Source organism: Hyperolius riggenbachi, chromosome 1, assembly GCF_040937935.1.
Source record: "Hyperolius riggenbachi isolate aHypRig1 chromosome 1, aHypRig1.pri, whole genome shotgun sequence".
NCBI classification, from domain to species: domain Eukaryota; kingdom Metazoa; phylum Chordata; class Amphibia; order Anura; family Hyperoliidae; genus Hyperolius; species Hyperolius riggenbachi.
Window position 1 is genome coordinate 553,735,898 of NC_090646.1, and position 72,089 is coordinate 553,807,986.

The window sequence follows — 72,089 nt, forward strand, 5'->3', positions numbered from 1 at the left end:
CCCAAGGCAAGAGACATATTGATGGAACAGTTGAAAGGGGCACGAGACGTGTCCTGTTGAAAAGGGCGATAATAATATTAAAGACCCTTCTACTGAAAATCCTGGTGCAGCAGTTTGATTATAGATAGAACTAGCTAAAGACCCGGCGTTGCCCGGGTATGTATTTGGCTGGTGTTGGCTCCGCCCACTTTTCCTAACCCTATCACACAATTACTCAATGACCAAGTTTGTGAGCTTTGGCATCAATAATTTGTATATTCCCATATAAATTAAACAAATCAGATTGGCTGGTTGACTGACTGGTGCAAGTTTGAAGCCTTTGCCATAAAGAGTGTAAGAATGGCAGCAGTTTCAATATTCCCCTTGAAAATCAGGTGAATTTTGATTGGCGATGTTTTAGGCTCAGCCCACTTTTCCTGGATTTGTAACCTCAGTCACTAAGTGACCGACTGTGACCAACTGTGCCAAGTGTGGGGACTCTGGCTTGATTACTGTGACAATGGCAGCCTTTTTCATTTTTTTACATTGACATGAATGGGAGGAATCTGATTTGCTGTTTGTAGCTCAGCCCAGGTGTGCAGGGGGGACGCGAGATCCCCAGAACATATTATCCCAGTTACTAAGGGATCTGTGTACCAAGTTTCGTTCAAATCGGTCAAGCCGTTTTCGAGTGATCGCAGCACGCACACACACGATTTTATATATATAGATAGACAAAATACCATTATCCAAATACCCCCCCCCCCCCCCCCCCCAGGTGAAAAATGTCAGTATAGTGCAATAATAATGCAATGTGTAAAAGTTCAACTCGGATCCACTTTAAGCACCAACTTTTGTCATTTCCAATATTTTTGACAGTCTCAACATTTTTGGCCAGGACTGTACATTATTGTTTAAGTGAATCTTAATCAAATAAAATTCTATAAAATAAACACATGATGTACAGTGGTTTGCAAAAGTATTCGGCCCCCTTGAAGTTTTCCACATTTTGTCATTACTGCCACAAACATGAATCAATTTTATTGGAATTCCACGTGAAAGACCAATACAAAGTGGTGTACACATGAGAAGTGGAAAGAAAATCATACATGATTCCAAACTTTTTAAAAAAAAATTACTGCAAAGTGGGGTTTGCGTAATTATTCAGCCCCCTGAGTCAATACTTTGTAGAACCACCTTTTGCTGCAATTACAGCTGCCAGTCTTTTAGGGTATGTCTCTACCAGCTTTGCATATCTAGAGATTGAAATCCTTGCCCATTCTTCTTTGCAAAACAGCTCCAGCTCAGTCGGATTAGATGGACAGCATTTGTGAACAGCAGTTTTCAGATCTTGCCACAGATTCTCGATTGGATTTAGATCTGGACTTTGACTTGTTTTAAACCATTCCATTGTTGCCCTGGCTTTATGTTTAGGGTCGTTGTCCTGCTGGAAGGTGAACCTCCGCCCCAGTCTCAAGTCTTTTGCAGACTCTAAGAGGTTTTCTTCCAAGTTTGCCCTGCATTTGGCTCCATCCATCTTCCCATCAACTCTGACCAGCTTCCTTGTCCCTGCTGAAGAGAAGCACCCCTGGAGCATGATGCTGCCACCACCATATTTGACAGTGGGGATGGTGTGTTCAGTGTGATGTGCAGTGTTAGTTTTCCGCCACACATAGCATTTTTTTTTGGGCCAAAAAGTTCCATTTTGGTCTCATCTAAACAGAGCACCTTCTTCCACGTTTGCTGTGTCCCCCACATGGCTTGTGGCAAACGGGACTTCTTATGCTTTTCTGTTAACAATGGCTTTCTTGTTGCCACTCTTCCATAAAGGGCAAAGTTGCCTTTTATGGAAGAGTGGCAACAAGAAAGCAGTGCACAACTAATAGTTGTCCTAGGGACAGATTCCCCCACCTGAGCTGTAGATCTCTGCAGTTCGTCCAGAGTCACCATTGGCCTCTTGACTGCATTTCTGATCAGCGCTCTCCTTGTTTGGCCTGTGAGTTTAGGTGGACGGCCTTGTCTTGGTAGGTTTACAGTTGTGCCATACTCCTTCCATTTCTGAATGATGGCTTGAACAATGCTCCGTGGGATGTTCAATGCTTTGGAAATCTTTTTGTAGCCTAAGCCCGCTTTAAATTTCTCAATAACTTTATCCCTGACCTGTCTTGTGTGCTCTTTGGACTTCATGATGTTGTTGCTCCCAATATTCTCTTAGACAACCTTTGAGGCCATCACAGAGCAGCTGTATTTGTACTGACATTAGATTGCACACAGGTGCACTCTGTTTAGCCATTAGCACTCATCAGGCAATGTCTATGGGCAACTAACTGCACTCAGATCAAAAGGGGCTGAATAATTACGCACACTCCACTTTGCAGTTATTTATTTGTAAAAAATGTTTGGAATCATGTATGATTTTCGTTCCACTTCTCAAGTGTACATCACTTTGTATTGGTCTTTCACGTGGAATTCCAATACAATTGATTCATGTTTGTGGCAGTATTATGACAAAATGTGGAAAACTTCAAGGGGGCGAATACTTTTGCAAACCACTATAGCTGAAAATTAATATTACATACTTACCTCGCCATAAGTTCCTCTCAGAAGCTCACTATTTTCTCTTACAATGATTCCTTCCAGTTCTGACAAGATTTTGTCAGAACTGTAGTATATCAGTTGTCAGTTATATATCAATTGCTGTCAGTTATAACAGAAAGGACAACAGATGAGCAAGGTAATGTTCATTTTTCCCTATGGCTCAAGTGGGCGATATCAGTTTAACACTGACCACAAAGCTGTTATGGGGTAATGGCCATTTTCAAAATGGAGAATTCCATTGATCACAGTGGGCAAACAGGACGTGGGAGAAGAGAAAAAATTGAAAAATATTCCTTATTTCTCAGTTTTCAGCCATTATATATTTAAAATAACACATGCTGCTGTAATTAGAATCCAAGGGCTTGATTCACTAAGACAAATAGCATGACTTATCAGAGTTAACACACCTTATCAGAGTAGCATAGCGAGCGCTACGAACCTATGCCTTCTAGTTGGCAATGACTAGAGTTCCACTCGTCCTGCCCTGAACCCCTGCGGGGCCAATCACTTTAGGCTACTTGCACACCAAGACGTTGCGTTAGGTGCTACGTTAAGGTCGCATAACGTGCACCTAACGCAAGGCCTGGTGCTCTTCGATGTGGACGTCAGAGTGAGCCGCGTTGTGCAGCTCACTCTGGCGTCCGTGATGCGTACTCTTGGACGCATGCGGCATGACGTGGTCCCGCCGGCCAATCGCCGCAGAGAGCGGCCGAACCAGGAAGTAAACACTGCACGTCACAACGTGCAGTGAATATTAATTAGCCATGTGCCTGGCCGCTCTCCGCTCCTCCCCAACATGACTGAGCATGTGCAAAGTCTAACGCGGCTTAAGCCGCTGTAACGCTATGGTATGCTGCACTTTCGACAGAACGTGCAGCGTTACATGTAACGCAATGTGGGCTGTGTGAATAGCCCACTTGTGTTACATTGCTGTGCATTGGGGGAGCGTTACAGGCTGCACTAACATGCGCCTGTAACGTCTTAGTGTGTAAGCAGCCTTAAAGGACATTATCCCCGCACTTTTATTGGCCCTACTCTGATGAGGCATGCTGTTTCTCTTAGTAAATCAAGCCCCTCATATTTGATTTTCCCATTTGTCCCGTTTATTACATAGTTTACATTTTGTCCCTATCACAGTGTATGGCAACAATATCTTATTTGGAAAAAAAGGTGTACTTTTTCAGTTTTGCATCCGTCACTAATTACAAGCCCTTGTTTGCAAAATATAACAGTAATATACCCTCATGACGTACATATTAACCTCTTGAAGACTGCAGTGGTAAACCCCCCTAAAGACCAGGGCAATTTTAAGTAAATAGGCCACTGCAGCTTTAAGGCTAAGCTGCAGGGCCGCACATCACAGCCCACCTTTTCTCCCCACCAACAGAGCTCCCTGTTGGTGGGGTCTGAGCCCCCCCCCCCCCAGTTGTTTGTTTGTTTGTTTTTTATAAATATTTATTGTTAATTTTTTTAATTAAATAAATGTATTTTTTGTTTGTTTGTTTGTTTTTCTATCCAGCCCTCCCCCCGCCAGCCAATCACGGCGATCTGTTCTGAGATCCGATCGCTCTCTGGTGCCCCAGGGGGACAGCCGTGTCACACGGCTATCCCCAGTACAGCGCTTCGCAGCCTGCGCGCAATCTGCTGCAAAACAGAGCCCCAGTACTTGACGCCAATTGAAGTCAAGCGGTCCTGGGGCTGCCGCTGCGGCCACGCCCATTGGCGTGGGGCAGTCAGCAGGTAGTTAAAAACGTTGAGTCCCAAAGGTAACTGTATTTTTTTTAAATGTCACCTTTTTTTATAATTTTTTTTTATTTTAGTAACTATGGGAGGGGAGGTAATGGGTTAATTAATGGGGTATTTTATATATTTTTGTTTGAAGGGAAGTATTTAGGTGTGATTTTACTATTTGGCCATTAGATGTCACAAACACACCTTTTTCCTATTGTGTACAGGAAGTAAAGCATTTATGCTTTAGTTTCACTTTTCTCAATGACCACCAGCATCTCATTGATGCCGGTGAATATTGATCACAGGCACTTAGATCGGTTAATGGCAACTGTGTTCCCATTCACTGATCTGTGTACTAATGGGGGGCAACAAGGCATGGCAGGCGATCCTGGCAGGAGAAGTATCTCTATGCCCCTGGAACTGGAACAGTCCTCCCGCGGGGCATAGATATACCATCGATATTTCAATAAGTGGCTAAAGGACTCATCCCTTCCTGTGGTTGCAGTGGTAGTAACTAGGTCTCAGATAACGCCCTTCCCTCCAGAAGGCATGTCTGATTGACTAATGACAAGCAGCAGTAAAGATGTTTTTGCCAGGGCTCCAATTCAGTTTTTTATGTGGTGAGGCAAGAGCCCAGGCAAAATGCACTTTTTTGAATTTATTGCCAGGTCCCTCCATTAATCAGCTGAATTGATATGTGAATTATCTGCAGGTAGCATTCTCACTAATTCATTGATATCAAAACCATGTGGGCTGGTGTTCAGGTAGCAGAGCTCCACGCTACATAGACCACCTGCACTGGCAATACCAGCCTTTCTGGGGTCTTCCTTTTAAACAATGCAAACTGCCTGACTATCCTGCTGATCCTCTGAAACTTTTAGGCATAGACCCTGAGCAAGCATGCAGAACAGATGTTTGAAAGAAGGCTTACTGGATTTGCCGCATGCTAGTTTCAGGTGTGTAATTCAGACACCACTGATGCATGAAAGATCAGCAGGATGCCAGATAACTGGCATTGTAAAGGAAATAAATATGACAGCCTCTATATCTTGTTTTCTCCTAGGAGATAATTTTTCGTCTTCTATTTAAAATAACTTTCCAGCACTTTGCAACTGAAAAAGTACCAAAAAGTAGGTGAAAAGTACTATGAAAATTACTTAGTATGAGCATTTTCTCGCTTGCTGGTGGCTTAGAAGGCATTTTATTGACAATTTTGAAAATATCACCTAGGAAAAAACTAAGGAGAAAAAATGAATTGCATATGGGCCTAGGTGTCCTTTAAGAAACTTGATCAGCAGCCTGTTAAATTGTGTGGGACGCAGACTGATTGTGTGGGATACAGACATAGTATGCACATGAGCTGAGTTTGTTTTTCTCTTGGAATTGTATAGGGACTCCGATAAGTTCTTTGTGCAGTCATATAATATATATATTTATATACATGTATAACTTATGTCAGGAGCGTGTCAGTGTGCCCGGTAATGTTGCAGTGGCAAGTGCCAGCACGATGACTTACACGTGATTCTAAGATCGTGTGGCAAAAAGGCTCTTCTAGCTCACCCATCACCCAGGAAAAGGCGGCATTTGCATTTGCCGTTAACTCTTAAGCGATGTCAGGAAAAATGGATAGGACAAAATTCTTCAGAAAAACCGCATACATTTGAAAAAGTTGCTAGCTAATTTTGCAAGAAATATCAGTAAACAACAATTTAAGCGCAGCATTAAATAACAAAAAACGATAACAAAACTGGTAAATAGCACCTTAATTGCGGTATTACATTATCGGTAAATCTACTAATAATGTTGAACTTAGCTATAACCTAACCTCTTCCTACTCTCACGCAGAACCCTCCCCTAGTGGTGCCTAACCCTAAGACCCTCTTGGTGGTGCCTAACCCTTAAATCACCCTGGTGGTGCCGAACCCTAAGACTCCCCTGGTGATGCCTAACCCTAAGACCTCCTTTGTGCTGCCTAACCCTAAGTCCCTCCTGGTGGTGCCTAACCCTAAGACCCCCCTGGTGATGCCTAACCCTAAGACCCCCCCTAGTGGTGCCTAACCTTATCACCCCCTGATCCCTGCTCACAATAATACAATAAATGTCAATTCAATTGCAGCCGACTGCTAAATAGTGTAACGGCTTTCTATATTGCGATAAATAACGGTTGTGCCTACATATATTGATAAATAACGATTGCGCCCACATATTTCGATAAATAACAATTGCGCCCATTTTTGGCCGCGACTTTTTCAACTGCTCGTGGAAAACCTGCTGCCCTAAAGATGTCAATGGAAGAAGGTTCACCTTCCAACATGACAGTGACCCAAAGCATGCAGCAATATTGGCCACACAGTGGCTGAAGGAGAAACAAGTGAATGCTGTTGTGTAGCCAGAACCCTGACTTAAACCCTACTGAAAACCCATTACTTAAAGATGGTAGCCCACCAGTAGTCACCAGTTAATTTAGCTGAACTCGGACAGTTACGTACAGACGAGAAGGCAAATATATCACGGTCTAGATGTACAAAGTTGGTAAAGAGATATCCCAACAGGACCCGAGGCTGCAATTACAGCAAAAGGTGGTTCCACAAAGAACGGACACGGGCACAATTGTTTCTCCTTCAGTGGTTCTGTTTTTCAATACATTTTTTTTCTGTACTGTGGACTGCGCTATTTTTCTTTTGAATCCAATGGTTTATTTTTCTTTAAAATGTCAGTGCCGCGCTTACAGCGTTACAATTCATTCGATCGCATTCGGCTGCGCTTTATTTCCAGGTATTAATTATGTGAATGACTGTGCTCTCGTACTCATGGATTTACAATGCCACGGTAGGAACACTCATTATATGCCATTCTCCTTCAGAATGAACATCTGAACTCTTCAGGAAGATGTTTTTCAGAACAAACACGTTTATGAGACCAAACTTTTTATAATCAGCTGTCCTTTATTGCCATCATAATTAACATGCATGTTCAATAAACAGCCTGGCTGTAAAGCACATTTTCTAAAGTAACACATTTCAAAGCGATACAATAGCAAACAATCTATCAGGGTTGTGAGGCAAGGAATAATATAGTGGTTCATCTGCTTCTATAACATATTCCTGCTTGTTTATTCCAGCTGCACTGTGAATCATTCTGAATACATACTAGTCTGTATGGGATTTCATTGATGACATATGAAAGGCACATTGTGAATTCAACACATACCCATCATAAAAAAAGCTATAATTAGAGCTTGTTTTTTTTTTTTTTCAAGCACTGAGGCGCTTTATACACTGGAGTACTTGAAGAGAGGCCAGACTCAGCACAATGCAATTCTAGTAAAGTAACATTTAAGCTTCGCTCCAACTAACTTTTCATTTTAGTTTTGAATAGTGTGGAAGACTTTGAATTTCCGTAATGCTGTTATTTCTGCGAATATATCAGGAAGGGGTTTTCCTAATATTCTGTCCATGTGAGCATTATGCCTGACAATCAGTAGGAAGAGTAAACTGACACATCAGTAAGGACAGAGGGAACAAAGAAAAATTTAAAAAGAAAGTATGGTGAGGATTAGTTTGGAAGCAGGAAATTTGGGAGCTAATCCTCCACACTTCTTCTCCAAGCTGTCTTCGGTCTTCCTCTTTTTCTGCTGCCTTGAGGATTCCATTTTAAAGAGGAGCTGTTAGGTAAAGGGTCTCAGAGAAAATAAACACATATATCAGTAGCTAAACATTGGCTGTACTTACATTACAAATGCATTTCACTGTCCACGTTTATACTTCACAGAATTTTTATTTAGTATTTGCAGAGAATGATGCTCCTGACAGCTCATGGCAGGTTCCATGTTTGTTTGTCTCCTATGAAGCCAAATGTGTCGTCATGTCCTCCCTGCTTCCTGATGATTCACTCACACAAAAGATCGGTAATGTAAAACACTAGTGTGCAGTGAATATTAATTAGCCATGTGGCTGGGAACAATAGCGGACTCCTGCAGTGTACTCTGCCGGGAGTTTTTTCAGTGCTGTGGGCTGCTGCTTTTGTAACACGAGCCCTGTAACTTATCACTAGCAGCCGAGGGGAGGGCCCCAGAATGCTTTGCTGTATGGTATGCGGCTCTCGGCTTCTTAAAGTGAACCGAGCACCTTTTTTTCACTCAGGACATTTCTATAGCACATGAAAAATGTATGCCGACTATCTGTTTCATTATTAAAATAAACTTTCATTTTACCTTGTATTTTACATTAAAAGTTGTTAAATTGGCCTGTTTGAGCAGGCCTGCCGACCGTCCCCATCCGCAGAGAGTTCAGGAACCTCTAATTGTTTTATTGAGCTAATTACCAAGAGGTAAACAATGCCTTTCATCAGCAAAGGGGGTGAATAATTAGGAGTGTGTCTTCAAAGCATGGTGTGTGTCAATGTGTCAAGATAGCATCTCTGACTTCTGTAAATAAGGAATGTGAGAAGGGGAGAGGGGAACATGGCAGCTTCTATGTCAGGAGAGATTCCAGCGAAAGAGAATGTGGTCAGTTCCCTTTAAGAGCTTGGGTCTAACAGCTTTGCTGATAAGCACACATCAAAACTAAGAGAGATTTTTAACTTCAGTAGTGCCTTTTTGGCTTCCTTCTAAACTGTTTAACACAGGAGAATAGAGGTTTAAATTAGCTTTTGCAGCCTGACAGTTACTCTTTAAGGCTTCTTTCTCAATTGATTTATCCTTGCGAAGAGTATGGCCAATCCATCTCCACTTTCTGCGTTTGATCTGCAAGTCCACTTGCTGTTCTTAGGTTCTTTCCCACAACTTTTTATTTGATATTACATTTGGCCACCAGATGTTTATTAGGAGGAAGAAATAAAGAAGGCAGGGAAATCATGGACTGAGATAGAAAAAAATCGCCCAGGACAGAAACCAGTGGCATACATCTGTTGAGGTCCTTTGCTCCAGTGGGAGACACAGGATTAAGTAAGTAAAGGAACTAATGGAAAATATTGGCTATTGGGCACCAAAAGCATAAATGTTGGTGCCCGATGAATAGTGGACCCCGTCCAACTAATTCTTTTTGTTTTGAGAATTAGTTTGAAAATTATCTTTGTAAAATTCATTTAGAGAATTATCATTTTGTAAATTATCATTTTGAAATTTATTGTTTTAGAAATGTATCGTTTTTTGAATTTACGGTATTTGGAAGGGGGTTTTAAGTTTAGAGGTCAGAAAGGGGGGTTTTAGGGTTAAGCATCAGGAAGTTAGGTCTTAGGGTTAAGCGTACGGAAAGGGTTTTTTTTCACTCGCGCCCATATTTAACGTACGCAATTATAGATTATCCTTTCTCAACTTTTTTTTCCCTGGAACTCTTGAAATAATTTTTAGATCTTTGTGAACCCATGCGTATAGTTTATACACTCGCAGATGGAGAAGAGATTATTTTGTAGCAAGGATGGTCTTTACACATGGGTGTGATTTCACACTGTTTTTGTATTGCAACAGTCTCTTTATTGTCTACTTTTCTTTTACAGTGCCCCAATGTCATGCCCTCTATCATGGTGCTCCCTATTATAGTGGCCCATGTTATACAATGACCTGATTATACTACCTACTTGCCAGGACTGTTGCTGCTGCTTTCTGCTGCCTCCTCTTCTAACCAATGAAAATCATCCTTAGAACCCTTAGGATAATTCTCATTGGTCCACGTAGTTAACAAGGCAGCCCCAGCAGTAGTGTGAGGATCTGCTGGGCTGCCTGCGCAGGCAGGCAGCCTTTTGACCACTGTTCAGGTCTGCATTCTGCAGGTCTCTGGAAGAGAGACCTTTTGTCAGTTGTGCAGCTTGCTGCTGAGGAATTTGCATATGTTTGTCATGCAGATTGCCTAGCCATATCCCTTGTGGGCTTGCTTTATAAAGAGCTATGTTTCCCACAGTAAGTGGCTGGTCATAAGAGTTAGTCCTGTGGAACACTCGTCTGGAGTGTCAGCCTTGCTCTTTGTTTGAAGATTAGCCTAGAGTAATTCCTGGGACTGCACTAGGCAGGTTTCCCTAGTGCAGTTAGGATTGCTTATCTGTTTTGTTTGTCTGTTGCGATTGTCCTGTCCCAGCGGTGGTCGACAGGAAATCGTTCTGTGTGTCTGGGTGCTAACCGGAACAGCGGTTGTTACTGGTAGCCCCTTCTGTTCTGTCTTCCTGGATCGCACCAGCCTCTTGCGCTAGTGCTGTGGATCCTTCTGGTCTGCTACTCTGTACTTGGATCGCACTAGCATCTTGCGCTAGCGCTGTGGATCCTTCTGTTCTGTCTTCCTGGATCGCACTAGCCACTTTCGCTAGTGCTGTGGATCCTATCTCTCGCTTGTTCATGTTTTCGTGTATCTGTCTTGTCTGCTACGAACGCTTGCTGGAGGCTCGGTGAGGTAACCGTTAAGCAAGCGCTTGCGTCTTCTGTTTCATGTTTGTCTGTCGGTGGTTAGTTAGGTGTGCTTGTCTCTATTGTGCTTATCACGTGGAGACCGCGCATAAACGCGTGCACTGTTGCGAATGAGTGCAGTGTTCACGTTTAGCTAGCGTTTGTTATTTTCCGTATCTCCTCATTGTATTATTTGCTGTGCCTTTGCTACTCTCGTGCTCTGCCTTGCTGTAGCCTTGTGTCACCTCTGGCAATCGCCTCTCTCGCGATTGCGTTCCTACTTCATATCTGCTGTTGTGTGAGCACCGTCGCGGGTTGGCGACTGGTTTGGTGCACACACATACAATCTGTCCCTGTGCTCATTCTCTTCCGCAATCGCTTCTCTTGCGATTGCGTTCTCACTTGGTTGCTTCTGTTGTGTGTCCACCGTCGCAGGTTGGTGGCTAGATTGGGGGACATACATACATTCCTCATCTGTGCTTATTCGGTCTTGTGTCTCTGTTAGCAATTGCCATCTCCGGCGATTGCCTTCTCACTTTGTCTTCATGGTTGTGTGTTAATCGTCGCAGGGTGGCGACTAGTTTGGTGAACACACATACCCTCTGTCGCTTTAATCTCTCTCTTTCGGGGCTATCTTGCCCTGCGTTTCTGCCCTTCGTACAATTCCTGTCTGGCGTGTGTGGTAGGGCAGAGGAGCTGTTCCTCTGCACTCCACAGCTCCCCCTATCGACAGGAATTTCCCTCTACAGGTGCATTGCACCTTTTGCTGGGTTCCCGCAAATTATACGCTTGTGGAGGATTTACGCAGTGTCAGCGCACGTCTTGTGCGCTGATCACGGAGAGAATTCCACAATCGTTACAAGTAGTAATTAAGATTTTTAATTAAGAATTTTTGCCAGGGCTCTAGTGTTCACTGAGCAAGAGGAAACAGCAGAGAGCAGCGGCTACATAGTAGTATTAGGTAGCCATGGGTGACCTCCAGTTAATAGTATTAGGTAGCCATGTAGGCCCTCAGACATTTGTCACCACCTGCCCACTGCAGAGTAGACAGAAGAGCATGGATTAGTCACCTGTTCTTTTGCCGTACTCCTTCATCCATCCCATCAGCACATCTTCTCCACCTGTGACAGTACGTCACTGTCTCCTGTGGCCCACGAGCACATAGGAATAGACAGAGCAGGTCAGTTGAGCAGAGACACAGTGGAAGGTTGCCTTGGAGACACAATGCACTAAGAAGGAGCACCCTGGCTGGCAGATGAATCACCTATCCAGCATTCTCCACTGTGCACCTTGCAAGGTGGGGCCCAGGACAGGCACCTCCAGGAGAATGAACTGGTAGCAACTCTAATCCTCTACTCCTACGCTATGTTTGGTTCCTGTCCCATTTTTCTACCACCAACCATGAGCAGTGTGGCTTGGCATTAGAGTCAGTAAGCTCTGTATAATACACCTTCCTTCTGTGGGTTAATTTTTCATGTGTTATTTGTACTAATGAGTCTATTTGTATGTGAGAGCTGGTTACTTAACCATCTGCCAACTCATTATTGGTAGCTGCCAGCTGTGATAAGATGAATTTCTGTTCCACCCTGGGTCAGCAGAAATCTTCATGTTCTTACACACTTTTTTAATAGAAAACAGTGTCTGCATGCTCACTGAATAACTGTACCAGACTTTCAATGGGAACCTCCAAGCAATAAAAGGTCATCCTTCTAACTCTCAAGCATACATGAAATCCACAGAGACAACACCCAAGTTCAACCAAGATTGGATAAATTTCCTTTTTATTGCTGATTAGCAGCACAAGTAGTTAAAGGAATGCTGTAACTATGATGCTGCTAATCAGCAGTACAGAGCGAATATATCCCATTTCAGATGAACCCGGTATTTATTTTTGATTTTAGTACATTTACAGCAGGAGGTACTTTTGATGCATTGTGCAGGGTATAGTGTAAATAGAGTTGGGCCGAACGGTTCGCCGGCGAACGTGGTTCGCGCGAACTTAGGTGGTTCGCGTGCGGGTGTCGCACGCGAACGTTTTGCGGCAAAAGTTTGCAAAAAATCGGTTCGCCCCATAATGCACCTGAGGGTCAACTTTGACCCTCTACATCACAGTCAGCAGGCCCAGTGTAGCCAATTAGGCTACACTAGCCCCTGGAGCCCCACCCCCCCTTATATAAGGCAGGCAGCGGCGGCCGTTATGGCCACTCGTGTGCCTGCATTAGTGAGAGTAGGGCGAGCTGCTGCAGTCTCTCATAGGGAAAGATTAGTTAGGCTTAACTTCTTCCTGGCTGCATACCTGTTCTGTTCAGTGAGCCCTCAGCCCACTGCATACCTGTACTGTGATCCTGCCACTGCATACCTGTTCATTGATCCTGCCACTGCATACCTGTTCAGTGATCCTGCCAGTGCATACCTGTTCATTGATCCTGCCACTGCATACCTGTTCAGTGATCCTGCCAGTGCATACCTGTTCATTGATCCTGCCACTGCATACCTGTTCAGTGATCCTGCCAGTGCATACCTGTTCATTGATCCTGCCACTGCATACCTGTTCAGTGATCCTGCCAGTGCATACCTGTTCATTGATCCTGCCACTGCATACCTGTTCATTGATCCTGCCACTGCATACCTGTTCAGTGATCCTGCCAGTGCATACCTGTTCATTGATCCTGCCACTGCATACCTGTTCAGTGATCCTGCCACTGCGTACCTGTTCAGTGATCCTGCCACTGCATACCTGTTCATTGATCCTGCCACTGCATACCTGTTCAGTGAACCCGCCACTGCATACCTGTTCTGTTCAGTGAACAGTTTGGTGTGTCAGTGTGAAGCAGTACCTTAATTACACTACCTGATTGATGTATACACATGCAAGATGTTTTAAAGCACTTTAGGCCTGTCATTTAGCATTCAATGTGATTTCTGCCCTTAAAACGCTGCTTTGCGTCAAATCCAGATTTTTCCCGGGGACTTTTGGCATCTATCCCACTCCGCCATGCCCCCCTCCAGGTGTTAGACCCCTTGAAACATCTTTTCCATCACTTTTGTGGCCAGCATAATTTTTTTTTTTTTCAAAGTTCGCATCCCCATTGAAGTCTATTGCGGTTCGCGAACTTTAACGCGAACCGAACCTTCCGCGAAAGTTCGCGAACCCGGTTCGCGAACCTAAAATCGGAGGTTTGGCCCAACTCTAAGTGTAAATGATGGACACATGAGCGATTTGAGAAGAGTTTCTACTTGTTTCCACAATTTCTCAGCTATTGGGCTTTGCCACGGCATATGCAGCAGTGACCCTGTTGAGTTTTGACATCTCCAGCAGTTTGAGGATGAGTCATGTGAATAGTGTGCTAACCTAAGCAGTTAGGTGGATATTTAAGGAAGTATTCCCATGCCTGTGGGGTTGCCTGGATAGTGGGAAATGGTGAGTGGCCCAGTGCAATTGCCAGGAGAGTTTTAAGTTGTGGCACCAGGAGCTCCTTTTTTAAGCTCAACCCACTTTTTAGAGGAGGCGGGGTCCTACCACGAGTTGAAACATTCTAGGTTGGCTGCATATTAGTATATTTTAAGACATGGCAGTCCCATACCACCTTGAGCATTAGGCAATGTCATAATTTGGCACGCAATATGTGGCCTCTTCCCTCTCCAGACAAACTGTGACAATGTGTTCTGAAGCTCACTGAGGAAACTTTCCTTTAACAGAATCGGTACCGCTCTGAAGGTGTATAGTATTTTGGGGGGTGAGCACATCTTTAGCGCAGCTATTCTGCCTGACCAAGAAAAGATAAACTTTGATAAGGAATTGCATTCTTTCATTAGTGCCAGAAGTGGGAGATAATTAGGGGAAAATAGATCTTTGGTATTGTGGGGAAGTTTTAGGGCCTTTTTCCACTACCCTGCGATTTACGATTTGATTCTGATTGCAGATCGCAAGGTACATTAAACTAATGGAAACTGCAGCAGCAATTTCCATTAATGCGATCCGATTGCGATGCGATTTTGGTCCAAGCCCAATTGTAGTCCTGCCACATTTTGGATGCAATTGAGCTCTACTATACTGAGTATAGTAACTCAATCGCAATTGCAATCGCATGGTGGAAATTGAAACGCAATTGCGATTGTATTTAGTGGAAAAGAGCCCTTAAGGTTCTCATACATCAGACAATGTATGGGCAGATCGACCAAGAGACAAATCTCTATGATCGAATCTGATCGAAGAGAAATCTGTTGCCTGCCCATACACTAGCAGACTGATTCCCAAGAAAATCTTGCATCTTGTGATGCTGCATCCGTCGCCTCATCGTCCCAGGCTACTGCCCCTCCAGTAAACATGTACCCCTCGTGCCCCTGCGCCTCTCTGCTGCTGTGTCCAGACTGCTCTTCTGGCTTTGTGCTGCACATGGTTGCCAGCGCCCCACATGGTTGCCGGTGAATATTGCAAGCACACCACGTCATTGTGGGCATGGAAGAGGAGTCTGGGCACAGCGGCAGGTGGCAAAGAGGTGAAGTATTAATGAAGGGGCATGGGGGGGGGAGGTTACATGTACACTGGGGGGACAGCGGCTGGAGTTTCCATCGCATTCATCATTCGATTATCGCATGCCATAATCACTGCTCGCCCAATCGAGCATGTCCGATCGATACATTTGACCAATTTTGGGCTGAAGTTGGTCGCATCATCAATCTGGTATTCTTTTGGTGGCACCAATTTGCATTTTATTACAATAATGATCGAATCTGATGGCCACCTTTATTCCAAGGTATTTAAGATGGGGAAGGTAGAGGCTGTATGATTTTTTTGTAGACTGAGATAGGTGAATTCTCAACAGCTCTGATTTATTATAATAGGAGACATGTGCAAATGCCTCTTACTCAATCATTGTTAGAGCGTAAGTTAATGTTAATGGGATCTGGGAATGACAAAATCACATAATCTGCTAACAGGCTTATTAGATGTGATGTAACGCTTATATTAATCCATTTAATTGCTGGGTTTGTGCATATTTTTTCTGCAAGCATCTCCATTAGTAGGGAAAATATATTATATATTAAATAAATATATATTACTCTCAATCAACATTGTAGTAAATATATCCCATATGGAAACAAAACGTCTAGGAATAAAAAAAAGGCCTCTATGGATGAATAGAAAGGTTAGAGATAAAAGGAAGTGAAAAAAGAATTCCTATAAGGTCCTAAAACAGAAGGGGGCCGAGGGGAGTGCAATAAAAGTTGTAAAAAAGAAATTAGGCTGGCAAATATTGAAGCTCTAAAAAAAGAAAGTTTGACTGTATTGGAATCCTAAAGGATGAGTGTGGGAACTCAATGGTGGATGACCAAGGTAAGGCGGAGTTATTAAATGCTATCTTTGCTTCTGTCTTCACAAGGGAAACATCGCTGTTGCAAATTACAGATACGGAAGGATCTGAGGATGCAAAGACTGGGGAAGAGTCTGTGTGCACGGATAGGGAACTGGCTAATGGACAGAAAACAAAGAGTTGTGGTCAATGGATTTTATTCAAAATGGGTGATTGTTAGCAGTGGGGTCCCACAGGGGTCAGTACTGGGTTCAGTGCCCTTCAAGTTATTTATGAATGACCTAGTAGATGCAGTAGAAAGCAATGTTGCTATTTTTGCAGGTGATACAAAATTGTGCAGAATCATTAACTCTCAGGACGATAGTGACATATTGCAACACGTTGACGAGTTAAATAATCATATTCAATGCCAAGCCGCTGCAGCTAAAGCTAATAAAATTTTGGGATGCATTAAAAGGAAATAAAAACTCAAGATGCTAGCATAATATTACCCCTGTTTAACTCTCTAGTAAGGCCACATCTGGAATATAGAATTCAGTTCTGGGCACCACATTACAGGAAAGATATTGCAGTTTTAGCGCGGGTGCAGAGACGAGCAACAAAAATTGATACAAGGCATGGAAGGTCTCAATTACCAAGAAAGGTTAGATAAAATGGGTTTATTTAGTCTGGAGAAAAGACGCCTTAGAGGGGATCCAATTAACATGTATGAATACGTCAGAGGGAAATATAAAAGCTTTGTGGATGAAATTTTTTGTCCCTAGGCTTTTATAAAGGACTAGGGGACATGATCTGCGCATGGAGGAAAAAGTTTTAGCCATTTATTTAGGAAAGGGTTCTTTACAGTAAGAGTGATTAAGATGTGGAATGCATTCCCACAGGAAGTAGTTAAGGCACATTCTATATCTGCATTTAAAGGGGGCTTAGATGCTTTCCTTGCGTTGAAAGACATCCATGACTATAATTACTAGGTAATGCCCAGTGGTGTTGATCAAAGGATTGCCATTGCCATCTGGAGTCGTGAAGGAATTTTTTCCCTTTTGGGGCTAATTGGACCATGCCTTGTAAGGGTTTTTCGCCTTCCTCTGGATCAACAAGGATATGGGAGGGAGCAGGCTGGTGATGTACTTTATTTTCTGGTTGAACTCGATGGACGTATGTCTTTTTTCAACCCAAATAACTATGTAAGTATGGGACAATTATGGGAATTCGAGGGGTTAAAGTATTCTCTAGGTCAGTGTTAAAGGAAACCCAGGGCAAACCTTGGGGGAAAAATTAAATACTTACCTAAAGAGAGGCTTTTCATGCTGTCCTCTGGACCTGTATCACTGCCTGGGACCCTCTCAAACATCGGGGCCACACCCCTCTTCTAGTGTGAGCACAGCCGCGTGTGCGCAGTAGCACTGCATAAACTTACTGTGCAAGCGCATGCTTGAAGAGGAATCTTAGCCCGGGTCAGATTTTTAACAAGCCCTTGTCGGAAATCTTTGTGAGGTCCGCGAGCAGCAACCGGGAATGCGTTTTTTAGGCATGTCTTTGGCTTGGGTACACTTTAAGGGATGGTAGTAAAAATAGCATTATTTTTTTTCTAAAATATGAACATTTTCACACATAGATGTGAGTGTTCATTTATACCTTTTATTACATGAGATTTTTTTATAAGCCATAGTGGTCCTTTAACTATATGAAAAGGAATGTTTGAAATGATTTTATGAATTATTTCCCAGTAAATATATTTTATTTACAATTAGTTACTCTGAAGGGTAGACATTCAGCTCCCATGCACTTATTCTAGTAGTACATTTCATTTTCTTCGGATGTAAATTACAGTTACCCGGGTTTCCATCCTATATCCTTCCCTTACGAATGTCCTACATCAATGCTGTGGCTAATGTCAATGCATTTTGTAATTTCATGTTTCTTAAAGGAGATTAAGCTCGGGGTATTGTAAATGAAATAAAAGTCATTTTGAGCCTTTCTCTTATAATGGATATTGTGGATCTTGTAAAAACAGAGGTACCTCTGAAATTGTTAGCTTGAAACAGATGCCAAGTCTGATTAATATAACCACAAGGAGCATATGATTGCTTAGCGTCTGTGAAATGGGGAACCCGCTGAGTAGAAAAAATGACAATAAATGGAGTATTTTGTCTTGTAAATTGGTTAACAGCATTCTGCGGTGACCAGCTAATCTGAAAGATGACCTTTACAAAAACAGAGATAAGTTTTATTGAACGGAGGTAAAATCTCTCTATTCTTCACTAGAATCCCAACACAACATACATTAGCGCCTTGCTTCTGGAAGCTTAATGGGACTCCGAATGCAATTAGGTTTGAGAAAATTAAACAGCTATACATGCCTGCCAATCATATATTGTCTGAAGATTAATATCTTTTTAGAACAATTTGTGAAGTGTGAAAGGAAGGCAGATTGGGAATGTACTCTGCATCTGTTCTAAGGAGGAAAAGTTTGTACTGCAGCATGAGCCGCTTCACAGATCAATACAATACAATACAATAACATTTCTATAGCGCTTTTCTCCCATAGGACTCAAAGCGCTTAGGCTCTCTCAGATTCAGTAATTAGTAGGATGAAGTATTCACACAACAAAAGTTATATTTCTGCAAATGCCAAACTGAACAGGTGGGTTTTCAGTCTGGATTTAAACACATCCAGGGATGGAGCTGTCCTGATCTGTTGAGGTAAGGAGTTCCAAAACGTAGGGGCAGCATGACAGAAGGCTCTGGGACCAAAAGTTTCCAAGTGGACTCTGGGTATGACTAGATTATTAGAACCTGTTGATCTGAGAATGCGGGGATTGCTACGCAGCTGCAACATATCTTTCATGTATCCAGGGCCTAAATTATTCAGGGATTTAAAGGGATACTGTAGGGGGGTCGGGGGAAAATGAGCTGAACTTACCCGGGGCTTCTAATGGTCCCCCGCAGACATCCTGTGTTGGCGCAGCCACTCCCCAATGCTCCGGCCCCGCCTCCGGTTCACTTCTGGAATTTCTGACTTTAAAGTCAGAAAACCACTGCGCCTGCGTTGCCGTGTCCTCGCTCCCGCTGATGTCACCAGGAGTGTACTGCGCAGACACAGACCATACTGGGCCTGCGCTGTGCGCTCTTGATGACATCAGCGGGAGCGAGGACACGGCAACGCAGGCGCAGTGGTTTTCTGACTTTAAAGTCACAAATTCCAGAAGTGAACTGGAGGCGGGGCCGGAGCATCGGTGAGCGGCTGCGCCAACACAGGATGTCTCTGGGGTACCATTAGTAGCCCCGGGTAAGTTCAGCTCATTTTCCCCTGACCCCCCTACAGTATCCCTTTAAATGTCAGTAGGCCGATCTTGAATAGGACCCTCCATTCTATAGGTAGCCAGTGAAGGGAGTGCAGGACTGGCGTTATGTGGCAGTGACGGGGTTGGTTGGTTAGCAGTCTGGCAGCAGTATTCTGTATCAGCTGTAGTCGGTACAAGACCTTTTTTGGAAGGCCAGTGTAGAGAGCATTGCAGTAGTCCAGTCGAGATGTGATGAAGGCGTGGACTAAGGTTGGCAGATCTTCTGGGGGTATGAGGTGCTTGATTTTTGCAATGTTCTTCAGATCAAACCTGAATTACTCTGAACATTTAGTATTCTTTTATTTTAATGAGGTTTTCCACTTTCTACGTAGTATTCTCTATTTTTCTAGAAAAGTTACCTGTATTAAAGCAACCTGAACTCAGAACTTCCTCTCTGCTCTAAAAGATACGCAACACCATAATAACTTTTAAAGAAAAACATTTCTTTGTTTCAGCTGATACAAATCCTACAACAAATCTGCAGTAAATCTACTCCCATATTGTTAAAGAGACACTGAAGCGAAAAAAAATATATGATATAGTGAATTGGTTGTGTACTATGAATAATTACTAGAAGATTAGCAGCAAAGAAAATATTCTCATACTTTTATTTTCAAGTATATAGTGTTTTTTCTAACATTGCATCATTCTATAATATGTGCAGATTACACAACACTCAGCATTCAAAATGAGTCTTTAGGCCCATACACACGTCAGATTTTTCTGAACGACCCGTCGTTTGAACGTTCCGTCGTTCAGTCGTTCGCACGTCAAATCCGACGTGTGTACAGACTATCGTTCGGGTGATAAGACTAGTTTCCAGCGATCCGCCGGGCGGATCGCTGGAAACCAGTCTTATCACGCGAACGATAGTCCGTACACACGTCTGATTCCGCGTGTGAACGACTGAACGACGGGACGTTCAAACGACCCGTCGTTCAGAAAAATCCGACGTGTGTATGGGCCTTTTCAGAGCAGTCTGTGAAGTAATGACCTCTCCTCTAGCAGAGGAAAAGTAAATAGTCCAGGAACAATTAAGATAATAAAAGTCAGATAACAGCCCTCTCCACGACTAACTTAGTCGGAGAGCTTAATGGCTTGTTTACATAGAGATAAAAACTGTAGTTTCTCAACTCTTCCTGTACTGGAAACAATTACACTGATATATCTGATCTTAATGTTTTATTTCTTAGCTGTGCTACACATACAAATCATAATATCATCATTTTTTTTTCCGCCTCAGTGTCTCTGTAACAACCTGTACTTTCAATCAAGCTTATCTGCCGTGGCAGTCAGGTGACAGGGGAGAGATCAAATTATAATCTGTGATATGTCACAGATGAGGGGGATTTTGACAGCCTAAACTAAACTCTCTAAATGCATACAGGGTGCATTTCTCTATGTTTTCCTTCTGTCCTCTGCAAGAGTTTAGGTCCACTGGAATTGCAAAAGTGTTTAATATTTACTAAGCTGTCTGTCAAGTAATTGTTTGTGTCACTGAGAAATTATTGGCAGGAATTCAGTCTTGAGCACAGGACAACAGAAAATCAAATCTAGCCCCATCAAAAACAACCATGGTGTATCTCCTGGTGATACAGCAGTCAGTAATAATCTCAGCCCTATCTGTTTTGGCACCAAATAGTTTTGGTGGCAACACCTGTTGATTTCAGCACCAGGCATTTTGCCGCTGAACACCTTCATTATGTGAGTATTTAGGGTATTTTATGGTTTCGGGAGGCTAGAGTTGGGGAAGATGCTTGGAGATCTGGCTGGAAAGTGTACTGGTTAAGAGCTCTGCCTTTGACACAGGAGACAAGGGTTCGGATGTCAGCTCTTCCTGTTCAGTAAGCCAGCACCTATTTAGTGAGGAGACCTTGGGCAAGACTCCTTAACATTGCTACTGCTTATAGAGCGCACCCTAGTGGCTGAAGTTCTGGCGCTTTGAGTCTGCCAGGAGAAAAGCGTGATATAAATGTTCTGTCTTGAGTTGTGGTAATATTGTGTTTTTGTTTCATACACAGAAGCACAAAATAAAAGCAACAAAGCAAAGTAGGAAATAGACGTATGTTACGTATGTACACCACAGCCTGATTCTTAAGCGGCTGCCTTTGCTATTGAGTAATAGCACTGAATAAAAATGAAACCTGCCCCAGGCCACTTCTTACTGGTTCATTTCTTTCTGTCTCGCATCGGTTTGTTTGCAGAACTGACATTGCAGGTCCGAGTTGCAAAAGCTGCTGAAAGACCATAGCCATTCCTTTGATGAATAAGAAGTAGTTTGACTTGCGCTAGATAAGCTCCTCAGTCTTTCATAACCTTGCTCAATAAATTCCTCCCATGTGTTACAACATTTACATTCTGTTAAAGGATGGTGCCTACTCTTTAGATGATCATGTGGCATACAGACACCTAGAGGCATAGTTAGAGACAAGACAAGACACAGAAAATATATATCGTGCTTTTCTCTTGGCGCCAGCCACAAGGATGCGCTCTATAGGCAGTAGCAGTGTTTGGGAGGCTTGCCCAAGGTCTCCTAATGAATAGGTGCTGGTTTACTGAACAGACAGAGCCAAGATATACTGAACAGGCAGAGCCCTTAAAGCGGTATCGTCACCATAAAAATCAAATTTCAACAGCAACTGGTCTAAGTGTATTAAGTGATAAAGATGCTAATGCTGCATTCAAAACTTTCAAAACTTTTTCTGCTGTTATAATTTGGAGTAATCACACACTTAAGGAACACTGGCCCTTTAGTAGTCGTGCCAAAGAATTGCATGCTGGGGGTTCTTTTTATCTATAATATATTCCTCCTCTTCCCTTTATTTCCCTGCCTGCTGCTTATCTGAAACCTAATCCCCTACTCACTTGTGTTTACAAGCAAGGCTGAGGCGACTCAGCGATTGGAGGAGCCAAGAAAAAAAGTAAAGGGCAGAAATGACATCACGAGTTAGCCTTAACTGTGGGCAAAAGACATGGCCCCCACCAGGAACAGAATTTTCGTCATTTACTATATAAAATTCACTGAAATCAAAACGTGGACAGTATAATACATGTGTTATGTAAGTAGATCAAGTATTTATCTACTTATATATGTGTTTTTTTCCCTGGCATAGTATGGCTGATCCTACTGCTTTAACCATTACACTATCCAACCACTGCTTGTATATAGATAGATACCTTGTGAGCATCCTGAGAGCTACTAACATGTATTAAGGCATATAAACACCTTTCTAAAGAGGCCTCTCTCCTTCAGATAGATTGGATTTAGCCGGTGCGGTGTGGTGTAAGTGCTGACCAGGCACATTGCTGGTGGTTCTGTCCTCTGGTCTGAAAGTTTGGGGCAAAATGTTTCCAGCTGGCATCAAGGGTGATGGAGGGCCAGACTATCCCACATCCTTGGACAGCATTATTCACTAAGAGCGCCACTTACCTCACTTAGAAGCAGAATTTGTTGTTGGTGCAATTCTGTAATGCAGCAAAAGCGCTCATAGCTCAGTAGTGGAAGTCCCCCTCAATCAGTTTCCCCACTCTGAGTCATAAAATTAATGAGATCTATTTTTCAGAGAAAATTACATTCTCTATGGCCAAACAAGATGACCAGTTCAATAAGATTAGGTCCCCATGGCCCACTTGGTGCCCCTCAGATTGAGCTCAAGTTATGCTCATTTATCTTGTTTCCCTTTTTACTTCACTAAGTTCACTACTTTTTGATTTAGCTATTGGCTTCTAGGCTGTATTCTATCACTTGTTGGGCATTCTCCTGTATGCTCTGCATCTTATTACTCTCATGGATTTATGTACATCGTATATTGGCAAATCTTTATTTTTCTTTCTTTATTTGTTCAATAAACCTTTCTTGTTGGGAGGCATTTACTCACCTTTCCTTGGTTAACCCTGCCCGTTCTTGCCTCCTATGTCATGCTGTTTCACCCATTATAGTTAAGGTCCGTACACACGCCGGACTGGAGGCAACGACGGGTCCGTCGTCACCTCCCGCTGGGTGGGCGTTCCAACGACAGTCCGGCGTGTGTACGCACTGTCGGCGGACTGATACGGCTGCTTCTGAGCGATCTGGAACGCCCACCCAGCGGGAGGTGATGACGGACCCGTCGTTGCCTCCAGTCCGGCGTGTGTACGGACCTTTATGAGAAGCTTCATCATCAGTCGAGGACTCGGTAAACTGTAAAGCATTTGTCCCAACAGTCAAACGTGAACAGGATTAACACCACTCAATGCTTCAAAATGTTTTGGCAAAAATATCCCTCCATCACACCTCCACTCCATGCCACATTCATCACATCTTTTCCGTTATATTACTATTTGATGCAATCAATTATAGGTCACAAGTTTGCATAAAAAATGTTCACAGACTTAAAGCAAAGCATCGTGTGGGATTCTGGTGCACCTAACATACATGCTCCTTATTATGAGCTGTAAAAATACAATTCAAAAAGATACTCAAGCTCAGTTCAAACCTCTTTACCTTCCTATAGGCTTCTAGGCCTAGCAGCAAGTTTATTTTGCCCTACTTTTGTATCACCCATTATCTTCCATTAACTTTAGCCGTTAATGTTGCAAAAGCACAGGCAAACACAAGTGAGTCTTTTCCCCCAATCACTGCTTCTTATTATCTCTACATGAGGTTCTCTTTCTTTGGTCAAATTTTATTTTTGTCGTATTATTAAAACAGCCCTGATAAGAGTTTATATAGAAATGCACATTATATGTATGACATATGACTGAAACATTGCTCAGATTACCCCTGTAGTGCTGAATGCTGTGCTACATCTATAGACGTTCATTAGTCAATCATGACAACAGACGTTCTGTATTTGGCTGACACATACAAAAAGATAGAGGGAGCACGCCAGTCTGACACCTGTCTTGTGTCTCATACCAGTACTACCAGAGGAAGAAAACATGTTTATTAAGAGTGCATGATTGCATTTTGTCTCATTAACACCATGAAAACTGAAAAGCCCTGACAGGTGCTAAATTATTCACAGAAAAAAAATGTGAATGTAATAAATTTTGCTAAATCATACATATGTCTATCTGTAACATTTTTAGCTCTGGGAACCATTTATATTCTTGTAACACTGACAAATAATGGATACTTACAGTCCCCATATTGTAATATCTATCTGGAGGATCTTTATTGTTTTAGCCTCCAGCAATCTACTTAAACCATCCAGGAGCTCTGCATTACGATCCAATCCCTTGAGTGCCTTATTTCTACATGAAAAACAGGAGTGCAAGTGCCTGATATAAGAAGGGCAGGCAGAGTCGCTAAGGCAATACCAGTCAGCACAGTACCATAGCCATAGTATATTAATCACCCCAGATGTACTACTGCAGTATTTTCATTCAGGGCACGTTACAGCTTGTCCATCGATCTGTGTTTTATATAGCCCATGTACTTTTCTGTATTTATTGGTGTGATTAAAATACATATGAGATAATAACAGGCATTTCAGCCCAAACCGAAGCAGCTTGTTAGCTGTGATGAGTGAGCTCTTTGTAAATTCTTAATTCAAATTCCACAAGGAAAAAAACAGCATAAATGAGCTTGAAGATGTAAAAAAAAAGAAAACAAATGGGTATCTATTATAATGAGAGCAACAGAAAAGCATATGTGTTTTGTGCATTAAAGAGAATCTGAACTAAAAAAATAAAAAGTCGAAATAACCATACACAGGTCATACTTGCCTTCTGTGTAGTCTATTACTCAATCTCTTTCTCCTCTCCTGCGTCCCATTTGTCCACTGTGATCATGGGATTTTCCCGTTCTCCATTTTAAAACAACAGCTTCCTGGTCAGCACACTGTTAAACTGTAATATTACCCACTTGAGCCATAGGGAAACATGGACATTGCCTTGCACATTCAGTTGTAACTGACAGCTGCTGATATATAACTGACAGCAACTGGTATATTTCAGTTCTGACAAAATATTGTCAGAACTGGAAGGGATCACTGTAAGAAGAAAATAGTGAGCTTCTGAGAGGAACTGACAGTGAGGTTAGTGTGTAATATTCATTTGCAGCTACGTCATGTGTTTATTTTTCCTCGCTTCAGGTTCCCTTTAAGTGTGCTAGGAGAAACCAATTACATAAAGTTAGTGAATAGCGAAAATAAAAATGGTTTTGACAACAAGTTAAGAGAGAGTTAATATAGAATGATAGACAATGAGAGGAAAGTAGCACTGGATTTCTTAAAGGCCAGATAAGACAAAGCCTATAGGGAGCTGGTATTTGCTTCCTGAGAACGGGGTTAACCACCTTACACCATTTCGCAACCCCAAGGTGGCTCCCCCAGAACCGCTTAACACCAATTGGTGTCAAGTCCTGGGGGAGGAGATTAGCGGGGATTGTGCATTCCTGATTCAGTGATGGAGCGGAATTCCACCAACAGTCTGCCAGCTGCGATTGTTGTTGGCAGACTGAAAGTAAACCAAAGGACTGTTTGTTTTCATTGTAGCGCTGCAATCTACAGCTGTGCTGTTCTGGGGACAGCCCTGTCACTTGGGCATCCTCTGGAGTGGCTCAGCATGTGATCCCCTAGTCTGTTTTATAATAAAAGAACAAATAAATCAATAAAAAAAAACGAAGCCTGCAGCAGCGATCAGAACCCACCAACAGAAAGGTCTGTTGGTGGGCAGAACATTTTGTGTGCTAAGTTGTATGGCTGTGCAGCAAGCTGTTAAAGCTGCAGCGTGCTGAATTGTAAAACATAGTCTGGTCACTAGGAGGTTGTAAGCCTGAGGTCATTAAGTGGTCCTTAAGTGGTTAAGGAGGGGATGAAAGTTGATGGAAAGGGGGATGCAAGAATGTTGGCCGATGGGGAGTTTGGCGTTGGGGCATAATCTTGCTCTGTAGGAGAGTAGGAGAGGTAGAGAAAGAACACCAGGGGAAAAAAAGAGAAGGCACTAAAACATATTGGGCCCGATCCATTTCATTTGTTCTCCTAAGTGAATTGGATCAGGCTCACTGACTCTTGTTCAATTCACTTTTACTCCTAAGATTTTCCTTGGTTAGATTTTCACACCTGACCTATAAAAAGCCTTTTAACCCACCAGCAGGCAGGGAAATAATTTTCACAGTACTTTTGTGTTTCTTTTAAACATCAGGCTTCCTGCCTTCTCTCATCTCACGTTACTTCATCAGCACCTTCCTAGAGATGGAGTTTTTGCATCATTATTGCTCAAAAGAGAGAGAGAAGGAAAATAATAACAAAACACAAGACATATTATCATTTGTCCCCTTTTTGCCTAGCCCCTCCCTTACACATGCAGTCAATCTGGAAGTCTGCTTTGGACAAATAACAAACAAGAAGGAGACATACAAGACATACAGAACATCATCAATACATTCATACTCCTCCATACTGGTGTGGTCAGAGATGGGGCAATGTGGTATTGGTCTCCTTTCCCTTTTCTTCTTCCTTCTCCTCCTTCCTGCCACTCTCTCCCCCTTCTCTTCTCCTTTATCACCCCTCTGTCTATTTTCTTTTGTAGGTACTTTTAGGTACTTTTACACCTACTTCTGGGTACTTTTTTTAATTGCAGAGTGCTGAAAAGTTATTTTAAATAGAAGATGAAAAATTATCTCATAGGAGAAAACTTAAGAGAAAAAGTGAGTTGAATAAGGGTCATTACGAGAGATAGGGATGCCACTATTGCATAATGAAACATTCTTTCAGGAATATAGCAGCTAGTTATGAGGCTGATGATGTAAGGAATACAGGAGTATATTTCTATCATTTTTCTAATCTGCTGGGTATTATGTCAAAGGTGTAGATATGCCAGGCTAGATTCATGGACTGTTCATGTGATTGTGTGTGTGGGTCAATAGACCTACATTTGCATTGAATTCCTCTGGAAGCAGGGGGCTGGGACATTAGCATACAGTTCCACTGGACAGCCAGAAAACAGGTAATTAGGAAACACTTAATCAGACAGTTGCTTTGAAGCCTATACAGGTGGTCCGACCCTGTTGTCTGAATACTGTCGCAGAGGTGTATGGTGCTTGGAAGCAATTGTCACCTGGACTGGCTGCAGTATGCTTTGAAGCAGATCACACCAGCCTGAGCCAGGACTTCACACATGACATCCTGCTGCAATGTGAAAGCCTTAATCAATTGTCACCTTTAACCTGGGGAAATCGGATGTTAAGGAAGTCTTTTGTTGGGTGTGTGCTATAATACACTTTTCACATGTGGATGTTAGATCTCTGGGAATCAATTTATGTCTGAGGATGTGATTAAAAACTAGTTCCCCCCATCCAAACAGGCTTGCAGCCTCAAGGCAAATATTCCATTATAAAAAGCAGGGGACAGATACCTAAAATCAGTCTACTCCTGACGGTAGCTGGAGCCGGACTCCCGGTCTAAGCTAAGTTGGCTCCTGATCCAATCAGAACGGTATCCGTCCACAGAACCCAAGTCCAAGATTCGTCTATCTTGATCCCTGTTATTTTGGTAAGCAAATCGCTTGTGTGTATCTTTGTAAACTCTTAATGTTGTAACTTTTTATTTTGTTTTTTGTAATCTTTTGTATATATTCTGTTCTGCATTGTTCCACTTTTTTTCCTGGAATATTAAATTATTATTTAATAAGCTTGACTTCTGCTGTACTAAACTAACACTCATAGCCTAGAGGAGACTGCAGTGTAGCTGTGTATAAGTCCATGCCTAATTGTATGCTTGAGCAACACTACCATATGAAATTGTAATTGCATTGTGTGTATGGGGCACTTCTGCGCTCGACAGCAGAGTGGGAGTGGCTAACAGTATCGTTCGGAACGACTGTTAGTGGTTTTGATGCACGACAGTGTAACTTGCATTACAAGTCAGTGCCTGATTGTGCTGTGTTACTGTACAACTGTACTGCGTGTGTGGGTGTGTGGCGTTCCTGTACTCGGCCTAAGCGCAAAGCTGACCCGAATACGAAAACGCAGATTGCGTGTTGAGCACTCGACAGCTGAGTTGACGCGTCTAGCAATCGCTAGTGGTGGCAGTAAGAAGCTTTTTAGGGGTCACAGCCTTGTTTGTGGCTTGAATAAAGCTGCCCCCCACTTGATCTGGTCAAACCCGCAGTCGGGAACAGTATACGCAGGCATGCCGCGGGCCGGTTCTTGACACATTCCATATAGAATTATAAGTCTAAAGCAGAAACCAGAGGCACTGCAAAGTAATTTTACATTTTGCCCACATCTGTAACACAGACAAAGCATTCAAAGAGCAAAAGGGAAAAAAAATCAGGCAACAGTAGCGATAGTGAATATTCATCAGGCAGTGAAAGCTGCAGCCAAACAATGTTTACTGTGTTAATTTATTTACTATGCTTGACTTCATCCTAATGCTTTCCCATCAGTGAAACTTTTCAGTTTACACTTTGTATTTGATTTCATACATGCAGGGCTTTCTTTAAGCCTGCAGGCCATGGTAAACAAAGCTGACAGGATACAAGTTCCTAATACCGTGCATTATGTCTGTACGTGCTTCTCACTTGCAAAATACATTGTTTTCATTTTGCTCTTTTTAAGTATGTAGGAAGGTTTAAAAGTGTTTGAAGATCATGTTAGTGCGATGAGAGGTTATGGAGGTCTAAATAATCCTTTTGGACGTTTGGTAAAAGAGTGTAGAGGCTATAGAGGCTATAGAACTGCTTAATAATATTTAATGTTGGAACTTTGAAGGTCTTTATGGACATTGGTTTGCACAATACAGAGATAAAGGGAGTTCATGGAGAGTTTTGGTCATCAGGTGACCCAGTGCATACTTAATGTCCTATATAGCATAACAGGATTCAGTCAGGTCCCTATAATGTAACAGCTGGAGATGAGCTCATAGACTTTTCAAATTAAACTTTTAAGTTGATAACTATGTTTCAGACTTTTGAGAATTCTTCAAATGCTACTTAGTATTGTCACATTTCAAAATAGAGTCTGTAATGGACATCTTCCTGAGGGATATGGGCGATGGCTGCAGTCATAATGATTTTATCAATACTAGACGTTCTTACCTCTGGCAACACTTCTTGCTTTATCATTAAACTCTTGTACATTGATTATGGCAGACAATGGGCCAGTGAGATTGTGCCTAAGGAAGCCCAACCTTACTGGAAAAACACATCATCATAAGTGTGTGTCCTAACTTTTTGCCAAAATCCTAGCTAGTAGTGACCATGAATGGAGTTTACCTCACTGTATAAAAGGGTGCTGATTATGCAGTTTTTTGTGGCCCATTTTACCAGGGGTCCTAAGGATGCCATTATCGGTAGTCCAGCATCCATTTTTTTGTCTTTTTTTTAGCATCTGTGCTAATACTACAGTACCGCTGGACCTGCAAGTCAGTAAATATAATGGGGGGGGGGGGGGGGGGGTATTTGCGTTTTTTTTATGCCCCCTTTAAAGTATTTTTTTCCTCCCCTAGTGACTGTAATACATATCATTATAATATATTATAATATTGTATATTTGTTGAAGAGGCTTGCTCTACTATAAAATAGCAGTGGTTACTTGTTCTACATGTGAAAATTACTAGTTTCCTTTTCATGGCAGCTCGATTTTAAAGTCTCCTTGAACTACAGCAGGTTAGCTGATGAGAGATATTTCATCTGATTTATCTTTTCATGAAAATGGAGCATTTGGTGATTGGGGGGGGGGGGGGAGGTATAAGTGTATTCAAAAGGCAAAACAAACTGGCACCTCTAAAAAAGTATCTGAGACCCTTATACTGTATACTGTAGCTCCTGCTACCAGGGTCTGGATACCAGCACCCCCTCTGCCAGCTTCCGTGTGATAGCACTTTAGTATATGCCATCACCTTCACTATCATTACAGAACCAGGTCCTGCCTCCGTACTCCCAGGCAGGATTTTAGCTATGTCATTTGCCTACCCAACCCTACTATGTCATTCACTTTCCAGATACTTTTCATGGCTACTCAATTATCATCTCTCATTGTTGTCCTATAAAATTACCCTGCCAATATCCCTATACCTGCACAATCTTTTTTTGCTTGAAAGAATCAACAGATCTGAAAATGACTGATGACTTATAACTATAAACTGTTCACTTTTTGAATGAAACGGTCCCTAATATGTGACTAAATTTTGATCTATGTCTGCATTTGTATCTATAAATGATAGCTTTAATTAATGGATGCTAGAAGATCTAACAAACATTTTAAAGCAAACCTGTGAGGAAACAATTACTTCTACTACTCAGTAGTAGCAGTAGGGTATTGTACCTTCAGTATCAGTAAAAGCAAGAAGTTTTAAATCAGGATGATACCATTTATTGGCTAACTAAAAATGAATAAGAATAAGCAAGCTTTCGGCCTTGCAGCCTTCGTCGGGCTTACATCCTGTTAGTTTGCAGGCTGGTGGTACAGACAGCTATATACATGCAACATCAAAAGGGAAAACAGATATTTTTCAAGCATAAATACATGTCATTAAGATGCCTTAAGTGAAACAGAACATCTAATTGGGATGAGAAGTTGTTAGCTGAGATAAGGATCCTTGTTTAATCCATGCTCACAGACCTGGGAGGTGGACTGACACAGAGGTATCCTAAATTCTGAGTTCATAAGTTCAGTTATATAGGCTGAGAAAGAGTTTAAATATCATCAGCCTCATACCAATATAAAAAGTTTTTGTCCTTATTCAAGCCCTTGTCCACAGCTTTGAACCAATTTATAAATTTGGTTTCTGCTATTAATCGATCATTTGACATTTTGAAGCCACCCTTCAGGGCAGTGACACGAAGATCATCCATGCTGTGTCCGTTGGACCGAAAGTGTGTAGCAACTGGGAGTCCAGATTTGGTATCATTAATAGTGTGCCTGTGTCCATTCATACGTTTGCGCAGAGTTTGTCCAGTTTCTCCCACATACATAACATTGGGGCATTTAGCACACATGATCAGATATACCAGATTGGTGGAACCACAGGAAAATGTGCCTTGTACTCTGTACTCCTGTTGTGAACCTGGTATCGTTAACCTGTCAGTAGAGTAAATGTGTCTGCAGGTCCCACATCTTTTTTGTCGGCAGGGTGATGTTCCGTTTTGTTGAGGCCTATTCAAAGAACTCCTGACAATCATTTGTTTTAGATTGTGTGGTTGCCGATATGACAATAGGGGAGGTTTAGGGAATATCTTTCTCAGCCTGTGATCCTTGTGTAAAATGGGATGAAGTTCCTTAGCAATCCTCCTTAAGATTTCCAGGTGTGGGTTGTAGGTGACAACCAAATGAACACGGTCCACTTTCTGGTTTTGCTTATATTTCAGGAGTTCAGTCCTGGGGATGATGCTGGCTTTCCTGATTTGGGCCTCAGCCATAGGAGGACTGTAACCTTGTTTAATGAAAGTGTTCTTAAGGCGATGCAGGTGCTTGTCTCTCTCCATCCTATCAGAACAAATCCAGTTGTACCTTATAGCTTGGCTGTAAATTATAGAGTTCTTAATGTGCTTGGGATGAAAACTGTCATATCTTAGGTATGTGGGACGGTCTGTAGGTTTGCGATACACAGAGGTTTGTAGGTTGTTACCCCTGATGTATATGGTGGTGTCCAGAAAGTTTATGTCTGTGTGAGAGTAGGTAAGTTTCAATTTGGATGTAGTATGGAAGGCATTGAAGTTCCTGTGGAACTTGAGAAGATCATCCTCACTAGCGGACCAGATGATTAAAATATCATCAATGAAGCGGAAGTAGGCCATGGGTTTTATGCCACATGCATTGAGGTATTCCTCTTCGATTTTGGCCATGAAGAGATTTGCATACTGTGGTGCAAATCGTGAACCCATTGCCACGTCCATCTGCTGTAAATAGAGGTCCTGTCCAAAAGTGAAATAATTATGAGTGAGAATGAATTTTATCAGTCCAGCAATAGGCTTTACAGGTATGCCCTGACCCTGAAGATATTTACGGCAGGCCGCAATACCATCATCATGGGGGATGTTCGTGTACGGAGACTCCACGTCCATTGTGGCCAGTATGGTTCCCTCGGGTACTGGGCCGATGGCTGTCAGTTTGTTCAGGAGGTGGGTGGTATCCTGTATGCAGCTGGGTCTTTTACAGACAAGAGGATTCAAGATGTTTTCCAGCCACCCTGAGATGTTCTCTGTAAGAGTTCCGCTCCCTGAGATTATGGGCCTACCTGGGTTTCCCTCTTTGTGGATCTTGGGAAGCATGTAAAAGCAGGCTGTTCTAGGCTCTTCAGGGATAAGGGTCCTTACATGTTGCATGATGTTTGCAGGCAATCTGTTAACCATCTTATTGAGTGCCATCCTGTAGCCTTTTGTGGGGTCCCCCTGTAATTTGGCAACTACCTACTCTCACACAGAGATAAACTTTCTGGACACCACCATATACATCAGGGGTAACAACCTACAAACCTCTGTGTATCGCAAACCTACAGACTATCCCACATACCTAAGATATGACAGTTTTCATCCCAAGCACATTAAGAACTCTATAATTTACAGCCAAGCTATAAGGTACAACCGGATTTAATCTGATAGGATGAACAGAGACAAGCACCTGGATCGCCTTAAGAACACTTTCTTTAAACAAGGTACAGTCCTCCTATGGCTGAGGCCCAAATCAGGAAAGCCAGCATCATCCCCAGGACTGAACTCCTGAAATATAAGCAAAACCAGAAAGAGGAACGTGTCCCTTTGGTTGTCACTTACAACCCACACCTGGAAATCTTAAGGAGGATTGCTAAGGAACCCTCTTGTCATATCGGCAACCACACAATCTCAAACAGATGATTGTCAGGAGTTCTTTGAATAGGCCTCAACAAAACGGAACATCACCCTGCCAACAAAAAAGATGTGGGACCTGCAGACACATTTACTCCACTGACAGGTTAACAATACCAGGTTCACAACAGGAGTACAGAGTACAAGGCACATTTTCCTGTGGTTCCATCAATCTGGTATATCTGATCATGTGTGCTAAATGCCCCAATGTTATGTACGTGGGGGAAACTGGACAAACTCTGCGCAAACGTATGAATGGACACAGGCACACTATTAACGATACCGAATCTGAACTCCCAGTTGCTACACACTTTCGGTCCAATGGACACAGCATGTATGATCTTCGTGTCACTGCCCTGAAGAGTGGCTTCAAAATGTCAAATGATCGATTAATAGCAGAAACCAAATATATAAATTGGTTCAAAGCTGTGGACAAGGGCTTGAATAAGGACAAAAACGTTTTATATTGGCTTGAGGCTGATGATATTTAAACTCTTTCTCAGCCTATATAGCTGAACTTGTGAACTCAGAATTTACGATACCTCTGTGTCAGTCCAACTCCCAGGTCTGTGAGCATAGATTAAACAAGGATCCTTATCTCAGCTAACAACTTCTCACCCCATTTAGATGTTCTGTTTCACTTAAGTCATCTTAATGACATGTATTTATGCTTGAAAAAAAATCGGTTTTCCCTTTTGATGTTGCATGTATACAGCTGTCTGTACCACCAGCCTGCAAACTAACAGGATATAAGCCCGACGAAGGCTGCAAGGCCGAAAGCTTGCTTATTCTTATACATTTTTAGTTAGCCAATAAATGGTATCATCCTGATTTAAAACTTCTTGCTTCCGCTACTCAGGTGTCTATTTTTAATTTTTGTATAAATGTATTGCAAGAAATACAAACATTCAGAGTGCAAAACTTTGTGTATTGTTTATTCATTCACATTTACTATAATATGCATTTAAAGAATAGGAGACTGAACTAGGATTGAACACAGAGTAGAAAGATACTTTTATTGTTTTGTTTTTAAATTGTACTGTACTCATATTTAAGAGAATGTTGTTTTGCTCTGTGAGTTGGCTGCTGTTTTGTGTGGATTATTATTATTTTTTCTGTTCTGCAGTTTTAGCATTTGAGGACTCTACAGGGTCCTTTATCAACTGAGTTTGTTCCAGAATGGGGCATTGATTTACTGCAGATTAGGCTGATACTTATGTATCGACTTTTGCTGAGGTTTTTTTCTTTGCCTTTCAAAAGCCTGTGCTCATAATCCGCAGTGATGGCTCTGCAAACATAAGCGACAGATTTGCATCAGAAATTAAACAGAAACAGGCACACCTGTAAGAAGTGGCTGAGGGCATGTCTCATTTTGGCACAGTAGGCAGCAAGTAGGAGAATTTATGGATCAAGCTGCTCTGCTATACGAAATCTGTCCCACGCTGCTCCAGTTTTCTGAAGTGTGCTTTGTGACAGATTTTATAAATCTCCGTTTGTTATTACTCTACTTATTCGAGTCACAACTTTGCTGCTATTTTCTGTAGAAAGGCTGGCATTGATTGTAAGCTCTTGTTTCCACATTAAATGAAAGAGAACACACACAGTTAGTGAATATTTAACCCTTTCACTGTACTACTGTATGGATTTCAGTATTTCTATCTAAATTTTATTAAAGGGAACCCGAGGTGTGAGGGATATGGAGGCTGCCATATGTATTTCCTTTTAAATAATACCAGTTGCAGGGCAGTCCTCCTGATCCTTTGTCTCTAATACCGTTAGCCATACACCCGGAATAAGCATATGCTGATCAGGTACTCTGACTCCGCTGACTCAGGTTTTACTGGCTTAGCCATATATGCATACATACATATGCTTGTTCCAGGGTTTGCCTCAGACTATTTATGCCAGAAGATTAACAGGGCTGCCAGGCAACTGGCATTGTTTACAAGGAAATACATATGGCAGCCTTTATATCCCTCTCACCTCGGGTTCCCTTTAATTTATTTTTTTTAGTCTACCTAGTTAATATTGATATTATTTTGGTGACAGTGATTCAATAATGGAGTCTTTTGAAAAAGGTGATTGGACAAAATATTAAAATGTATTTTTATTTTGTTATTGTATTGCATGTTTTGGTACTGCTATAATTTGATCTGAAAAAATAAATGGAGAGGAAGTGTATAAATCTGATCTGTCCCTAGTTTATATTACTTTTTCAGTTCTTTTCCGATAGCCGGGCACAACCACTAGGTGGTGATAAAACTCCAGCAGAGTTACTCTTTCCCTACTATCCATGGCGGCCTGGAGGGGGAATAGTAATTAACGCCATCTAGTGGTTGCGCCCGGGCTAACAGATTAGAAATAAAATTTATAAGAAAAAGTGATAATATAAATAGTACTTGCAGGGAGCTGCTATACATATTTCTATGTTGACTTGGCATGACACGCTCCATAAGCGCTGCAAAGAGCCAGTGCCTGCTCTCACATTAGTTAGCATCAGAAAATAAAAAACAGTTGAATCAGGCACTGCAGTAATTACTGATTTAATGGTGTTTCTGAAAGGTGGATCAGCCTCGGAAGAAGCACTGCCGTGCGAAACGGCCGATAGGCTACCGTTTTTTGCCCTGCAACCACCACCGCCACCTTTGCTATGGTAGGACATCCTCCTCTTGCAACTGTTTGAATGCACATGACGATTTCTCTACAGATGATGACGTTTTGTACCTACCTTTTGAATGTCACAATTTTTGATACAGCAATGGTGATTTTATTCACAATCAGAAACACCATTAAATCAGTAATTACTGCAGTGCCTGATTCAACTGTTTTTTCTTTTCTGATGCTGATCCAATGTGTATGTTTCGCTATTTAAGTCATGAGCACGCAGTATTTGATACAACATCAAGGTGGTTTTTTGAACATCCGCCCATCCTCTCTCCCAGTCACACGGCTAGAGACTCTGTAGTGCCGGCAACCTACCACTTTTTGATTTGATCTCACATTAGTTAGACTGCTATGGTCATATCTATGGTAGGTGTTAGATTGTGCGCCCCTCTGAGGGACATTTAGCAACAAGACTATATACTCTGTACAGCACTAAAGGAGATGTCAGCATTACATAACTACAAAATAATAATTCGTTTTGTTTTTCTGAAAGAGAACCCAAACTACAGTTCAGGTTCAGGCACACATACTTAAGGAGAGGAAAGCCTCTGGATCCTAAAAAGGCTTCCCACGGAATCCTCTGCTCTCCTGCTGTCACTCCCGCACCCTCCAGCTAATCGTAGCCGCTCTCCTCTTTGGGCATGGACGCGGTTGAGCCTGCACACTAGCATGGATCTGCTTGTGTTTAAAGAGGAGTTTGACCCTGATCAGATTACCAACAAGCCCTTGTCGGTAATCTTTGGAAGGTCTGCAAGCAGCAACAGGGGACAGGAAAACGCCACGGTAAGCCTCATTAGGATCCAGAGACTTCCCTCTCCTTAGGTAAGTATGTGATTTTGTACCCAAGCTTCAGCTCGGGTACACTTTAATTGCAATTTGTAATTTGTCCGATGACATCAATTTTTTTTAATGTAGGGATGGGTGAACTTCCCATGTTGTGGTTGGCCGAGTGAACATGCATGGGCCTATTTGGGCCTGCCTGTGTATGTGCACGCAACCTCAATTTCAATTTACCATCTAAAAGTTCACACTCACCAGTGGCTGGAAATATGCAGAGCTTGTTGCAAACCCAAACTGCCATCCATATATATGCCCCTGAACGTTCTAAGCGAAAGAGCTAAAGATACAAGAGAGAAAACGAGCCCAATGGTGCAGTATGTCAAAGTAACACAATTTTTGGAAAGAATTAAGCAAAAGGTCTGCTTACGAAGGTGGGTTGCTAGGGGCAACCGACCACTGGCAGCAGGTGGAGACAATGAACCTGACTCCACTTGGGGTGGTCCGTCAGGACCTCGGCTGGTCGCTCTCCTTGATAAAAAGAAGCACTAGGCTCGTGTAAAAACACTGTGACTAATGCTTGTACCCCTTTAATGGGGGACGTTGAGGGGTAGATTTAGCACATATAGGGGATAAAGAAGTGCTCTGGTTGTATAAAATACGTTAAAAACAACTAAAAAGAGACAAGTGAGGTGGCTTACCTCAGAGCCCGCTTCCTCAGGCCAATAAAAGTAGGCACTTTTATTGGCCTGAGGGGGTGGGCTCAGACCTGTGAAACGCATTGCCTGTGCTTTGTTATTAAAAATTCTTTGTCTAAGAATTTTGTCTCTGAGGTAAGCCACCTCACTTGTTTTTTTTTCTTTTTAGTTGTTTTTAATGTATTTTATACAACCAGGGCGCCTCTTTATCCCCTATATCCGTTAACCAGTAATATAGCTTGAGCCATAGGAAACATCAGTTATAACTGACAGCAACTGATATATTGAAAAAAAGAACTTGGGCCTGAAACCTACTAGAAGTACGTTACTATGCCATTTCTAAGCGCTTGTGATTTGAAAAGCTCTTGCTAATGTAATGCTATGGGTGTGATCCCACTTGAGAGATGTGATTTTATAAAAGTTCCCTCATAGCATTGCATTAGCAAGAGCTTTTCAAATCACTAGTGCTTAGAAAAGGCTGCTAGTGTGTTTGAGCCCTTAGGGTTTCAGCTTCCTGAGAGACAAGTCTGACAAAATCTTGTCTGAATTGGAAGGAATTGATGTTAGATGAAAATGGTGAGATTCTGAGAGGAACTGTCGGCAAGGTAAGTATGTGATATTCATTTTCAGGTATATCGTGTTTATTTTAAATAAATACTCACTTCACGTTCAATTTAAGGCAGCTGCACTGAAACACAATCCAATTATCCTCATTTAAAAGTAGCCCATTCCACTCTGTAATCATAGCAAACCATCCATCCTGTTTTTGCATTCTGCAGACATTATACTCAGTTGGAATGTGTAATAAAATGATTAGTCTGAATGATTATTTCTCTCTCTGCAGAGCATTGATCTGCAATCTGTTCCTGCACTGACCTTTCCCATACTCAGCCCTTGCCTGTCATTGGAGGGACATGAGCTTATTTCCAATATGAATTGCTTTTTATTTTCACTCAATACGTATCCTTCTAGCCTTTTGTTCCAAAATAATGATGACATATGATGCACGTTAGCTTTATTACCAGTGCTGCCATCCTCTGCAGTGACTGGCGGCTGAATCATGCCATTGAAAGGTAATGACAAAGCAAAGATCACAGCTTGTTTCTGTTTAACACTATTGTACCACTGTGCCTCTTACTTTATTCCTGGTATCTGTTCACAATAACTTGCGGAGCATTATTCCCCCGCGCAGCTTGCCACTCAGTAGTGGCCAGCCCTGACTTTTTACCGGCTGAACTTAATCTCTCTGAAATCTCCTGCTTCCCATGCAATCATTACATGAAGTTCAGTAGATTTAGTGTAAGCTGATCAGGAGGTTGTGGTAAAAAGCCATTATCAACTCGCATCAGCACTGCAGTTTCACTGCTACTGGAGTCAAATAGGAACTCCAGTGAAAAAATGTAATAAAAAAGTGCTTCAATTTTACAATAATTATATATAAATGATTTAGTCAGTGTTTGCCCATTGTAAAATCTTTCCTCTCCCTGATTTACATTCTGACATTTATCACATGGTGACAGGTTTACTGCTGGCAAGTGATGTCACTGGAAGGAGATGCTGCTTGCTTTTTGGCAGTTGGAAACAGCTGTAAACAGCTATTCCCCACAATGCAATGAGGTTCACAGACAGGAAACTGTCATGACCATGGTCATGACATCACACTGTGGGAGGGGTTTCACCACAATATTAGCCATACAGAGCCCCCGATGATCTGTTTGTGAAAAGGAAAATATTTCTCATGGGAAAGGTGGTATCAGCTACTGATTGGGACAAAGTTCAATTCTTCGTCACGCTTTCTCTTTAAGTTAGAAGTTAGGGTCCTTTCCAGAAGGATTGCCTCATCCTGGTGGAATGGTCCTGTACAGAACACTCTGCATGCAAACGGTCCTGAAAGCTAGCATCCTCTGTTAATGTTAATTTGGTGCATTTGTTATAAATGCAAGATGTGTATTCTGCCAATAATTAGGCTGTGCACACCTGTGCTGTTAGTCATTCAGATGCAGACGGTTTTGGGAAGCGCTGCCACCTCTCCCGGTTGTCTAAAAAACGTAAGTTTACCTTGTGGCTAGCTGCTACCATTTGATATTGTATGTTTGCGTTCCATTTTTTTTAAAGGTAAGGACTCTAGTCTAGTGCATAGTTGTAGCATCTGCTTTGAATACAATCTGTGTATGTTGCCTCTAGGGGTCTCTGCACACCTCTGTTGGTAGTCACTCAGATGCGGCCTGGTCTCAGGATGCATTGACATTTCTCCAGTTGTCTTAAAAAAATTTGTAAACCATTTTATGGCCATGTGCTCCCAGGTTCACGCTATGCTTGTTTGGTAATTAGTTATAGGTTAGGGTCCCTTCCAGAAGGATGGACCGCCAAAGTATTGGTCATGCCATCTGATTGCAACCATGCACTTTATTTCTGGTTAATTGGTGTATTTTTTACAGCAGCTGTAATTATTCATCAGTTTTTGCTAACAATTCAAGTTACTGCCTCCTAAACCTTAAAGTGAACCTCCAGACTAAAAATCGACTCAGCAGCACTGAAAAGGCCTGGTGTTTCTTTAACAGTTTCACAGCATCAGAACTTTGTTTCTCTTATACAAGCCTCACTTTTAGCTGCACAGAAGAAAACTGCCCGGGCAGTTTTCCCCTTATGCTGTGCAAAGCATGATGGGATTTCTGATGTTGTTGTTCTTGTTCTGCTGTTTTGGTGCAATTTTTTTTTTTTTACATTTTGAATTTGACATTTAAAGCCTAGCGTGCGCAGCTGGGAGGGTTGATCAGGACACAGGACAGTTGGAACTGTGTCTTATGCTCCGTCACCTCCTTTCAACCAAAAAGATGGCTGCCCCCATGACAAAGATGGCAGCCCCCATGAATCACAAACATTTGCCTGTTCTTTTAAAACAGGGTGGTTAAAAGATTATATTACCCATCTATTCTAATTAACAAAACGAATGTAACTTAATGACAGTATGTTTGTTTAGGCTGAAGTTCCTCTTTAAGGCTACCTGCACAGCGGTGTGCTGTGTTGTGACATAATAGCTGCATTGTAATGCAGCTTTCCACACTGCAATGCACTACCTATGCAACATTCACAGTGCAGTGGGTGCAGTGCAATTTAACGTTCTGCGGCATCCCAATTCACTGTGCAAAATGGACACATTAACACTGACAGTGAAGCATACTTTTCATTTACTATATCCCTAACTGCGTTCCCACTTTCCTTTGCCATTCATTTACCAATAATTATTATTATTTAGTATTTATATAGCGCTGGTAGTCTTCTGCAGCCTTCCTCATGACAAGAAGCTCAAGAGGTATGCCTGAATTGAGAGGAATATGGAGGCTGAGATATTTATTTTCTTTAAATAATATAAAATGCCTGGTTGTCCTGGTGATCAGTTGTCCCTGACCCAAGTCTGACTAGATTAGCCACATGTTTCTTTCATGTATCCATTTCAAACTACTGCAGCCAAAAATATCAGCAGGACTGCTGGCAACCAGTATTGTTTAAAGGGGTTCTTTCGCGAAAAAAGTAGGCAGTTAAAAAATGTGACAGATGACAGGTTTTGGGCAAGTCTATGTTTTTAAGGGGGATTCTCAGGGCTTTCTTTGTTTTCAACAGCATTTCCTGAACAGCAGTTTAACTGCCAAAATGGCAAGATACCAGCCGGCCTCCCTAATCACTTGCACACTATTATGTCAGTTAGATTTTGCAACTGTTGTTCAGGAAATGCTGTTGAAAACAAAGAAAGCCCTGAGAATCCCCCTTAAAAAGATGGACTGGCCCAAAATCTGTCATCTGTCACATTTTTTAACTGCCTACTTTTTTCGCGAAAGAACCCCTTTAAAAATAAACCATATGGCACTACATGCCTTACTTCAGGTTCCCTTTACAGTGGACCTTGCACAGGGCACAAGAAAAACAGAGAGAAATACACCCTGTGTGTTTTTAGAGAGAAGAGCCTGTCTAACTCCCCCTCATCTTCAAGTAATCACAAGTGTAGTTTGAGCTGTCAGCTGTGTCAGCACAGGTATTCGGCAGTCCTTCTTGGCAGACACAGCTAATATGTAAACACAGGATGTTAACGCATTGTCTGCTTCCATGAAAGCAGGAAGTAGACATATTGCATATGTATTGCAGGAGTTATGTAAGCTGTAACAAAGAAATGTTTTTTCTTTAAAGGTTATTATACTGTTGTTCATTTTTAAATCAAAGAGGAAGTTCTGAGTTCAGGTCCGATTTAGGTGTAATACTTTTACTAACATGTTGAAGATCAGACAAGGTGATCAGACGATGTGGGCATCACAATCTGCAAGAAAGCATGGAAGGTTGCCACAGACATCTAGCTGTATTCAGTTATCTTATGCAGATACGTTTTTATCACTATGGTTCTTGTCTTGATGTTGCAAGATCAAAGTATGAGCCCAGAAGCTGTTTTCTGATCTCAATCAACCTCTCAACCTCTGACAATGAGCCAACAAAGACTTCAAGGAGAATGGGTTTAGGATCAAGATACGGTTTAGTAATTTAAGTCTCCTTTCCATAAGCATATGGCCACATCTCATGACAACAACCTTCTCAACAATCTTTCCAGCAACAAACGCTGCTTTTCTTTATCTATAAAATCTTTATTATAAGAAAAGATGCATAATCACATGTGTCAGGTATGGATTTTATCTAATGCTTGCACAGGTCCGACAAATGCTGAAGGAGGAATTGTCCAACATATCATATATGACCATTAAAAAAATAATTATATAGATGTTTATTGACATGTAACTACATTATATATTCAAAGCCAGTGTGATGAGGCCTTAGGGGATACTTAAAGAGGAACTCCAGTGAAAATAATGTAATAAAAAAAGTGCTTGATTTTTACAATAATTATGTATAAATGATTTAGACAGTATTTGCCCATTGTAAAATCTTTTAAATCCCTGATTTACATTCTGACATTTATTACATGGTGACATTTTTACTGTTGGCAGGTGATGTAGCTGCTGCATGCTTTTTTGGCAGTTGAAAACAGCTGTAAACAGCTATTTCCCACAATGCAACAAGGTTCACAGACAGGAAACTGCCAGGAGTACCACGGTCCTCAGAATTTCTTGTGGGAGGGGTTTCACCACAATATAAGTCATACAGCGCCCCCTGATGGTCTGTTTGTGAAAATGAATAGATTTCTCATGTAAAAGGGGGTATCAGCTACTGATTGGGATAAAGTTCAATTCTTGGTCGGAGTTTTTCTTTAAAGTGAAAATGAAATGGCTGAGTTACTTACCTGGGGCTTCTTCTAGCCCCCTAAGTCTTCCTGGTCCCTCTCTGTCATTCCGCACTACTCCATTCCCCCGGGGTCCGTCTCCAATCGTTTCATGCGTGGCCCATTCCGCACACCTCCTCCAACATGCTCTCGTAGATGGAAGCTCTCTGCACTTGTGCAGTAAGCAAAAATTTCTACTATACATGCGCAGAACACTGCCGGACACGGGAGCAAGATAGAAGAGATGCACGGCCAGCGGTGCGCATGTGAAGTGGTTAGATGACTTGTGAGAAGGACCCTGGAGAAGAGAGCAGTTTAGGATGACATTGAGAGAGCAGGAGGACTTTATGGGGCTGGAAAAAGCCCCAGATAAGTAACTGGGCAATTTTTTTTTCATATAAGCGTCTCTTTATTGGATTGTTCTACACATAAGCAAACGGAAACAGTGAGAATGGAGGCAGCCATGACGGGCATCACAGCAGTGCTTTAGTTCATATGTAATCTGAGATAATGATTTCTTAGGCTAAAGTTTCTTAGCTCTGTACACGCTAGATGAAACTTGGCTGAGGTGGGCACTGCTCTGCCAAAGTGAACCGCTGAGCTGGCCATCCATCCTGCCAGTTCACTTTGGCTGAGCAATGGCCAAGTGGTGTGGCACTCCCTTGCCACACCACTGCTGCATAGAACAGAATGCATTGCTCATTTGTCAGCGATGGGTCTATGTAGCCTCAGCCATGCAATGTCATCTGAGGGTTTGTGTCCCAATCGCTAATGGGTGACATTAACTTAGTGTGTGTATGGACCTTTTAGGTAGCCACACACATGTTGATATTGCTGTTCAATCCTTGGCATATCCAGTCACTACCACTTTGATTAAATTTGTCAAAAATATATCCTGCAAACAGGCAGAACTGATTGTAGTATCCATGGATTTCGGGCAAAATTTAGACTGCAGGAAAAATCTTGATCAATCGCAGGCAGGGTGGTAGCGGTGGTATATTGACAGCATTGCACTGCATCAAACAATCTAACAGTGTGGCTGGATAGATTTTCAATAGAATTTATGATGAGTGTGCAGTGTGTGGAAGGAATAGATCCCTCTCTGATCAGACTCAGATCTGGACTGAGGTATACTTCTTACAACATGAGGCAGTTGTATGTCAGTACAACATCAGGTAACTTCCCCGTGCATTTGATCCAAGCATGAAATCCAATGTGCTTGTGTAGGTATGTACATTCATGACTAAAGGTTTTGAGAATGGCACAAATACTGGTTAACCATGTTTACCTGCAAGAAAACATGCAGTCATCATTGGGCTTCACAGGCAAGGATATTTGCTAAGATTGCATCTAAATCAACCATTTATCAGTTTATCAAGAACTTCAAGGAGAGAGGTTCAGTTGTTATGAAGAAGGCTTTAGAATGCCCAAGAAAGTCCAGCAAGAGCCAGGACAGTCTCAGATCATTCAGCTTTTGAATCGGGGTGCCTCCAGTGCAGAACTTGCTCAGGCATGACAGCAGGAAGGTGTGAGTACATCTGCATGCTTAGTGTGGCGAAGACTTTTGGAGGATGGCCTGGTGTTAAGAAGGACAGCAAAAAAGCAACTTCTCTTTAAGTAAAACATCAAGGACAGCCTGGTATTCTGCAAAAAATACAAGGATTGGACTGCTTTCTGAATGTTTGGGGCATCTGGCAAAATGATTGTCCTGGAAAGAAAAGGTCCAGTCTCACAATGTTGCCTAAGAACAAAGCCATGAATATAGAAGAGTTCCAAAACACCCCCCAGCAGCAACCATCCAAGAATAGTTCGGTGAAGAACAATGCCTTTACCACCATGATGGATTACCATGCCACAAGACCAAAGTGATAACTAAGTGGCTTAGGGAACAAAACATTGAAATTTTGGATCCATGGCCAGGAAACTCCCTAGACCTTAATCCAATTAAGAACTTGTGGTTAATCCTCAAGAGGTGGTGGACAAAGGACGCAAGGCATGAGAAGTGAACAAAAACAAATTGTTAAGGAGGTCTATAAACATATCACCAACGGGATGCTGATGAACTGGGAACAGGCAACATAAGCATATAAGATAAATAAATACAGTATAAGCAAATAAGGACAATACCCAATTATGTGTGGGAATCACTTGTCTGAAAAGTCAACTAGGTCAGGGGAGTTCAACCTTTTGTGCCATATCTTCTTGGAGTTTTGTGGGGCTCCTCTATGCATATAAATTAGTTTTAGGAAATATTTTAATTATACTTTATTACATCACTGGAAACAACTAACAAAAAGATCTAAAAACACTGAAGCAACGAACTTCGTACAAACCAGCATTTGCGCCAGTCTCAAAACTTTTGGAAGCGACTGTAGTTGAGTGAATAAGAGCAGAATAATGTATTGTTCAGTTGAGGAAGAGTAGAATAAGTCATTAAAGTAAGATTTCTGTAGAGTGATTGGCTTGCCTACAGCAGGCCAGACCAGTACAAGAAGTGCAGGGATTCTGAAAACGTGATTGTAACCTACACATAGGTCAACATATGTTCACAAAAGAATAAATGCAATCTGGGTTGCATCTTGAGTGGCGCTGATCAGTTTGCACATCTCTGCTCCTTACCTCTTTAATATATTCTTTTATATTTCTCTTTGTGAAGAATGTTATCATCGGGTTATTGTAATTCCACATATGAAATGCGTTGGCCTGAGCTCCACATTCTGTCAGCATTTCTTTTTAACACTTCAGTCTTATAGCTCTCTCAGCAAGAGAAAGGTTTCAGAGGATTATGCATAGTTCTGATGGTGGGAGGGTTAGGATAATAAAACACTATTATATTTTCCTTGAGGAGTTCAGAAGAAATAGCTAAGCTGGTAACTCCCTTTCTCTTTTCTGCAAATTTTGGCCTTAGAGAACGTAAAAAAAAAGAAAATAAAGGAAAAAAAGATGGAAAAAAACAAACAAACAGATTTAGAGAGGAAAGCCTATCTAACAGGAACAGAATGTTAGCTGTGTGATTTAAAGTGTATTTACATTGTTTACATTCATGGCTACACAGACCATTGCACGGTCAGATCTGTTATTGCGTTAGCCTCACACTTTTTTATACTTTGTGTTATTTCTGATACAGAAAAAAAAAATCTTGCTTGGTATAAAACCATTACAGGAAAGGATATTACAGAATGACCTAGTTACAGTGTATGTGCTTAATATTGTTCTAGTTTTTCTCAATGTCATTCTGTGTTCTTTTGTTTGGTTTCTATGGTGGTTTAAAGTTCATGGCAAAACATAAATTTACTAAAGAAATAAAAAAATAATAAGGTTTTTTTTTTCAGATGTGCTTTGTGTATAACAATCTAAAGTAAGAACTGCTTTTGAAGTTTTCTGCAGCACATCAGTGTAAGTGTTACAGTGACTCTAAAAACAGACATTAATAAATGTTCATAGACTACAAGATATTCGTGTTTTAGTAACAACAGTGTACTGTTGCTAGGAAAGGGTGCAACTGCAGCAGCTGCTTTGTAACTTTGATATCTTTTGTTTGTATCCTCATTGGTGTTATACTCAAACAGGATTTTTAAATACACCCTTTTGTTAGTTTCTCTAAAGAGCAACATAAAATAAAAGTGTTCTGTAATTTTCATTTTTCATATCACATTTCGATACAGATGGAAATGAATAGAATGAGCTTTAGGTTTGATAAGAGTAACCATAGAAAATAGTAATAATTTAGCATTAGCCATGTATTAGACAAGGGGCACAGTGTTGACTGTAATACAGTAGGTCAGTGTGTGAGAAAGAGTTACTTCCTTTAAACTGGGAGGAGACTGAAGGAACCTGGGTCTTCAAGAAAAAAAAATAATTAAAGAGCCCCTGTGCCCCTTATGTAGTTAGTCTGGCAAATAGATACATGAAATCAATTAAATTGGGTACTCACAAACCTAGGTTTCTGTCAACAACCACAGTGAAGTGCTTTAGTTGTTGGTGTGCCTCTACGCTGAAATGTGGCAATACGACTCAAATATTAATGGGAAACTAATGTACTTGGAAGATAAAATGCTCAAAAACAGTTTAAAATGCCAATAGGTGGAAAAATAATACAAATACCTATTGATCACTTTATGATGCATTTCGCAGGTATTGCTCTGCTTCTTCAGGTCATTAAAAAGTATTTTGAGGTAAATAAACCAAACCACAGAACAAGAATACCCAGACCATCTGGACCTACTGTCGGGAGACCTGCTTCTATGCAGCTAAGTATTCTTTTTTTTTTTTGAACAAATTTTTTATTGAATTTTTCAGTTTAACAATCCTCCTTTGGAGTCCAAAAGTATTATTTGACAGGTATTAACCTTGCTCAGAGAGCCACAGATAATCCGGTAGTCCTTGAACACTTTAAAGGAGAACTAACTCCCCAGCCCCTCAAAACCCTCCCTCTCCCTCCCCCCTGTCACCGTCCTAATATTTAAAGGGTAATCTTGTCTTATCCTGTGTTTATAAGATTTCTTGTTTGACCAAATTAATAGCCTGAAGTTTTAGCATTAAAGCTATATTTTTAATTGGCCCAGTTCCCCCAGTAGGTCTTTCTTTGCGTACCACTCTGTGTACTGGTATGACCTCATAATTTCTAGAATCTCCGGTCTCTTAAAAGAGTGTATGATAAAGCACTTCCAGATCTTAAAGAAACGTGAGACAAGCTTCTCTTTGTGCATTAATGTTTCAATGTGATCTAGATGAAATATGTGTAAGAGCTCTTGCTTAACGTCCCACACCGAGGGTAAACTTGGATAAATCCATTTATTATATATTACTTTACGGGATGCTATTAAAACCATATGGGCCAAGTGTGGAATTTGACTAGTATCCTGATCTTGCCTCCTCTGTGAGGGATCAGGTTGTGTGTTATGATTAAATAAGCAGAGCTGTGGGTTCAGGTTAACATCATACCTACAGATGGAGAAGATGTACTTTTGGACCTTGTTCCAGAAGACTTTAATGGGTGGGCAATCCCACAGACAATGATACATAGAGGCATTTGGTAAGGAGCACTTGGGACAATGTGGCTGGTAATGAGGGGGTTTCTTCTTATATTTAATATTAAAGGCATATTTGGCTCTGTGTATCATTTTGAAATGGGATTCTCGCCAAGCTTCGTCTATAATTAAAGAGCGAAATAGTTTGTTGCCTTCTAGGATGCTTAAGCTTAGGTTTTCTATTGGTATCTCCCTGAGCCATGAAGAGAAATTAGCATGTGCTTTCCCCTCTGTATTTCTGTTAGCTATTTTTTGCTGTATTTCTGATAGAGATATTTTTGGTCTTTGGGGGTTCAGAAAATGGTCAAAATCGTTTAAATTCATTACTCCAGCCATATCATCCGCAAGCTTTACTAGATAGGACTTTAATTGTGCATAATATAGAAAATGAGTCTTAGGGATCCCATATATTGCTCTTAATTCTAAGAAGGTATACCACCTGTTTTTTTTAAAATACCAAAGGTTGCCTAGTTTGGAAATGCCTTTATTTTCCCACTCAAGAAAACCTTTGTGTAATATGCTGGGTGGGAAGCCCGGATGTCCCCAAAGGGGCATATATTTTGAAATTTTGGTTGGTTGTTTGAATCCTAGGCGTATAGCCTTCCAGGTTGCCCACGTATCTCTGACCATTCTGCTATGTTTGAGTCTCAACGGGAGGTGTTTGTATGCAGTGTGTAGTACTGCCATTGGGGCCCAGGGTTCCATGAATGATCTTTCAAGGTCAAAGTTGGAATAAAAACTTGTTTTACATTCCCAATCTCTAATGTGCCTAGATAGGCATGCCAGGTTATATGTACGTATGTTGGGAAGGTTTAGGCCCCCTTGGTCTTTAGGTAATTGTAGCTTAGTGTATGCTATTCTGACCTTGCGACCTCTCCAGAGAAATGTATTAAAGGCTCTTTCTAATATTTTAATGTCTCTGTGCTTGAGAAGTAATGGGATCGTTTGCAGGGGAAATAGCAGCTTTCCAAAGCAGACTGATTTAATTATTGTCCCTCTACCCATTAAGTTTAAAGGGAGATTTTCCCATCGTTGTAGGAGTTGAGTGATTTCTTTAAATAATGGTTTATAATTAAGATCATAAAGGGAATGTGGGTCTCTTGATAATTTGATACCTAGGTATTTTACTTGCTGTTTAACAGGAATTGGGGTCGAGGTCAACAGTGTGGGAAGATCTGTGCGAGTGGACAAGTATAATAGTTCGCTTTTATCTAAGTTTACTTTGAACCCACTGCCTTTACCTATCTCACTTATGATATTGAGCGCTATTTTTAGTTCTTTGTGTGGCTTAGACATGAATAAAAGCATGTCGTCTGCAAAGATGGCTTGGGAGACTACTGTGTTGCCTATTGGGATACCAGTGATCTGGGCTTGTAGGATGCGTAGCATGGGTTCGAGAGCTAAGTTAAAGAGCAGGGGGGATAGGGGGCATCCCTGTCGGGTGCCCTTCTGTAGTTGTATTCTTTTTGATAGAAAGCCAGGGGTGTATACTTGAGCGGATGGGTTGTCATGAAGCGCACTTATTAAATTTTGGAAAGGGCCAGTGATTCTCATCTGGTCTAGAACCTGTCTTAGCCATGGCCAGCGAACATTATCGAACGCTTTTTCAGCATCCAGTAATAAAATAGCGAATTTCTTTGCTGTATTCGGGAAAGCTTTGACATAATCAAGGACCGTAATAACTTTACGTATGTTCATAACCGCAGAGCGATTCCTAATGAAACCAGCTTGAGATGTACTAACTAGTTTATGCATTAGACCCGCCAGCCTATCTGCCATAATCTTGGTTAAAATTTTGATGTCTTGATTTATGAGAGATATCGGCCTATAGGCTGCCGGGTCCGTTTGTTTTTTACCTTGCTTTGGGATTAATTTAATATGAGCCATCTTGGCTGAGGTGGGCATTGTGCCTTGTTTAAGGAGATCGTTGAACATGTTCTGTAAGGGGGGGACTACTTCTGTTTTTAGCATTTTAAAAAACTCAGCTGAAAACCCGTCAGGTCCTGGGGCTTTATAGTTTTTCAAGTTTTTGATGGTATTAATTATTTCCGCTTGAGTTATTTCTGCATTTAGGGTTAATAGGTCAGGTTCAGATATTGTTGGTAGCTTTGCCTCTTTAATCAGTGCTTTATATTTTGTGGCCAGTGGTTCAGTATTATCTTCACTGTATAATTGAGCATAGTATCTTTGGAACCTTTGGTTTATCTTTTGTGGGTCTGTTTGTTGAGTGCCTGTCTCGTCTAAGATTGAGAGAATGTTAGTAGGTGGTTTGGAGCCCTTAATGATATTGCTCAGCATTTTGCTCATTTTGTTCCCATACCTGCGAAATCTAATTTCCTTGTAGGTTCCATTAAGCCTTTCCTTGTTTTTGAGCCATTGGTCAGCTTCCAGTTTCTTTTTAATCCACTGAGTTTTATTCTCTGGATTAGGCCGACCCTGAAAGTTCGTCAATGCCTCTCTGGCTCCCCTAACTGCTTTAAGGTATTTTTCATTTGCTTCTCTTCGCTGGCCCGCCATATAAGCGATGATTCTCCCCCTTAAAACTACTTTGGCTGTTTCCCAGTATAACGCCGGCTGTGTTGTGTGATCTTTATTGTTCTCATGGAAGTCTAACCACCATTGCTGTAGGAGACCTGTAAAGTGCTCGTCCTGATATAATTGAGATGGAAATCTCCAGATGATGTCTGAGCCCCTCGGGACCGCCTCTCTCAGGACCAGCGTTATTGGACTATGATCCGATAGGACCATATCTTTTATGTCAGTGTTTACTAGTCTCTGCGTGATTTTGGTAGAGGTTAGGAACATGTCCAATCTGGTCCAGACATCATGTGGAGTGGAAAAGAAGGTGTAGGATCTATCAAAGGGATGTGTCAAACGCCAGGCATCTGCCAACTGTGTGTCTTGTAAAAAGGAATTTAGTCTGTCTGATTTTTTTTGGTAGGCCATGGTTGGCTTGTTTATTTTTGACCTGTCTTCCATGATGTTCGCAATAGTATTAAAATCTCCCCCTACCAGCCAGTTTGATGATATATCGCTTGCAATAAGAGTAGTGATTTCTGTGAAAAATGTATCATTATCTTCATTAGGGCCATAGACATTTAAGACATTAATAATCTCGTTCCCTATTTGTATGCGGACTCTTATCCATCTGCCCTTAGTGTCAGGTTTGTAGTCTATCAGAGTACCTTTAAAATTCTTATGTATGAGCACCAAGACCCCTGCTTTCCTATCACACGAAGGTGAACCCAACACCTGTCCCACCCAATGCTTTTTCATAAACGCAAATTGAGTCTCTGCTAGGTGTGTTTCTTGTAATAGTGCTATTTCGGCATTTAATTTCTTAAGGTGACGTAGCACCATATTTCTTTTGTGAGGGGAACGGAGTCCCTTCACATTCCAGCTACAAAAATTCAGCCCCATCTAGAATACGCTAGAGTACATAGGCCAGTTGAGATAAGAGTTCGCAATTTAACTGTTAAACACACGCTTACATACATCAGGTAATTCCCATAGGACGGTGACTTCCCCTTATAACTGCAAACAGCGCAGATAAAACTTCCCCTACTTCTGAACCTTAAGTTATCATGGTTATATTGCTTAAGATATAATTTTAGTGATAAGTATCCTAAAATTATCAGCTTTAGGAACAGAAAAACAAAAACCAACATGTCTTCACTTCTTCCCCTATAGGGAGGCATAGAGCTCACGAGAGAAGCAGTTAGAGTTCTAAGTCCCGTTCAATGCATCAGCTTCATTGCATGGGAAGAGTTTTGCATCGCATATCAGGGTATAGATTGCTATAACTTTAACCGTAAAATAGTATTGCAAATGGTTAGCAGCGCCATAGGTATATGTAAAGAGATGAGTAGAACAAGGTTGATAGTGCACCTTTAAGTATCTTCGTTTGTTATCGCCTCTCCCACCTGAGGTGTCGCTTCAGGGTTTGCTAGTGTTGTAAAATAATCGTCCGCTTCACGTGGAGTTTTGAAGGTGTGAGTCTCTCCATTGTCATCGGTGGCTTTTAGAGTTGCTGGGTATAGCAATGTGAACTTCCACTGGCGTCTCACACATTCTGAGCAGGCCGCATTAAACTTTTGTCGCATTTTAGAGACCTCCAGTGAAAAATCATTGAATAGTCTTATCCTGTGTCCTTCATATTCCAGCAGTTGGCCATTTTGGCGGAAAGCTCTGATAATGGCTGTCTTTTCCGCATAGTCCAGGTATTTCACCATCACTATCCGGGGGCCTTTTTTGTTTTCTGCAGTCTGTGGGGGCCCGACCCTATGAGCTCGTTCCACCTTATAAGGACCCTCCAGGCCCAGTCGCTCAGGGATAATTTCAGCACAGATTTTGGGTAAGGCTGCAGCTGTGTATGACTCTGGCAGTCCCACCACCCTCAGGTTGCTGCGCCTTGATCTATTTTCTAAGTCTTGGAGTTTCTCGTGCATCTCTTTATTGTCCTTTATCAGTGACTTAATGGATACTTTTTGCTCTGTCTGGTCATCTTCTAATGCAGAGACTCTCTTCTCTGCCTGAGCTATTCGGTTACTATGGGCCTGAAGATCCTTGTGAACTTTTTTCAGCGACTGCGTAACAGCCGCTTGAATCATAGATTCCAGGTCGGGCCTAAGCTGCCTGACTACTGCTTTAGCTATGTTTGCATACTGCGTATGCGACTCACCGCGCTCGGATGCCTCATCTGAGTCTGAGTCCCAGCCTTGGTTACTGGTATTTTCCGTCCAGTCTGTTTCGCCGGTTGTGTTGCGCTTACGAGCGGGTGACTGGCGGCGGGAGTCTTTGCCTCTTCCCTTCGGCGCCATCTTGGCCGGGGTGGCGGCTGCGTGTTCCCTGGCTTCCGATCGCGTGAGATAGCGATCCATCGGGGGATGAAGATGCCTCCCAAGTTCTCCTAACCACAGGTTTCAGGCTTATTGGGTGTAGTGGCGCTTTAGCTGGCTTTGAAACTGTGCAGCTCGGGAACGGGTGCGGGAGCTCCGACTTTAGCTTCCTCCCTCCAGGGCGCCGGAACCGGAAGTCCTCAGCTAAGTATTCTATGTTGTATGCCCCCTCTCTCTCTTATATTGCAAAAATGCTGGCACTGCTTCTGAGATGATCCACTTGTTAAAGATACCTGTTTTTCATGGTGAATACCTGCTTGGGTGGTATATGCTTAAAATCTGATGTCCTTTTTCTGAAGTAGTGTATACTGAAGGTTAACAAGCATGTTAAGCATGTTCATTAAGATACTCACAGTGCACAGCTAATACCTACTTGAGAAGTTTGTCACTTTGTGGGGTATCTTGACATAAAATGTCCATCGTACACTGCTAATAACTGCAAGAGGGTGCATGCTGGAAGACTGATGCTCATTCCATACTTAGCTTAAAGAACTTTTCTAAGAAACCTTTTCTGGCAAAAATATTTGCTGTTAATACCTGCTGAAAGTCTGCCATACACTTGATACCCAGGTCAATAAAGCACTGTTAAAGTCTAGGTTAAGATCTTATTAGCAAAGTTGTCCACTGTACACTGCTAACACCTGATGAGCAATGTAGGATGTAAATCTGAGACTCAAATATCTAAATGACAAAGATATCTGCCGTGCATTATGAATACCTGCTGGAGTCGGAGTGATGTGCGCTGATGATGTTCATTTGCTACCTAGATTAAGAGCACTATTTTATACACTGTTCATCTTAATACCGTCTGGAAATGTGTAGACTAAAAGACATTTTTTATATACCTAAATTAAGAGCATCCTAGGTGGGGAAAGCGGAAGTACACTGCTAATATCTAGGGTAGTGGTGGAGTGATGCTCGCTCTATACCTAGAGTTGTATACGTTGAAAAGTTTTGACACCTGCTCTATACCAAAGTTAGGAGCATATAAGCAAAGATAAGCAAAGATCTCTGCTGTGCACTATTAATACCTGCGGTGCAGGAGTGTCGGCCATGTGACTTATGTGTAGTCCTGGTAACTCCACACTGACCCACAGCCACCATGATGCCTGTTGGCATAATCTCTATGTTACCCTTTTGGCCAATCAGCAGCAGCGGTGGTCACATGACCTGGAAACTCAGTGGACTTGTGAGCACAGGGTAGTCCAAAAATGCTGCTTTATACTACAAATTACATGTTGCCATGTGATGTGGCATCATGGGGAACTTTACATGTGACCTTATTTAGCCTATTGGAAGCAGCGGTGATCTATGCTGCTTATAAGCCAATCGCACTAGCTTGGGAATGTGGTGACCTGACTCCCATCCTCCAATCAGCTACTTCCAATGATTCTCTATGCCATTCTGAGACAAATGGCGCCAGTTACAGATGCAATTTTGGAAGTAAGTTCTCGACATTATATGCTGCCCATTTGGTCCTTTCTCCTCGTCCCCTGACAATGGTGATAAGCTGAAACCTGGTGGGGAAGGAGAATGGGCACTTCTAGATACTTATTGATGATGCACTGAGAACTGATGCACTGAGCACTAGTGTTTTTAAGTGCAATAATATTCAATACGATTTGATGTAACTGGGTCCAGTATGCGTAGACTCATGATGTGAGTTTTTACTGCTGTTTGATCTTGTTTGAGTATTTTTAATAATGTGTACCCATCTGTGCATTGAGCTAAGCCTTGACTCCAGCACATGTTTATGGTGATGGTCACCTGTCCCTTTTGAGCGCCTGCAGGCTGTACAGAGTGTGGGAATTGGAGAGAAAGCGCTGAGGAATATTATTCTATATCATTTTTCCATTGTGGGTTGGAATCCTCTGGCTGCTGACTATTGCTGTTTGTGTTTGTATCAGCACTTGTATACTTTGACAACCAAACTTAAAGAGACACTGAAGCGAGACTAAATCTCGCTTCAGCTCTCATATATAGCAGGGGCACGTGTGCCCCTGCTAAAACGACGCTATCCCGCGGCTAAACGGGGGTCCCTTCACCCCCAACCCACCCCCCGCAAAAGTTGGTCGGAAAATGGTCGCTGGTAATATTCTTCCTGGAGGCAGGGCTAATGGCTGCAGCCCTGTTAAGCTTGGGGGTGTAATCTCCACAGTCAGCATACAACACATAAGCTGACGTGAAGGAGGTACACACACCAGCACAAGGGATCAGGATATCCCCAGTTTAGTGGAGGAGAGGACTGACTCCAATAGGAGATTGTGGTGCACAGAGCCGGTGCAGATCCGAACAGCCACAAACACTTTCGTAATAACGTCTCAGCGCAAGGTAGCGCTGAGCGCATAAACCAGGACTGAGGAGATCAGGACAGGTAGACAGAATGAACGCTTGCTAGCTAGCGATTACTCAGCGACAGCAAGCGTCCAAAACCAGACAGACTGGAACGAGGCAGCCAATGCGTTGCGGCGATGGCGTGCCTCACAAAGACAGGACAGGAGAGACAGGAAATAGCAGGATCGAGATAGATGAACGTAACACAGATAAATATACAATAAGTATGTTTTCCTAGCGTATTACAATTACAGCTATCAATGAAACTATTCGTAACGTCTGACTAACATATGTATATATTGGCAATGAACCGATATATGACATAAGCAGGAACTCTGACTAAGACTGAAGTAATACAGGGAACAGGACTCAGAAGGATTCGCTATCTCTTCGCAGAGATGAACGCAATCCACAAACAGGACCAGGAACAGGATTCAGAAGGATTCGTTATCTCTTCGCAGAGATGAACGCAATCCACAAACAGGACCAGGAACAGGATAACTAGCTCAGCACGGGTGTTCACGATACGCGCAAACTACCAAAACGTGCTGGAAAACTGACTAGCTGAACACAGGAAATAAACAGTTCGTGTACGTATATATCAGCGACACTGATATATTAACGTAACACGAATACAAGGAAAATAACAAAATGCGCAAGTATGCGTATATATTGGCGATGAACCAATATATGACACAAGACAAGCAAGTAGCAACTTCTAGAACAAGAGCAGAACTAGGAGGACTCGCTGACCCCTTCGCAGGAGTCAGCGCAGTCCACACGGACCAGGAACGAGGTGGGGCACAAGCAGAGTAACAGATAGAGTCTGAAACTATGATAGCCCATGAGGCATTGCAGGAAGCAGTTCTTTATACTGAGGTCATCCAATGGGAGCAGACCTGCAGATTCCCACACAAGTGAATGGTAATTAATCACAGGCTGATAGCAGGAAAAGGCAGACAATGATATGCAGCCTGCAGGAAAGGGACCGCCCCTCCACTGCAGCAGACAATGTTTGTTTACACAAAAGCATATTAAACTGTCATAAACTTCAGAGCGACTGCAGATGGAATCAGCAACTAGTTTAAGTGCAAACCAAACTATGCAAGCAAATGCATGTAATGACATTAGAACTGCTTGGTTTGCAATACCAGTGCAGTCAGCAGTAAACGCTGCAGAAGCGATCATAACAAGCCCTGCCTCCAGTCGCGTCTATCAGACGCGCATCGCCGCCTCTCCCCCGCCCCTCTCAGTGAAGGAAGACTGAGAGGGGCGGGGGAGAGGCGGAGATACGCGCTGACAGACGCGCGTGGGGCAGGACTGCGGCGGTTAGCCCTGCCCCAACCAGGAAGCGCTCCCCCGCATTACGGAGGGGGTTTGGGGGGACAGGGACCCCCGTTAAGCCGCGGGATAGCGGCGTTTTAGCAGGGGCACACGTGCCCCTGCTATATATGAGGTCTGAAGCGAGATCTATTCTCGCTTCAGACTCTCTTTAAGTAATTGTTTGAAGGAATCAATGACAGAAATTGTAATGAGCACAGTGAAAGTTGAGGGCACAATTATGGAGATAACTGGAAGAGTCGAGGAAATCAAGAAAGATATTACGATCGTTGGAACATCCTCTATGTAAATGGCTTCTAAAATTAATACACACTGAAGACAACTACAAGAAGAAATAATGTCAAAGATCAATGATCAAGAAAACCAGATGCGTAAAAATAATATTAAGATTTCAACTTCCAAATCAACATCTACACAAGATTATGCAGGATATGTAGACTTTGAAAGAACCATACTTACCCATAGACAATGACCAGGTACACCAAATTAGGAAAGCAAAAACTACCAAACAAGTTTGCCACTAGAGGTGTAGCGAACGGTTCGCCGGCGAACGGTTCCAGGCGAACTTAGGGGGTTCGCGTTCGCCTGCACCAGGCGAACTTTTGCAGAAGTTCGATTCGCCCCATAATGCACTATGAGGGTCAACTTTGACCCTCTGCATCACAGTCAGCAGGCACATTGTAGCCATTCAGGCTACACTAAGCCCTGGAGCCCCACCCCCCCTTATATAGGGCAGCCTCCGGCGGCCATTACACTCACTCGTGTGCCTGCTAGTGAGAGGAAAGGGACAGCTGCTGCAGACTTTTTCTCCTAGGGAGAGAGTAGTTAGGTTCTAGGCTGCTTTGCTTGCTCCTGACTGATTATTATTGCTTTTAAAGCACCCAGCAACAGCTCTTTTCAGAGCTCAACCTGTACATTTTTTTTTTCTGTGTGTCAAACTGACACTTTTGTTGCATGCACAGCCTTGCTAATTGATAGTGTGTGTGCCACTGCCAGCAGCCCAGCACATTCAGTGACTACCTGTGTGTGTGACAGGGAGCTGCACATTGTACTACCCAGTACTGCATATACCCCAGTACCTGTTGTGTTTACTTAACCCACCTCATCACTGCATATACCTAGCTTTGTGTTGAGTGAACCCAGCTCACTGCATGTAACTACCTGTTGTGTTGAGTGAGAACCCACCTCACTGCATCTTAAGTACCTTTACTGTTGAGTGAACCCAGCTCACTGCATCTAACTACCCAGTACCTGTTGTGTTTACTTAACCCACCTCATCACTGCATATACCTAGCGTTGTGTTGAGTGAACCCAGCTCACTGCATGTAACTACCTGTTGTGTTGAGTGAGAACCCACCTCACTGCATCTTAAGTACCTTTACTGTTGAGTGAACCCAGCTCACTGCATCTAACTACCCAGTACCTGTTGTGTTTACTTAACCCACCTCATCACTGCATATACCTAGCGTTGTGTTGAGTGAACCCAGCTCACTGCATCTAACTACCTGTTGTGTTGAGTGTGAACCCACCTGGCCACCTCGCTGCATCTAACTACCTGTTGTGTTGAGTGAGAACCCACCTCACTGCATCTTAAGTACCTTTACTGTTGAGTGAACCCAGCTCACTGCATCTAACTACCCAGTACCTGTTGTGTTTACTTAACCCACCTCATCACTGCATATACCTAGTGTTGTGTTGAGTGAACCCAGCTCACTGCATCTAACTACCTGTTGTGTTGAGTGTGAACCCACCTGGCCACCTCGCTGCATGTAACTACCTGTTGTGTTGAGTGAGAACCCACCTCACTGCATCTTAAGTACCTTTACTGTTGAGTGAACCCAGCTTACTGCATCTAACTACCCAGTACCTGTTGTGTTTACTTAACCCACCTCATACCTGCATATACCTAGTGTTGTGTTGAGTGAACCCAGCTCACTGCATCTAACTACCTGTTGTGTTGAGTGTGAACCCACCTGGCCACCTCGCTGCATCTAACTACCTGTTGTGTTGAGTGAGAACCCACCTCACTGCATCTTAAGTACCTTTACTGTTGAGTGAACCCAGCTCACTGCATCTAACTACCTGTTGTGTTGAGTGAGAACCCACCTGGCCACCTCACTGCATGTAACTACCTGTTGTGTTGAGTGAGAACCCACCTCACTGCATCTTAAGTACCTTTACTGTTGAGTGAATCCAGCTCACTGCATCTAACTACCCAGTACCTGTTGTGTTTACTTAACCCACCTCATCACTGCATATACCTAGCGTTGTGTTGAGTGAACCCAGCTCACTGCATCTAACTACCTGTTGTGTTGAGTGTGAACCCACCTGGCCACCTTGCTGCATGTAACTACCTGTTGTGTTGAGTGAGAGCCCACCTCACTGCATCTTAAGTACCTTTACTGTTGAGTGAACCCAGCTCACTGCATCTAACTACCCAGTACCTGTTGTGTTTACTTAACCCACCTCATCACTGCATATACCTAGCGTTGTGTTGAGTGAACCCAGCTCACTGCATCTAACTACCTGTTGTGTTGAGTGTGAACCCACCTGGCCACCTCGCTGCATCTAACTACCTGTTGTGTTGAGTGAGAACCCACCTCACTGCATCTTAAGTACCTTTACTGTTGAGTGAACCCAGCTCACTGCATCTAACTACCTGTTGTGTTGAGTGAGAACCCACCTGGCCACCTCACTGCATCTAACTACCTGTTGTGTTGAGTGAGAACCCACCTCACTGCATCTTAAGTACCTTTACTGTTGAGTGAACCCAGCTCACTGCATCTAACTACCCAGTACCTGTTGTGTTTACTTAACCCACCTCATCACTGCATATACCTAGCGTTGCGTTGAGTGAACCCAGCTCACTGCATCTAACTACCTGTTGTGTTGAGTGAGAACCCACCTCACTGCATCTTAAGTACCTTTACTGTTGAGTGAACCCAGCTCACTGCATCTAACTACCCAGTACCTGTTGTGTTTACTTAACCCACCTCATCACTGCATATACCTAGCGTTGTGTTGAGTGAACCCAGCTCACTGCATCTAACTACCTGTTGTGTTGACTAAGAACCCACCTCACTGCATATAGCTAGCATACCCCCGAGATGGACAAAATGGACAAACCAGGTAGAGGAAGAGGTAGAGGCAGACCCAGAGGAAGGCCACCAGGCACCGGCAGGTCTGTGGCTGTGCCAGGTGGTGTTGCTGTGATTTCGTGCGGACCTGCCCCAAAATACAGTGCTCAGAAGAAGGCACGTGCCATCACTTCCCAAAATCGTGAGGAGGTGATTGAGTATCTAACACAGAACACCTCATCTCCCGCAGCCACCAGCGCTACAACAAGCACCACATCCGCTGCATTTGACACTTCGCAGGAGTTATTTGGTGGTGGTGGTGAAATCACTGATTCCCAGCCACTACTGCAACAACAACAAGAAGGCGCAGGTACACCACCTCCTACGTCTGAGTTAGGTGGCGATAGTATGGACGTAACGTGTGTGGATGGGGATGATGGTGGACCACCTGAAGTTGGTGCACTTGAGGAGGCATCTGAGGAAAGCGCAGCTGGCCAGGAGGATTATGATGACGATTATACGGATACCACATATGTTCCTGGTAGAGGAGATGACCAGGTGGACAGTTCAGAGGAGGAGTCAGAGAGGAGTAGGAGGAGACGACTCCATGATAGAAGCAGAGGGAGCTCGTCCTCAGAAACAGCTGGGGGCAGTGTCCGGCGCCATGTATCACCAGCTATGGCCAGCCAGCACACATGCCCTTCAACGTCAGCTGCTGATGCCACCCTAGCGCCATCACCCCAGGGGGGTTCAGCGGTTTGGAAATTTTTTAACGTGTGTGTCTCAGATCGGAGCAAAGCCATCTGTTGTCTCTGCCAGCAAAAATTGAGCCGTGGAAAGGCCAACTCTCACGTAGGGACAAGTGCCTTACGAAGGCACCTGGAGAGAAGGCACAAACAGCTATGGCAAGAACACCTGAGGAAAAGCAGCACCCCTCAAAAGACAAGCCACCCTCCTTCTCCTCTTCCTCCTTCAGGTGCATCGTCTTCATCCACTTTCTCCCTTGCACCTTCACAGCCACCCTCCTCCACACCGCCTCTTCCCTTGAGCGGTTCCTTCTCCTCTGCCCACAGCAGTACCCAGCTGTCCGTGAAGGAAGTATTTGAGCGGAAGAAGCAAATGTCTGCCAGTCACCCTCTTGCCCGGCGTCTGACAGCTGGCGTGGCGGAACTATTAGCTTGCCAGCTATTACCATACAAGCTGGTGGAGTCGGAGGCTTTCCGTAAGTTTGTGGCCATTGGTACACCGCAGTGGAAGATACCAGGCCGCAATTATTTTTCACAAAAGGCCATACCCAAACTGTACCATGCAGTTGAGAGGCAAGTGGTGTCATCTCTGGCACACAGCGTTGGGTCAAGGGTCCACCTGACCACGGATGCCTGGTCTGCCAAGCACGGGCAGGGCCACTACATTACATACACAGCCCATTGGGTCAACCTGGTGACCGATGGCAGCAAGCAGGGAGTACGTGGCTGCGCAGAGGACCGACTTGTCACACCTCCACGGCTTGCAGGCAGGCCTCCAGCCACCTCCTCTCCACCTGCTATCACCGCTTCGCTGTCGTCATCCTCCTCCTCCTCCTCCTCCTTGGCTGGTGCCGCCATCTCCTCTCCAGCTACACAGCCCCAGCACCCCAGGGCCTATGCTGCAGGCCAGGTGCGACGGTGTCATGCAGTGTTAGACATGTCTTGCCTGAAAGCGGAGAGTCACACTGGAGCAGCTCTCCTGACTGCTCTTAACAAACAGGTGGAGCATTGGCTGACCCCGCACAAGCTTGAGATCGGCAACGTGGTGTGTGACAACGGCAGCAATCTCATTGCTGCGTTGAATTTGGGAAAGCTGACACACATACCCTGCATGGCACATGTGCTTAATCTGGTCGTGCAAAGATTTGTGTCCAAGTACCCAGGCTTAGAGGACGTCCTGAAGCAGGCCAGGAAGTTGTGTGGGCATTTCAGGCGCTCTTACAAGGACATGGCACGCTTTGCGAACATTCAGCGTAGGAACAACTTGCCGGTGAGACGCCTGATTTGCGATAGCCCGACTCGCTGGAATTCCACCCTGCTGATGTTCTCTCGCCTGCTAGACCAGGAGAAAGCCGTCACCCAGTACCTGTATCATTACAGTACAAGGACACAATCTGGGAGGATGGGGATGTTGTGGCCCAACAACTGGACACTGATGCGAAATGCATGCAGGGTCATGGAGTCATTTGATGAGGTGACCAAACTGGTGAGTCGCGATGAGGGCACCATCAGCGACTTGATCCCCTACGCCTACTTCCTGGAGCGTGCCGTGCGTAGAGTGGTGGATACAGCTGTGGAGGAGCGTGAACAAGAAGAGTTAGGGCAGCAGGAGTCGTTGGAGCCATTTACACACGAACCCGATGTTTCCACAACACCGGCGGCAGCACAGAGGGGGGAGGAAGAGGAAGAAGAGGAGTCGTGTGGGGAAGGAGAGGAGTCAGATTCTGATGATGGTGATGATGAGGAAGGTGTTTCTGTGGAGGAGGAAGAGGCGGCGGAAGGAGAACAACCGCGGCAGCGATCACAGGGGGCTTCTGCTGCTCCACGTTCCCGTGGTATTGTTCGTGGCTGGGGAGAGGAAGAGGAGTTGCGTCCCGTCACTGAGGAAGAGCAAGAGGAGATGGAGAGTACGTCTGCATCCAGCTTTGTGCAGATGTCCTCTTTCATGTTGTCCAGCCTGTTGAGGGACCCCGTATCAAAAAACTCAAGACGAATGACCTGTACTGGGTGGCCACGCTACTAGACCCTCGGTACAGGCACAAAGTGGCAGACCTCTTAGCAACTCAACAAAAGGCGGAAAGGATGCAGCACTTGCAGAACAAGCTGTTGATGATGCTTTACAATGCATTTAAGGGTGATGTGGCTGCACAATGCAATCAAGGTACCACTGGCAGTAACCCTCCTCCTCCCAAGTCCACGCAGGCAAGAACAGGACGCTCCAGCGATCTCAGGGTGATATCGGACATGCGGACGTTCTTTAGTCCAACTCCTCGCCATAGTCCTTCCGGATCCACCCTCCACCAACGCCTGGACCGGCAGGTAGCCGACTACCTGGCCTTGAGTGTGGATGTAGACTCTGCGAAAAGCGACAATGAACCCTTGGACTACTGGTTGCGCAGGCTTGACCTGTGGCCAGGGCTGTCCCAATTTGCCATACAACTTCTCTCTTGCCCTGCCGCAAGCGTCATGTCAGAAAGGACCTTCAGTGCAGCTGGAGGCATAATTACTGAGAAGAGAAGTCACCTAAGTCACGACAGTGTTCAGTACCTGACCTTATCAAAATGAATGAGGAATGGATCACGAAGGGCTACTGCACGACCGAAGACTAAGTCAGTCCCCACACACAGCATCTCTGCCTGCAGGCCGCTTGACTGCCTTCTCCGCCACTACCAACAGGGTCCAGGACTCTAGGCGGATTCCTGAATTTTTAAGGACGCTGCTAGCAGCGGCCGCTACACTAATTTTTCTGGTGCGTGTACATGTGCCCATCCCCCTTCGTGATCATTACCTTGCCGCGGTGAAGGGGCTTGCGCATCACAATGAAGCAATGACCGCCGGCTATTTGAGTGTCTCGGGTGGGGGTGGCACACAAAAGATAATAAGGTTGTTGCTTCATTGTGGTCAGACCAAATTTGATCAGCTGGACAGTCACTGTTCTGTCATTCAGCTACATCAGCCGGGCGAGCATATGGGCTGAAAAGCCACCATCACCTGCACTCTCGTCACGGTGCGCACCAGTCCAGCACGGCCGTCACTACACAAACGGCTGTTTGCAGTCACTGCATACCTTTCACTGCATCTGTGACTGCACATTATACCTGGCAGTCAGTGCATAACTTGCACTTGAATGGATACACTTGTAAACAATTTAAAAATACAACCATGTAAACTTTCAAACAATTTAAAAATACAACCATCTATCATTTTCAAAAAATGTAAAAAAAAGGGCAAAAAAACTTGCCCTCCGTAAAACATTCTTGGTAAATGCTTTCGACTTGGTTTGTCTTCCGCTGGCTCAAGGGTCCATCTGACCACAGATGCCTGGTCTGCAAAGCACGGTCAGGGCAGCTACAGCATGGGTCTCAGCAGGCTCCCACTTCGGGCCGGAATCCAACCTTCATTCCCCGCGGCGACAATGGCAGACTTGCCCTCCATAACGGATTCCCGTTAAAGGATTTAAAGTTAATTCATTTCAATTAGGGCCGCAAAAGGTCCTCCTGAGTCCTGTATTGTTATTTTTGGTCACTACCTCGGGGCGGGCGTGCATGCCTGCCTGCCTCCCTCCTTGCCTGGATGTGTGGTGGTAGACGTTGATCAGGCTCCAACTCCGGAACGCAATACAAGAGGGAGCTCGTCCTCAGAAACAGCTGGGGGCAGTGTCCGGCGCCATGTATCGCCCGCTATGGCCAGACAGCCAACATGCCCTTCAACCTCAGCTGCTGATGCCACCGTAGCGCCATCAGCCCAGGGGGGCTCAGCGGTTTGGAAATTTTTTAACGTGTGTGTCTCAGATCGGAGCAAAGCCATCTGTTGTCTCTGCCAGCAAAAATTGAGCCGTGGAAAGGCCAACTGTCACGTAGGGACAATTGCTTTACGAAGGCACCTGGAGAGAAGGCCCAAACAGCTATGATTGGCAAGAACACCTGAGGAAAAGCAGCACCCCTCAAAAGACAAGCCACGGAGAACAACCGCGGCAGCCGTCACAGGGGGCTTCTGCTGCTCCACGTTCCCATGGTATTGTTCGTGGCTGGGGGAGGAAGAATGGATACACTTTTAAACAATTTAAAAATACAATTATCTAAACTTTCAAACAATTTAAAAATACAACCATGTAAACTTTCAAACAATTTAAAAATACAACTATCTATCATTATAAAAAAATGTAAAAAAAAGGGCAAAAAAACTTGCCCTCCGTAAAACATTCTTGGCAAATGCTTTCGACTTGGTTTGTCTTCCGCTGGCTCAAGGGTCCATCTGACCACAGATGCCTGGTCTGCAAAGCACGGTCAGGGCAGCTACAGCATGGGTCTCAGCAGGCTCCCACTTCGGGCCGGAATCCAACCTTCATTCCCCGCGGTGACAATGGCAGACTTGCCCTCCATAACGGATTTCCGTTAAAAGATTTAAAGTTAATTCATTTCAATTAGGGCCGCAAAAGGTCCTCCTGAGTCCTGTATTGTTATTTTTGGTCACTACCTCGGGGCGGGCGTGCATGCCTGCCTGCTGCCCTCCTTGGATGTGTAGTGGTAGCCGTTTCTCAGGCTCCACACCGGATTCCATCCCTCATTCCCCGGCCATTACCCGGGGTCACAAATGGCAGACTTGCCCACCTCCATATGATTCTCGTGAAAGGAATGTGGTGTCATCTTTGCCCGCCATAACTGGTTCTCGTTAAAGGATATAAAGTACATTCATTTCACATATACAGCAGGGCCTCGAAAGTCCTCCTCCTGTATTGTTATTTTTGGTCACTACCTCGGGGCGGGCGGGCGTGCATGCCTGCCCGCTGCCCTCCTTGGATGTGTAGTGGTAGCCGTTGCTCAAGCTCCACACCGGATTCAAACCCCTCATTCCCCGGCCATTAGCCGGGGTCACAATGGCAGACTTGCCCGCCTCCACAGGATTCTCGGTACTGAACAAGTACACAGCAAGTAGAAAATGTAATTTAAAAACAAAACGTAAGCTTTTTAACAATGCCATGAAAAGTTGAGAAGGAAGTCACACATTACCTGACATCACTGAGTGAGGAAGAGGCTGCAATCTCGCCATGTTGCGCAGTAGTCCAGCATGGCCGTCACTACACAAACAGCTGTTTGCGGTGCGTTACACAGTCAGTTTGGTGTGTCAGTGTGAAGCAGTACTCTAATTACACTCCCTGATTGATGTATACACATGCAAAATGTTTGAAAGCACGTTAGGCCTGCAATTTAGCATTCAATGTGATTTCTGCCCTTAAAACGCTGCTTTACGTCACATCCAGATTTTTCCCCGGGACTTTTGGCATGTATCCCACTCCGCCATGCCCCCCTCCAGGTGTTAGACCCCTTGAAACATCTTTTCCATCACTTTTGTGGCCAGCATAATTTTTTCTATTTTTCAAAGTTCGCCTCCCCATTGAAGTCTATTGTGGTTCGTGAACTTTTCCGCGAACCGAACCTTCCGCGGAAGTCCGCGAACCGAAAATCGGAGGTTCGCGACATCTCTATTTGCCACTCAGACATTCTATGCAGTGTTCATTTTTTCCAACAAAAGGGAAAATGATGAATGTTGCAAGAAGACAGGATTAATTAATTATAAAAACTCAACAGGGGAGTTGTTCCATGACACGTCCAATAGGACCATTTATCAGAGAAGACTTTTTAAACCAATAATCAAAAAAATTAAGGCAAAAAACTGGAAGTATAGATGGGGCACCCTTTAGCTCTCATTTTCACTAATGGCACTAATGAGAATGGAATATTTATATTGAACCTAACCCGGTGATCTGCAAACTTGGCTCTCCTGCTGTTAAGAAACTACAAGTCCCACAATGCATGTGTCTTTATGAATCATGAATGTGACTTTCAGACGCCTGCAATGCATTTTGGGACTTGTAGTTCCTTAACAGCTGGAGAGCCAAGTTTGCAGATCACTGACCTAACCTAATGCCTGCCTTTATGGTGTGTAATATTGTCATGAAAAGTCAATTCAATTCTGTACAGTAAGTTTGTGAGGGGTGTGTTTGTGGGTCAGTTATGTGTTGGATTAACTTAGAAAAAGTGGTGGCAAGAAAAAGGTTTGTAAGAACCCCCATATTTGATATTCCATATTGGATATTTCAACTCGACTATAAATAACATTTAATGATGTTTTAAATGGCACAGATAAGAATAGAAACAATAAAGGTAAAAGGGGTGAATTCTGATCTGAAAAGAAATAGGACTGAGGAGAAACTAAACCAGTTCAGCCTTCAGTCGTTTTTCACCTTATGTATCCGAGCAATTTTCACCTCCCATTCATTTGCCAATAACTTTATCACTACTTATAACAATGAATTAATCTATATCTTGTTTTTTCTGCCACCAATTAGGCTTTCTTTGGGTGGTACATTTTGCTAAGAATTATTTTTTTTCTAAATGCATTTTAACAGGAATATTAAGAAAAAATGGGAAAAAAATCATTATTTATCAGTTTTCGGCCACTGTATGGAGCCAATATTTTATTTGGAAATAAAGGTGCATTTTTTCAGTTTTGCGTCCATCACTTTTTACAAGCTTATAATTTAAAAAGTAATAGTAATATACCCTCTTGACATGCATATTAAAAATGTTCAGTCCCTTAGGTAACTATTTATGCTTTTTTTAACGTAATTTTTTTTTTTTTATAAAAAAAATTATTTGGGTATTTTTTTGGAGTGTGGGAGGTAAACAGTTAATTTTAAATGTAATTGTTTGTGAATGTATTTTAAAAAATGTATGTAGATATAATTTGACTATCTGGCCACAAGTTGGCCTCATTAAAAAAAATTCTTTCTGTAGGCGAGCGATCTAGCTTACAGGAAGTGAATGGAGGACAGGAAACTTTTTTTTCTTTAGAAAGATTTTGGCTTCCAATAGAAGCCGTCGGTCTTCCTAACAGGGACTTAGATCAATGAATGGGAACTGTGTTCTCATTCTTTGATCTCCGGGCTAACGGGTGGCGGCATGGGAGCTTGCGCGCGTATGCGCAAACGGCCTTGAGAGCGCACGGAGGCGCAGCAGCAGCCTTTTAGATGTAGCAGATATGTCCAAAAGGCTAAAGTAGTTAAGAGAGAAAATATGGATATGGCACTAAAAGCAGAAGAATTAATAGATGTATGGAGAATTATGAAACAAAGAACTAAAGACTATACTTTCTTTTCAGAAAAACATTAAATATACACTAGAATTGATCTTTTCCTAATGCCCCAGAGTCAAAATTTAGAATAGATTCAATGATCTCCAACTTTGCATACTGTACTCAGATCATGCTCCAGTGATTATATCAATGCAACTTGGGGATCATAATGAGAAAACTAGACACTGAAAATTAGATACTGAATTATTAAAAGATGAAACAATGAGACTGGATGTCAGAAGTAGAATTAGGGAAATCTTTGTGCTCACCAGAAGCCTGGTCATTAATGAAAAAGTATTGTGTGATTGTTTCAAATGTGTCATCAGGGGGATGTTAGATAGCCATAAGATCTGGCTAAGGAGGAAACAACAAAATAAAAGGACAGAGGAACTAATAAATAAACTGGACTTATTACAACATAAAATAACCAATTAACAAAGATAAAATTTGAAATGGAAAATACAAGGAAGGAAATAAATAGAATTCTAGATAAGAAGTGTACTTAACAATATAAGTATATAAGAAACAAAAACACAATAAGTCTGAATAGGTAAGGAAAGATACTTGCCAATTCAATCAGAAAGGAGAAAGTGGCTAAGTGTATAGCAACAATTTAAAATGAATCTGGTCGACCATGCTTTAGTAGCCAAGAAATTAGTGAAACCTTTGTTTGTTATTATACAAAACTCTAAAACTTGCAAGGTAAAAACAGACGGGATTTAAAGTAAAAGTGGAGGAAAAATCTTCCTCAACTATAGCTCAATTTGAAGACCCTATATCAGAAATAGTTATTTCCAGATGTGCAGTCTCAGCTTAATGGTAAAAGCCTCAGACCTGACGGGTTCATAACTAACTTTTTAAAGAGAACCCGAGGTGGGTTTGAAGAATATTATCTGCATACAGAGGCTGGATCTGCCTATACAGCCCAGCCTCTGTTGCTATCCCAAACCCCTCTAAGGTCCCCCTGCACTCTGCAATCCCTCATAAATCACAGCCATGCTGCTGACAAACAGCTTGTCAGAGCTGGCTGTGTTTATCTCTATAGTGTCAGTCTGCTGCTCTCCCCGCCTCCTGCAGAACTCCGATCCCCGCCTGCATCCCTTCCCTCCCTGCTGATTGGAGGGAAGGGACGGGGCAGGGACGGGAGCTATGCAGGAGGCGGGGGAGAAGCTGAGACTGACACTACAGATGTAAACAGAGCCTCACAGCACGGCTGTGATTTATGAGGGATTGCAGAGTGCAGGGGGACCTTAGTGGGGTTTGGGATAGCAACAGAGGCTGGGCTGTATAGGCAGATCCAGCAGCTGTATCCAGATAACATTCTTTAAACACACCTCGGGTTCTCTTTAACAATATTCTCTAAGGATCTAGTCAAAGAATTCTGTTGTTTGACTGTAATTCAGCAGAGGGTCCTAAAGTTTAACTCAACTCACTAACTCGGCAGTGATCTCACTTATTCACAAAGAAAATAAACCAGACATGGGATGTGCCAGCTATCACCCTTATCTTTATCATCATTAATGAGTACAGATATGAAAATATATTCAAAAATCCTAGCCAACAGAATGGAAAAAACATCAAAGGGCCAGCTTGGACCACAGAAAGTGTGCTTCCCCCCAAAAAAGATCCAAGAGAACCTTTATAGAGCCGTGAATTTTATTTATCAGTGTAATAAAATGAATAGAAAGGCAATCATTATACCATTAGACGATGAGAAGGCCTTGATAGGCTTGACAGGTTTGGTTCAAAGGTTTGGTGGCTTATGGGTTGGGTAGGGCCTCATCCAGAGGATTAAATGATAGTTCTATAATTTAGCAGCTAGTGTCAACATTAATGACATTAATAATCTGAAAATGTCAGTATTAATAATGGTGTCAGGTAGGGCTGCCCGCTTTACCCTGTTCTGTTTAACCTGGCTATTGAGACACTTATGCTAGGTACACACAATACAATTTTGTGTTAGATAGATGGTTCGATAGATAATTTCCATTATGTCCAATATTATTTCCAATTGTTTTTCTGGTCGATTTCTCATAGAAGTGAATGGAAATTGATAAGAAAAGAATAGAAGAATAGGAGAATCAAGCAGAAAATCAAGTGGAAAAAAGAGGAAAATCAATCGGACGGAAAATCGACCGAAAAAATGCATCGTGTGTACCTAGCATTATACGTGCTATACAAACAGACCAGGGTGTTCATGGGCTAGAGATGCTAGGAACAAATCTTATAATGTTAGCATATGCAGATGACTTGTTGTTGACACTAAAGGTGGCCATACACTGGTCGATTTGTCATCAGATTCGACCAAAAGATAGATCCCTCTCTGATCAGAGAGGGATCGTATGGCCACCTTACTGCAAACAGATTGTGAATCAATTTCAGCCTGAAACCGATACAATATGTGGAGCTGCCGCTGCTGCCACCCCCTCCCCCCTCATACATTACCTGGAACAGGCGCGAGTCCCCTGGTCCACCACTGTCTTCTTCTCCGCCTGGTCCCGGCATCTTCTCCGCATCGGCTCCCGGCTGGCATCTTCTGGCATCTGCGTGACTGTCACTCCAGTGACAGCGGAAGTTCAAATAGAGCGCCCTCTATTTGTACTTCCGCTGTCACTGCAGTGACACAGGAAGTTATACACTGATGCCGTGATGCGGAGAAGATGCCAGCCAGGAGGTGACAGCGGGGACTCGTGGCGGCAAAGCAGGTAATGTATACCCGCTGTATTGCGTCGGGCATTCGAACGCCGATATCGACACACTCCCGACCCGCCGGGGACCGAGAAAAATCTTCCGCACGGATGGATCGACGGGAGTCGACGGGAACGATGGATTTCGGATGGAAATCCATCGTTCTGTCAGCGGTGTGCGCGGTGATTTCACGGCTGTTTCGATCACTGTGATCGAAACGTCCGTATTTCGGCGGGAAAATCGTTAGGTGTATGGGCCCCTTAACAAAAGGTGCTGATTCCATTCCTAACTTGCTGGCTTTATTATAAAACTTTCATGGAATCAGTCACTTGAAAGAAAATTAAGCCAAATCAACCATTCTTTATCTAGGTTGTTGATTAGATACCAAAAATAAAGAAATATGTAAGTTTGCCTGGGAATTCACTCAAATTAACTACCTTGGTATAAAATTATGTAATAACTTATCCAGATTCTTTGACATATAAAGAAATCAAATCAAAAGTTCAAAACCAACTGAAAAGTTATCAAAAAATGAACCACAATATTTTGGGTAAGATAGAAATTCTGAAAATGGTGATTCCTCCAAAGCTAATGCTTCTTTTTCAATGATTGCCGATTTCATTACCCTGGGAATGGCTCAAACAAAAACATCAAAACTACATTTGGAAAAAAAAGGCCAAGGGCTGCTTATACCAAGTTAACCCAATCAAGAATGCTTGGAGGACTTGAAACATCTGATTTACAAGTATATTATCGCTGTATACACCTGCCCAGAATCTTAGCATGGAGAATATGGGATAGGATCATAAGAACAAACAGTATTACTGGAATCATCTAATGTGAATACAAAAAATGCTCTATGGAGGCAGGCTATGAAAATAAAATAAAAAATTGCGAGACAATGGACACACCCACTGATTCGATCCAGTCACATGACAATCATAGATATTTTAAAATTAAATAATGACCCCCCACCTTTGTGCACCCTTGGCAATAATGAAGATTTTCTGCCTGGTCAGGAAAGAAATTGGTTTATAATAAATAAAGTTGACCAAGACATTAGAATAGCAAGTGTGATTGATAAAGGAATAAGTATCTGTGCGACACTCTTTTGGAAAATGTAGCTAAATAGTTTGTTAATTACTTAGTAAGGACCATTACTGGCCCAAAGTAAGCTAAGTAGTTTTGAGAAATGATTTATTTATTTTTATTTATAGCATATTACGCAGCACTGAAATGGTTGCTAGAGAAGACTAGAACAGAAAAAAATTACTATCCAAACTATCGTATTAGGATTTGGGAGAAGGATCTGGGAATAAAGATTTGAGACAACCCATGGCACAAGCTCTGCACCAACATCTGGGTGTCCTGCAATTCTAGGTACCAAGAAACTTAGATTAAGCATTAAATAGATGGTATTTGACACCAGATAGTAAAGGATTAGCTAGTGTCGCTCCTCATAATTGTTGGAGATGTACTGTAAAAAGGAAATAGGAACCTATTCTCATATTTCCATAACTTGACCTGCTATCCAAGATTATAACACAAAATAGAAGTTTTTTAGTGGCTGAATGGGGTAATGGTTAGGGCTCTGCCTCTGACACAGGAGACCAGGGTTCGAATTGCAGCTCTGCCTGTTCAGTAAGCCAGCACCTATTCAGTAGGAGACCTTGGGCCAGTCTCCCTAATACTGCTACTGCCTATAGAGCGCGTCCTAGTGGCTGCAGCTCTGGCTCTTTGAGTCCGCCAGGAGAAAAGCGCGATATAAGTGTTCTGTGTTTGTTGTTTGTTTGTTGTTTGTTTTACAAGTTGTGTATACCTTGACACTAAAATAGTTAATATTACTGTAATATTTGGATGTGCAAGAGTGCCATACACAGTAATAAATGAATTACTTTTGGCTTATTGCAAGGTCGTCTCCACAAGATTGGTTAACAGCAATGGACCATTTATTGAAACTTTAAGATGTGTGGACCCTGCTTAAAGGTTAAATTTATATTCAAAGTAAAAAGGAAAATCATATATTGTGAAAAATATTTAAACAAATAAAAATCCTTTTTATTCTTTTTTTCATGTGCACCTTTCTATTTTAATCTCTATCCTTCCTTATTGTTCAGAATACTCCCTTCTTTGCACCTGTATTTTTCTTCTTAATATTTTCTGATATTTTCTTCTATATACTTCTTCATTCTTTTTTTTCCTGTTGAAGCTTCCTATTGGCCCATGGTGAGAAATAGGAATAGTCAATGAGTTGCAAACTTTGCATGCAAATTTATTCAGTTTAAAATAGACCAATCAAAATCCTCTTGGGCCAGAAAGGAGCGAGTTTCTG